Below are 61,217 nucleotides of genomic sequence, written 5' to 3'. Positions count from 1 at the left end.
CCGTCGGCGGGAGGCGGGAAAAGGGTGAGCGGCGGCCGGGGCTGGGGGGGGGGCCCGGATTGGGGTACGGGGGGGTCAGGAGCGGAGGTGGGGGCTGCGGTGGGTGTGCGAGGGGCTGGGGGGGCATCGGGGGGGCGGAGACCGGGACCGGGAGCGACACACCTCGGGGGGCTGTGGGGAGGGGGGGAGCCGGGGGGAGACACGTCTCGGGGGGGGGGGACACACGACACCTTGGGGGGTGGGGAGGTGTCTGTGGGGACAGAGGGGGGACGGGCCGTAGGGACACGTGGGGGACCTCGGGAGAGGGGGGTCGTGGGGGCGGCAGGGGGGGGGGGACACCTTGGCGGGGGGGGGGGGGGCTGCGGGGACGGGGCGGGGGAGGTGGGGGGGGAGTGTGGGGACACCTTGCGGGGGGGGGAAGATCTGGCTGTGGGGCCGGGGGGGGGGCTGTGGGGACAGAGGAAGGGACCTCGGGGAGGTGGGGGTTGCGGGGGCACCTTCGGGGGGGAGCCCTGAGGACAGAGAGGGGGAGCTCGGGGGACGGGGGGGGGGACCTCGGGGGATGGGGGGGGCTGTGGGGACAGCTTGGACGGGGGGTGGGGAGCTGTGGGGACGGGGGGGACCTCGGTGCATGGGGGGGGGCTGTGGGGACGGGGGCGTACTTCAGGGGACAGGGGGGGCTGTGGGGACACCTTGGCATGGGGGGGGGAGCTGTGGGGACAGAGAGGGGGAGCTCGGGGGGGGGGGAGGCTGTGGGGACGGGGGGGGACCTCGGGGGGGGGGTTGTGGGGACACCTTGGCGTGGGGGGGAGCTGTAGGAAGGGGGGGGGGAGGGACCTCGGTGGATGGGGGGGGGCTGTGGGGATGGAGGGAGACTTCGGGGGGGGGGGGGTTGTGGGGACACCTTGGTGGGGGGGGAACTGGGGGGGGGGGGGGGGAGGCTGTTTCTCAGGCTGGAAACAACACACCTGGGGGGCAGAGGATGGGGGACACCCCCCCATCCCAGCGTCACCCCCTCGCTCCTCCCAGGGCAGGGCTGTACCCGGGGTGGGGGGGGGTGTGTGTGTGTCCATCTCTCAGCTCGTCTGTCCTACCCCTTTAGGCGCCCCCCCCCCCCCCCCCCCCAGCACCATGTGCTCCTTGGGGCGCTTCCCCCCCCCGCCGCCCCCCGGGGACATCACCCTCTGCGAGTTCAACAACGCTCTGGTCTGCGGCCGCCTCCTCGAGCAGCTCCCGCTCCCCCTCCAGAGCCAGGTGACCCCCGTACCCCAACCCCTGTGTGTGTCCCCCCCACCCCCCCCGGGGCAGCGACCAGTCCTCCAGCCCCTTCTGCTGGGGGGGGGGGGTTGGGGGGTGGTGTGTTGTGTTCCCCCCCCCATCTTTCTGCTCCTTCTTTTCTCCCATCACTCTTTGATTTCGGTGATGGGGGGGGGGGGGGGGCTCATCCCTGGAGCCCCCCATCCCGGGCTCACCCTGTCCCTCTCCCCCACCTCTTCCCCCCCCCCCCCCAAGTTGGCCGACCTGCCCCTCCTCAACCTCTCCAAGGAGACCCTCAAGGCCCACAGCCGCCTGGAGCACAGCACCCAGCCCCCCTTCATCCACCACCGCGAGTCCCTCTGGAGGAGCTGCCTCGGAGCCTGGTGAGTGTGTGTGTGTGTGTGTGTGTGTGTGTGTCCCGAACCACAGAATGGTGGAAAAACCCACAGGAGGGACCCCAAAGCCACCCCCCAGTCCCCCCGTCCCCCCCCTGCCCTGGGCAGGGACACCTCCCACCAGAGCAGGTTGCTCCAAGCCCCCTCCAACCTGGCCTTGAACCCCTCCAGGGATGGGGCAGCCACAGCTTCTCTGGGCAACCTGGGCCAGGCTCTCACCACCCTCACAGCAAAGAAGTTCTCCCTCAGATCTCAGCTCAATCTCCTGATTTTTGGTTTAAAACTGTTCGTTCTCATCCTATGGCTCCACTCTCCAAACACCATCCCTGGAGGGATCTAAAAGCCGGTGCTGAGGGACATGGGTCAGTGGTGGGTTGATGGTTGGTCTTGATGAACTTCAAGGTCCCCTCCAACCCAGGGAAGTGGTGGAATCACCATAGAATCCCAGAACGTTTTGGGTTGGAAGGGACCTGCAAGCTCACCCAGTTCCATCCCTTCTAGTGGCTGGGACATCTTCAATGAGACCAGGTTGCCCAAAGCCCCCTCCAACCTGGCCTTGAACCCCTCCAGGGATGGGGCAGCCACAGCTTCTCTGGGCAACCTGGGCCAGGCTCTCACCACCCTCACAGCAAAGAACTTCCCAATATCTAACCTAAATCTCTCCTTTTTCAGCTTAAAACCCTTCCCCCTCGTCCCATCGCTCCCCTCCCTCATCCAGAGTCCCCCCCAGCTTTCCTGGAGCCCCTTTAGGGACTGGAAGGGGCTCCAAGGTCTCCCCGGAGCCTTCTCTTCTCCAGGCTGAACCCCCCCAACTCTCTCAGCCTGTCCTCCCAGCAGAGGGGCTCCAGCCCTCCCAGCATCTCCGGGGCCTCCTCTGGCCCCGCTCCAACAGCTCCGTGTCCTTGGGATGTTGGTGGCCCCAGAGCTGGAGGCAGCACTGGGGGGGGGGTCTCCCCAGAGCGGAGCAGAGGGGCAGAATCCCCCCCCGGCCGTGCTGGGGATGCAGCCCAGGGGCCAGGGAGCTTTCTGGGCTTCTGTGGAGCTTCTCACCCCCCAACACCCCCAGGTTGCCCAGAGAAGCTGTGGCTGCCCCATCCCTGGAGGGGTTCAAGGTCAGGTTGGAGGGGGCTTTGGGCAACCTGGTCTCATTGAAGATGTCCCAGCCACTAGAAGGGATGGAACTGGATGAGCTTGAAGGTCCCTTCCAACCCAAAACGTTCTGGGATTCTCTGGCGATTCCACCACCTCCCTGGGTTGGAGGGGACCTTGAAGTTCATCAAGACCAACCATCAACCCACCACTGACCCATGTCCCTCAGCACCGTCTTTTAGATCCCACCAGGGATGGTGTTTGGGGAGTGGAGCCACAGGAGGAGGGGGAAGGGTTTTCAACCAAAAAATGGGAGATTGAGATGAGATCTGGGGAAGAACTTCTTTGCTGTGAGGGTGGTGAGAGCCTGGCCCAGGTTGCCCCGAGAAGCTGTGGCTGCCCCATCCCTGGAGGGGTTCAAGGCCAGGTTGGAGGGGGCTTGGAGCAACCTGTTCTGGTGGGAGGTGTCCCTGCCCAGGGCAGGGGGTGGCACTTGGGGGGGGCTTTTGGGTCCCTTCCCACCCAAACCATTCCATGATTTGGAGGGGATGGGGACAGTTGGCCCTGGCTTGGTGTGGCCGACGTGGGGGGCGAGGCAGGGGGTCTGACCCCGCTTTCCGTTGCAGGCGGGACGTGGGGCTGCGGGGGGTGCTGAAGGAACTCGCCGACGCCGAGGAGGAGGAGGGTGAGTCGGGGAGGACCCGGAGATCTCCCTGGGGTCTCGCTTGGGTCCCTTTTCCATCGTCCCCATCCTGAGGTCCTTCTCCCTCCCCAGGGCTGCGGTGGCTGAAGACGGGGGCGAGCTCGGCGCTGGCCGTGTGCCACGGACTCTCCTCCCTCCACGGCTCCCTCTTCCCACACCTCTCCGTGAGTCTTTATTTTTGGGGGGCTGGGGGGGGCTGTTTGGGTGTTTCCCAGCTGAAACCACCACAAAATGTTCCTCCTGGTGGTGCCCAGTTAAAAAACACAGGGCGGGGGGGGGGGCAAAGGGCACCCAAAAAGGGGTTTGGGGGCTCCAGAGGGACTGAAATTGGGGTGGGGGGGAAGGAAAAAGGGGGGGGGGGCGTTTGGATACTTGGGGGGGGGGGTTACACGTGTCTCAGCGTTGGCTTTTCTCCCCCAAAGCTGACCAGTGAGGACATGATCGCGGCGTTCTCCCAGGCCGTGGACTGGTGAGTCCGTCCTGGGTGACTGGGAAGACTGGGAAAGGGGGTTTCCGGGCGAAGGGGTGGGGGCGCAAAGACAGAATCCCCCCCCCCTCCCTTTTTTATGTGCTCAGCTTCCGCCTTGGATGGATTTTTGGGGGGCAAATATTTCCCCGTTGCCTCCAGTCGTGTCCGTCCGTGTCCCCCCCCCCAGTTTGGTAGGACAGCGAGAGGCAAAGCGTGCCCCGATGCAGCGATTCGGGGGGAAAAAAGCATGAAACGGGATCAGGGCTTGGAAAATTCCTTCAAATCCCAATCCCAGGATTTTATTATCCGTTCCCTTGGAAAAGGCCCGGGAATAATTGCCGGGATCAGGGAATTTATCAGAGAAAAGGTCCCGCTCAGCAGCGAAAATGAAGTTTTATTTCACTGGCGACTCTGGGAACTCCCTTTGGGGGGCTGGGGGGGGGGGGGGTCGTGGCGGTGCCCAGGAGCCCGTCACCGCTGCCTCCAGCCCGGAATGCCGTCGGGGGTGCCGGTGTCCCTCACCCCACCCTGGATGTCCCCCCCGCCTCCTTGTTCAGGGCCGGCTGCACCGTCCGGGCCTTCTCCTGGCACCCCCACACCAGCAAATTTGCCGTGGCTCTTCTGGATGACTCCGTTCGAGTCTACAACTCCAAAAGGTGAGGACTTTTTTGGGGTGGGGGGGTGGTTCCTTGGGTGATGCTGCTCCTTAGGCCCCCCCCGGCTCCCCATTTCACACCCCCAACCTGTACCGAGGGTCCCCCCGGGGTCTGTGCCTCGGTGTTGGCTCAGACTTTGCTCCAACCAGCCCCATCTGTCCCCAAAACCTCTTGTTCCGTAGCAGGAGCCCCCCCCCCACCAGGGACATCCCCAAAAATCCCTGGCCTTATAAACTTAGGGTTTCCCCCCCCCCCCCCCCCTGCTTCTGGGGACAGCCGGGGTGACACGTGGCTGCTGTCACCGGCAAAGCAACCTCCTGGGGGTCTCCGAGAGTCTCCTTCCTCCTCCTCCTGCTCCCCCAGGACACGCAGAGCCCTCCCCGGGAGAAGACTCTGCCGCCAGGTCCTTGTCCCCCAGATGGGATTTGAAGCCACCCGAGTGCCACCTCCCACCCCGGGGCCGGTCCCTGGGGAACTGTGGCTCGGTGTCACCCAGCTGGGATCTTCTCTGTGCCCCCCTCCCCCCACCACCACCACCAAAGGGAAGGGGGTCCCAGTGGGGCACATCCCCGCCCCCCCACCCCCCTCTTCCTACTCTGCTTTTAGAGTCACTGGGGTCCCAGCTGGAGATCGGAGACTGGGGGACATCCCTCGGGCTGCCTGAGGACTCTTGAGCCCCCGTTTTGACTCTTGTCACCCCCCCCCGGCCCCCGGCAGTGCCACCATCCCCTCGCTGAAGCATCGCCTGCAGAGGAACGTGGCCACCATGGCCTGGAAGCCGCTCTGCGCCTCCATCCTGGCCGTCGCCTGCCAGAGCTGCGTCCTGGTGTGGCACCTGGATCCCACCTCCCTCTCCACCAGGTGGCTTCTTGTGACCTCATTTGGGTGGGCTTCGGGTTGGCCCCTCCGCGTCCTGCCAGGGGACACGGCGCTGGCTTTGGGTGGCACCTGGGACAACCCTTTCTGAGATCCACCAGGGTGGTTTCTGGCTCCTTCCCTGCAGACCCTCGTCCGGCTGCGCTCAGGTCCTGTCCTACCCCGGTCACAGCCCCGTCACCAGCCTGGCCTGGGCTCCCAGCGGGGACCTCCTGCTCTCGGCATCGCCGGCTGACACGGCCATGCTGGTAAGAGACCTCCCGGCAGGGATGCCTTCGGGATTACCGGGCCACCAACGGGGCCACCAAGGGCTGCAGGGACAGACGGGATTTCCTTGGCAGCTCCTGAGCTGGAACTAGACCTAAAATCATCAGTCTGTCTTCCCCAATCCGTGCAAAAATTGTGCCCCTGAATTGTAGGGGTTGAAGGAACCTCTGGAGATCATCTCCCCTCAACCCCCGGCCAGAGCAGGGTCACCCAGAGCAGGTTGGATTCATCCAGGGGGGGTTTGGAATCTCTCCGGAGCAGGAGACCCCACACCCTCTCTGGGCAGCCTCTTCCAGGGCTCTGCCACCCTCACGGGAGAGAAGTTCCTCCTCGTGTTCAGATGGAACTTCCCGTCTCCCAGTTTGTGCTCGTCGCCCCTTGTCCTGTCACTGGGCACCACTGGGAAGAGTCTGGCCCCATCCTCTTGCCCCCCCCCACCCTTTAGCTATTGCTCAGCATCGATGAGACCCCCCCTCAGCCTTCTCTTCTCCAGCTGAACAGCCCCAGGTCCCTCAGCCTTTCCCCAGCAGAGAGATGCTCCAGCCCCTCATCATCCTCGCAGCCTCCACTGGACACTCTCTACCGGTTCCCAGTCCTTCTTGAACTGGGGAGCCCAGAACTGGTCCCAGTCTCCATCTGGGGCCTCCCCAGGGCAGAGCAGAGGTGGGGGGTGACCTCCCTCCACGCCAGGAGACTGTTGGCCTTCTTGGGCACACATTGCTGGCCCGTGGGCAACCTATTGTCCCACCAGGATTCCCAGTTCCCTCTCACAGAGTTGGTTTCCAGCAGGTCACCCCCAACCTGTACTGGTTTGGGGGGTGATTCCTCCCCAAGGGCAGGACCTGGTTGAACTCCATGAGGTTCGTTGGGCTCGTGAGGCTCGTTGGATGGTGGCCCAACCTCCTGCTGGCCCCAGAAGTGGCGCTAACAACCCGGTCGGGGTCCCGGTGACCTTTACCCTCCTCTTCCTTGTCCCTTTTCTCCAGGCGTGGGACGTATCCACCGAGAACTGTGTCCCCCTGCAGCGGTTTGGGGGTGGCGGTGTCACCTATCTGGCGTGGTCACCTGATGGCAGCAAGGTCCTGGCGGCCACTCCGTCGGCGGTGTTCCGGTGAGACAGCGCGTTCCAGCCTTTATTAATTATTATTAGTATTTTGCTCTAAAACCGAACAATCCGGATGGTTTTCTACCCAAACTGTTCCTGTTCCTGCTGTGGTGGGGAGAAAAACTCGGGGTGGGGGGGAGGGGGGTGTCTCAAGGAGAGGGAGGGGTTCCCCATCGGAGCAGCAGAATTGGGGGCACATCCCGGGAATTTCTCTCTTCCAGGGTGTGGGAGGCTCAGATGTGGATGTGCGAGCGGTGGCCCACCATCAAAGGACGCTGCCAGGTAGGACGAGGGGGACATTTTTCCACCCAGACGTTGCCCCTCTGGGGGTTTTTACTAACCCCCCCCCCCCAGTTTCTAGCTGGCTCCAGCCTTCTCCCCCCCCCCCCCCCCAAAAGGCCAGCATTAAGGGGGGGGGGGGGTTCCCCAGGGGTCAGTACTGGGTCCAGTCCTCTTCAATATATTCCTCAATGGCCTGGGTGAAGGAAGGGATGGAATGTCCCCTCAGCAGATTCGGGAGGGGTGGCTGACACGGCAGAGGGCTGGGCCACCATCCAGCGAGACCTGGCCAGGCTGGAGAGTTGGGCAGAGAGGAACCTGATGGACTTCAACCAGGGCAAGTTGTAGGGTCCTGCACCTGGGGAGGAATAACCCCCCCCCCCCCAAACCAGGACAGGTTGGGGGTGACCTGCTGGAAACCAGCTTTGAGGAACAAGACCTGGGAGTCCTGGTGGACACCAGGAGGCCCATGAGCCAGCAACGTGGTGGCCAAGAAGGCCAATGGCATCCTGGGGGGCATCAGGAAGAGTGTGACCAGCAGGTGGAGGGAGGTCATCCTCCCCCTCTGCTCTGCCCTGGGGAGGCCCCAGCTGGAGCACTGGGACCAGTTCTGGGCTCCCCAGTTCCAGAAGGACAGGGAACTGCTGGAGAGGGCACAGCAAAGGGCTACAAAGATGCTGAGGGGCCTGGAGCATCTCTCTTAGGAGGAAAGGCCAAGGAACTTGGGGCTTTATAGTCTGGAGAAGAGAAGACTGAGGGGGGATCTGATCAACGCCTAGAAATACTTAAAGGGGGGGGGTCAGGAGGATGGGGCCAGTCTTTTTCCAGTGGTGCCCAGTGACAGGACAAGAGGAAACGGGCACAAACTGGGACATAAGAAGTTCCATCTAAACACGAGGAGGAACTTCTTCACTTTGAGGGTGGCAGAGCCCTGGGAGAGGCTGCCCAGAAAGGTGGTGGGGTCTCCTTCTCTGGAGAAATTCCAAACCCCCCCTTGATGAATCCAACCTGCTCTGGGTGGGACCTGCTCTGGCCGGGGGGGGGTTGGACTGGATGATCTCCAGAAGGTCCCTTCCAACCCCGTATCGTTCTGGGATTCTGTTTTGTCCCCGCAGACGGGGTGCTGGAGCCCGGACGGCAGCCGATTGCTCTTCACGGTGCTGGGGGAGTCTCTCATCTACTCCTTGTCCTTCTCGGAGTATCGGGGTGAGTCTCCTCGAGCCGTCCCAAAACCTCCCCTCTCCTCTCGGGGGGGGGGTCTCTCGACGCACAGGGTTGAGTTTTTCCTCTTGGGGGGTCTCTCGATGCACAGGGTTGAGTTTTCCTCTTGGGGGGGGTCTCTCGATGCACAGGGTTGAGTTTTTCCTCTTGGGGGGGGGGTCTCTTGACACACAGGGTTGAGTTTTTCCCCCGGGGGGGGGGTCTCTCGACGCACAGGGTTGAGTTTTTCCTCTTGGGGGGGGGGGGTCTCTCGATGCACAGGATTGAGTTTTTCCCCTGGGGGGGGAGTCTCTCGACGCACAGGGTTGAGTTTTCCTCTTGGGGGGGGGTCTTTCAAAGCACAGTGTTGAGTTTTTCCCCCGGGGGGGGGTCTCTTGATGCACAGGGTTGAGTTTTTCCCCTGGGGGGGGGGTCTCTCGACGCACAGGGTTGAGTTTTTCCCCCGGGGGGGGGGTCTCTCGACACACAGGGCTGTTTTTCCCTGCCTCACGTTGCTTCTCGCTCAAAGTTATGATTTTTACAGTCCCATTTTGGGGAGAAAAAAACCCTCCTGGTGGGTTTTTTTTCTCCAGAGGCCTCGCGTTTGTCGAGGGGAAACCTCCCTCGTCCCCCAGCCCGGATTCGGGGGGGTGGGGTGGGGTGGAAGAAACAAGAGCTTAATTCCTTATTTAGAATGAAAAGTGGGATTTAGGGTGGCGATGTGACCCCCCCCCACCCCAGGCAGGGGGTCTGAGGAGAGCAGAAGCCACCGAGCTCTGGGGACTCTGTTTCAGGGGAGATGGAAGGGCAAGTGGGAGGCTCCAAAACGGCTTCCATCGTGGCCGACGTGGCCGAGACCACCTTCGAGACCCTCTTCGGGGAGGAGAGGTGGGTCCGACAGCGCCTCTTGTCCCAATGGGAGGTGTGTGTGGGGGGGGGTCCTTGTCCCCCTCGGCAGCAGCACACCCCCCCCACCCCCCCAGTGCCCCCGGGCTGCATCGGGGGGGGGGATTCACTGGTGTTGGTTTCAGGATCGGGGGTGAAGTCCATTCCATGGCGTGGGACCCCACCGGGGAGAGACTCGCCGTGATCCTCAGAGGTGGGTGCTTTGCCCGAACCCCCCCCCCCATTTCCAGCCTCGTGGAAACCCCCACCAGCGTGAGGAATGGGGTCGGGAAATCACGGAATGAATTATGGAATGGTGGAATCCCAGGTGGGAAGGGACCTGGAGGATGAGCTGGTCCAACCTCTCTTGGCAAAAGCCACGCTCCGGAGGAGCCGCCCCAGCTCAACCTTAAAAATGCCCAATATTGGGGAGTTTCCCATTTTCCTGGGGAGATTATTCCAGGGGCCTATTGTTCTCGGCGTTAAAACCTTTCCTTTTGTGTCCAGGAGTGACTCCTACCCATCACCCCTCGTCTTTGCCCTGGGACCTCTTGGAAAAAGGTGGCGGGGGGGGGCTGTCTCCGTTCATCTTTGTGGCCACCCTTTAGAGACGGGAACGTGGAGAAAAGGTCTCCCCAAAAGTTGTATTTTCTCCAGGTGGAACAAACCCAGTTCCTACGGGCTTCCCAGTCCTGGGATCATCCTGGTGGCCCTTCCCTGGCCCCGTTTTTTTTTTTTTTATACAGTGGGGACCAAAATGGAACACGTTATTCCAGGTGGGACCTGACCAGGACCACGTAGGTTCTTTTTCTCCTCGGTGATGCCCTCAGTGATACAGCCCAGTGTCCTACTGGGTTTCTTCACCACAGGGCTCAGCCACATCGAGTTCGTTGTAACTGGGGACCCCCAGGTCCCTTCCCACGGAGCTGTTCCCAGCCTCTGCTGAGCTCCGGGATTTGCTTTTCCAAGGTGCGAGACCTCGCTCTTGTCCTTGTTGAACCTCACAAGGTTCTCGTTACCCAACTCTTCCAGTCCCATCCAGGGCTTCCTGCAGGGTGGTCTCCCTCCTCCAAGGGTCCACTCCCCCAGTAAGGTTTGGTGCCACCAGCAAACGTCACCGAGGCAAACTGGATCCCACCACCCGGATCGTTTATAAGGATATTAAACATAAATTCGATCCCTGGGGGACCCCACTTGGGATGGGGAAGGCGGCACCCACCCTCCGTCCTTCCTCACTGGGACTCCACTCCCCTGTACTGGGATGTGTCCCAGTTCCCTCCCCATTCCCAGTGGGATGAATCACCTTTCCCACCCCACATTGTGCCTGGAACCCAACTGGGCCTCTTGGCTCCGTGTTTTTTAGGAGCAGCCCCCGGGATAATGGAGCCATTCAGGCTCTCCCGGACAAAGCAGACCTTTGAGGGAGCAGCAAAACACAGTGCTGGGGGTGCTGCTGCCTTGCCCCCCCCCACCCCCCCATCACCAGTGGGGAAAGAGCTGAAGCCACTGGGCCAAAACTCGGTTTTTTTTTTTTGCTGTGCTTAAAGCTGGGTGGGGAAGAAACTGGGGGGGAGGGGGGGCAGGGAAAGGCTGGGGGGGGGGCAGGGGAAGCCTGGGGGTACCAGGACTCCCATAGCTGCCCCCCCACCCCATCCTCTGTGCCTCCAGGTAGGTCCTGCGAGGATTTTGGTGCAAAAATTGGGATAGGATGGAAAAAAAAAAACCCACACCCTTCACTTTGGAGTTTGGGACCCCCCCCACATCACGCCTTACAGGCTGGGGGGGGGGTTCCAAAGGGCCCCCACGTCACGCGGGGGGGGGGGTTTCCAAAGGAGTTGCCTCATCTCTTGTCCAAACCCTTCTCAGCCAAGAGAGAAGCTCTTCCCCCCAAGAGCTTGGAGCTGGCTTTAAAATCACCGAAGGGTCTTTGAAAGCCCCATCCCGGGGGGGGGGGGAGGAAAACACCGTCCGCAATCAACTTTGCCCCCCCTCCACCCCCCCGTCCGGCCTCGAGGGACCCGTCTGTGTCCCCCGTGCCGTCCCTCGGACCAGGGGAATCCTCACTGCTCCTTCCCTCTCCCTCCTCTAGGGCATCCCGACGTTCCCGGGAGCCAGGCCGTCATCGCCGTCTTCCGCACCCGCAACAGCCCCGTCTTTGAGCTCCTGCCCTGGTGCGTAACCGGGGTTTTGGGTCAGTTTTTGGGTCGGTTTGGGGTTGGTTGAACACCAGGATTCCCTCCCCCGGCCCCCGGGGAGGGGTGGGGAAGAGCAGACCCACCTTGGAGCGAAGAGACGCTGCCACCCCCTGCTCCTGTCACCGTTTTCCCCCAGAATCCGTTGAGTTTTGGCCGTATTATCCATTATCCACCTCAAAAACGCTTTGTTTTGGGTTCTTCTTACCCGGTACCTCCCAGCCAGGGTCAAAATATCACCATTTAACCGCAGCCTACGCCGAAAGCGCCGCGTTTTGTCGGTCGGGTGGGTTTTAACTGTGGTTTTTTTCCTTTTTTCCTCGCAGCGGTTTCCTGCGGGGAGAGGGGGGGGCGCAGCCCCAGCTCATCGCCTTCCACCCCTGCTTCAAGAAGGGCGCCCTCCTGACCGTGGTGAGTGCGGGCCCCGCTTTCGGCAGGTTTGGGGGCTCCCCGTCGTTGTCCCCTGATGGAGATCCCTCCAGTGGCTGAGCAGGGAGGGGTGGCAAAATGTCCCCAGGGTGTCACGGTTGTTGGGGGTCTCCATCGCTGTCCCTGAGGGAGATCAGTCGGGAGGGTGGGAAAATGTCCTCAGGGTGTCGCAGTTCTTGGGGGTCCCCATCGCTGTCTCCGAGGGACATCAATCCAGTGGCTGAGCAGGGAGGGGTGGAAAAATGTCCCCAGGGTGTCACGGTTCTTGGGGGTCCCCACAGGACATCAATCCAGTGGCTGAGCAGGGAGGGGTGGAAAAATGTCCCCAGGGTGTCACGGTTCTTGGGGGTCCCCACAGGACATCAATCCGGTGGCTGAGCAGGGAGGGCTGAAAAACATCCCCAGGGTGTCACGGTTCTCGGGGGTCCCCATCGCTGTCCCCAAGGGATATTAATCCGGTGGCTGAGCCAGGAGGGTAGAAGAAAGTCCCCAGGGTGTCACAGCTCCCCATCGTTGTCCCCAAGGGACATCAATCCGGTGGCTGAGCAGGGAGGGGTGGAAGAACGTTCCCCAGGATGTCACAGCTCCCAATAGCTGTCCCCGAGGGAGATCCATTGGGAGGGTGGAAAAACGTCCCCAGGGTGTCCCTGCGGAGGGGAGAGGGTGGGGAAGGACCCGGGAGGACAGGTTGACAGTTGGATTGTCACCTCCTCTGCCATCTCCTGTACTCATCTGCCTCCTCTTCCTCCTCCAGTGCTGGTCCACGGGGAAGATCAGCCACGTCCCCTTCTTCTTCGTCAGCGCCCACGTCCCCTGCGCCAGCCCCGGCCCCGTCACGGCCGGCGCTGGGGGGTGGGAGCAGCCCCTCTTCTCCGAGCGGTGACAACACCCATGTGGCCTCGGTGGCCCTGTCCCCCAGAGCCAGCGCCGGGACGATCCCTCCATCCTCATCCTCCTGGGACACACGGCGGGGCCGCAGGTGCCTTCGGTCCCTCCCCAGGGTCTCGTGGGGCCATAGGGATTAAATCTGGCTTTTTCCGCCCCCCCCCCGTCAGTGCTGCCCTTCTCCCTGCCTCACCTTGACCTGGGGGGGGGCTGCAAATTTCGGGGGGGGGACGGACTTCTCAAAGCCCCGCGGGTCATGGGTGCGATTCTGGGGGGGGGCCGGTGCGGCTTTTTGATGTCAAAATAATCTCTCGGGGTGAACCTGGAGGAGAAAAATCCATCCCCTGTGCCTTAATTAAAGCAGATTTAAGGGACCTACTGCCATGATGTGACCCCCCCTCTGTGCCCCCCCCCACCCCCGGGGCTTTGTTATGGGGGTGAAGAGCTGCTGCCCCACAGGAAGGGGAGGGCGGGGGGGGGGGCAAGGGGTCCCCAGCTGTGAGTGCAGCCTTAATGTGTGTGGGGGGAAACCTCCCCCCCCCCCGCAAAGTGAAGCAAAAGCTCTATGGGTCCATAAAACCTCAAATCTCGGCCCGTGTGGGGCTGCAGTGGGGCAGGAAAGGGGGCTGGAGCCCCAGCTCGTGCCACCCCACGTGAGCCTGAGAAGCTGGGGGGAGCAGATGGGCCACCCCCCCCGCCCAGAGCAGGGATTAATGGTGAGAGTTGGGGGGGGGGGGGGGTGGTGCAGGGTTAAACCCTGGGATTACACGTGGTTAATCCCTGGGATTACGCTGTCATCGCTCTGCGGAGACAAGGGGGAGAATGTGGGGTCCCCCCTCACTCCCCCCCCCGCACCCTGGGGTCTGCAAAGAGCCCCCAGGACCCCCCCCCCAAAATCCCCCCCCCCAAAGCCAAGGGGCAGGAACATGGGGCAGGGTCAAGGATAAAGGGGAGCCCCCGAGGGGGTCGGCACGAGGATGGGGGGGGTAAAAAGGATGGGGGTACGAACCCTCTCCAGCTGCTGGGGCAGGTCTGGGGGTGCTTCGGCCCCTCTGGGGCTCCCCAGTTTGGTGCCAGTTTGTGCCCACGGCGGCTCAGAGGATGGTGGTGAGTGTTTCTTCCTCTTCCTCCTCTTCCTCGGCGCTGGTTGCTTCGCAGGGCAGCGCCCGCAGGTACTCGAGGTGCAGCCGGGTCTCGGCTCGGCTCCTCCGGACGTAGCGGGCCACGTAGACCAGGAGGGCACCGAGCCACCCGCCCACGGCCACCAACACGGCCACGTCCGGTGCCCGTACCCGCCCGCCCCCCACCAGCGTCTCGTTACGGCTGCTGGTGGGGGGCAGCACGCGGGGAGTCCCCCCCGGGCACCGGTAGCCCCGGGGGGAGCCGGGTAGCCCCAGGGCCAGCAGGAGCAGCCAGGCTGCCGGCATCGCCCTGTGACAGGAGGCTGGAAGCGAGGGGGGGGCTCTGTGTCCCCCCCCCCGTTTCGTACTACTGGATGCATGATGGGGGGGGCAGCAGAACGCCTGGGTTCCCCTCCCAGCACAGGGAGGGGGGGCACAAGGGGGATGCCTGCACCCCAATTCACAGCCCCTTGTAACCCCATATTGCTACGCAGAGACCTGTGTGTCCCCCCCCTCCCTGCACTCCACAGACCCCCCACCATCACCCCCCCACAATTGCCTGAGGAGGGAATACAGTGGGAATACACTGGTTTTTACTGGTGTTGGGAACCCGTCAGCAGCCGATACATAACAGAAACGGGGACAATCTTCAGAGAAACGGATCCAAAAAGTCTCTTGATTTGGGGTGTTATTTTGCTCACACCAGTCCAACACCGGGACTGGGACCAGTGATGCTCCTGGGGGGAGCCTGGACCCCCCCCCCCAGCTGGACAGACAGCTCCACGATAGTGTCCCGTTACGTGAGCTGAGTGGGGACGGTCTCAGCCACCCCCAGCAGCTGTCTCTGGAACCCCCCACACTGGGGCAAGGGCTCCCTTTTGGGGTGACCACGGTACAGGGGGAGGGTGGGGGCTCACCCGCTCTGCGCTCCCCCTGCTTGCCGCTGGGCCAGCGTCCTGCGGGCCATCTCCAAGGCCCCCTCCCGCGTACGGTTGCCCCCGATGAAGCCGCTGGCGTGTACGAAGACGCAGCCGGGGATTCCGGTGAGCTCCGAGAGCGCCTCGTCCCGCAGCCCACGCCACGGCTCGGGGAGAGGGAGCCTGGGGGGGGGATGAAAAGGGGGGGGGGCGTGAAAAAACTGTCCCCTGTCGGGGCGGGGGGACACAAGGTGAGGAGACGGGTCTCACCGGCTCTGGAAGGTGTGTGGCCCCGTGGGGACGCTCTGCACCCGCCACTGCCCACCACGGTCGGGGAAAATCACCATCTGGAGGGGTTGGGGCAGCTCCAGCTCCTGCTCCAGGTGGAAAAGGTGCTCCTTCCAGGGACAGCCGCCCTGCGGCAGCTCCAGCACCGCCCCGCTCCCCTCCACCTGGGGGGGGGGACACACGCTAGGCACTGGGGGGGGCCAGCCCGCACAGCCCCCCAAGCCCCCCCACACCCCCTCCGCCGCCTGCCTCGGTTTCCCTCTCTTCATCCCTAGGGATCTGCTGCTGGGAAGCTCTGGGGGTGCATGGTGATGGGGGGATATTGGGGTGCATGGCTGTATGTAAGGATATAGGGGTACAGGAGGGGGGGCACAGCCGTGCATAAGGATATAGGGGTACAGGAGGGAGTGCACAGCCCTATATAAAGATATAGGGGTACTGGAGGGGGTGCAGGGCAATATGTAAGGATATAGGGGTACAGGAGGGGGTGCACGGCCCTATGTAAAGATATAGGGATACAGGAGGGGGTGCACGGCCATATGTAAGGATATAGGGGTACAGGAGGGGGTGCATGGCCCTATATAAAGATATAGGGATACAGGAGGGGGTGCACGGCCATATGTAAGGATATAGGGGCACAGGAGGGGGTGTACAGCCATATGTAAGGATATAGGGGTACAGGAGGGGGTGCACGGCCCTATATAAAGATATAGGGGTACTGGAGGGGGTGCACGGCCATATGTAAGGATATAGGGGCACAGGAGGGGGTGCACGGCCGTGCGTAGGGCTGTGGGGTGCAAGGAGTGCCCTGGGCCACACGGGGGGGGGGAGTGTCTATACCAAGGGGACCTGCCCTCCCCAAACCCCCAGCCCCCCCCAGAACCGACGGGGGGGGGGTTACCTCAAAGCGTCGCTGGATGGCCTCCTCCACCAGCGCCCGTGCGGGCAACCAGGCACGGTGGTAGTAGTCCAGCCGGTCCATGAACTCGCCCCCAACCAGCTCCATTGCCCGCTTGAACCCCGCCTGGAGGCACAAGGAGGGTTCCAGCGGTGGCCCAAAAGGTGTGGGGGGGAAGGGGGATGTGTGTCCCAAAACTGGGAGGGGGGGCCCACATTCCCTGTCCCCACCTCGGTGTCCTGGTCGGGGTCATTCCAGCGGGGGTTGAGGTGGCCCACGCGGGCGCTGAGGGTGGTGGTGAGGGCGTAGCGGGGCTCCCCCTCCGCCTGCGCGATGCCGTTGTCGATGGCATCGATCTCCTCCACGAAGTTCTCGTACAGCTGGTGACAGAATTGGGGGGGGGGAGGGGACGGGGACACAACGGGGGTCAGCCCAACCTGGAGCCCAACTGCGCTCCCGTAACTGGTACAAACTGGTCTCCTCCTTTATGGGGTTCCCCTCACCAGATGGATCTTTTATGGGGTGACCCCCAGCAAGGAGAAGCCCTGGGGAAACGGCTGAGCAACCTGGTGGCCTTCTATGATGGGGTGACATCAGAGGACATGGAAAGAGCTATGGGTGTCATCTGCCTGAATCTCTTTAAAGCCCCCAGCATGGTCCCCCCCAACATCCTGCTCTCCCAGTTGGAGAGGGATGGATTTGATGGGTGGACTGGATGAGGAACTGGTTGGGTGGTCACATCCAGAGGGTGGTGGCCAATGGCTCCATGTCCGGATGGAGACCGGTGACAAGTGGCGTCCCTCAGGGAGGGGTCCGTACTGGGACCAGAACTGTTCAATGTCTTCATCAATGACATGGACAGTGGGACCGAGGGCACCCTCAGCAAGTTTGGGGATGACATCAAGCTGTGTGGAGCAGTGACACCCCCGAGGGACAGGATGGCATCCAAGAGGGACCAGGACAGGCTGGAGAAGCGGGTCTGTGTGAACCCCATGGGGTTCAACAAGGGCAAGTGCAGGGTCCTGCACCCGCGTCGAGGCAATCCTTGGTTTCAGCCCAGGCTGGGGATGGAGGGATGGAGAGCAGCCCTGAGGAGAAGGACTTGAGGGTGTTGGTGGGTGAGAAGGAACCCAGAAAGCCCCCCACATCCTCGGCCGCACCCCCAGCCCCGTGGCCAGCAGGGTGAGGGGGTGGAATCTGCCCCTCTGCTCCACTCTGGGAAGACCCCCCCAGTGCTGCCTCCAGCTCTGGGGCCACCAACATCCCAAGGACACGGAGCTGTTGGAGCGGGGCCAGAGGAGGCCCTGGAGATGCTGGGAGGGCTGGAGCCCCTCTGCTGGGAGGACAGCCTGAGAGAGTTGGGGGGGTTCAGCCTGGAGAAGAGAAGGCTCCGGGGAGACCTTGGAGCCCCTTCCAGTCCCTCAAGGGGCTCCAGGAAAGCTGGGGGGGGACTCTGGATCAGGGAGGGGAGCGATGGGACGAGGGGGAAGGGTTTGAGACTGAAAGAGGGGAGATTGAGCTGAGATCTGGGGAAGAGATTCTTTGGTGTGAGGGTGGTGAGAGCCTGGCCCAGGTTGCCCAGAGAAGCTGTGGCTGCCCCATCCCTGGAGGGGTTCAAGGCCAGGCTGGATGGGGCTTGGAGCAACCTGTTCTGGTGGGAGGTGTCCCTGCCCAGGGAAGGGGGTTGGAACTCAATGATCTTTAAGGTCCCTTCCCACCCAAACCAGTCTGCGATTCTATGAAATCTGGGTGGCACTGGCAGGGTCAGAGGGTCAGATCTCCCCGCAAGCCCTCCCGGTTCCCCCGATACCTTATCGTAGAGTGCTGTCACGACGGGACTGTCCTCCGGCTGCCCCAGGAGCCCCGCGAGGATCTGGGAGCTGAAGTGGCAGTAGACCAACCCGGCACTGCTCAGCTTTGTGGTCCAGGGCTTGTCGGGCCGGAGGCTCCGCATGGACTGTGTGAAGGACCTGTGGAGCCACGGGGTCAGCCCCAAGGGAGCCCCAGCACCCAGGGAGGGGATCCAGTGTCCAGTGTGGGGGGGCCTCACCTCTGGTGATGGTCATAGCGGTGTCGCTCGGGGTCGTACTCGCCCCCAACGTCCACCACCACGTCGCACTGGGCCAGGCGTTGGGGGTCCCGGGTGCGTACCACCTCTGCGTCCTGCCAGGGGGGCAGAGTGAGGCTGGGGAGCCCAGGGGAGTCTCCAGGAGTGACAGAGAACCCCCAAGAACTGCCCCTGGTGAGACCAGGGACCTCGAGGAGGGATGGAGAACTTCGGGCTGTGACCCCCAGATGGGACCAGGGAGCAAAAGGGTGGCCCCCAGGTGAGACTAGGGACCTCGAGGTACGACTAGGGACCTCCAGGTGGGCCCTGGGTGGGATCAGGATCCCCCAGGTGGGACTGAGGATCCAAAGGATGGCCCCCAGGAGCAACTAAGGACCCCGAAGAGGGACTGGGGACCTACAGGTGACCCCTGGGTGGGACCAGGAAGCCCCAAGTGGGACCAGAGAGCCGAAAGATGGCCCCTAGGTGCGATTAGGGATCCCAAGGAGGGGCTGAGGACCAAAGGGTGGCCCCTGGGTGAGACCAGAGACTCCCAAGAGGGACTGGGGACCTAAAGGTGGCCCCTGGGTGAGACCAGGGACCCCCAAGTGGGACTGGGGACCTAAGGGTGGCCCCTGGGTGAGACTAGGGACCCCCAAGTGGGACTACGGACCTAGAGGTGGTCCCCGGGTGCGACCGGGCACCCCGAGAGATGCTCCCGGGTAACAGGGCACCCCGAAGCGTGACTGGGCATCTAAGGGTGGCCCCGAGAAAGGACTCAGGACTGGAGGGCGGGCAGGGCTCGGGGCCACGCGCAGTGTCCCCGTCCCGTTGCAGGGAGTGCCGGGAGGGAGCCGGCCCGGCTGCAAGGAGGCCTGAGGAGGCCTCAAGTCCTCGGTCCCGCCGCAGGCTGCCCCGGGGCCGTACCCGGTAGCGGGGCAGGAGGCGCAGCAGGTAGCACGCCAGCACCTCGTCGCAGTGGAAGGTGCCGTCGTGGGTGCCGATACGAAGGGCGGGCTCGGGCCGCGGCCGCTTGGGGCCGGGCCCGGCGCCGCTCCCAGTGCCCACGGCGGCGGCGGCGGCCATGAGGCGAGCGGCACGCGCGGCGCCTCGCATGGCACTGCGCATGCGCGGACCCGCCCACCACGCAACCGCGCATGCGCGGTCCCGCCCACCACGCAACCGCGCATGCGCAGCCCCGCCCCGCCGCGCCTACACACGCCGCGCCTCCAGCGCGCCCGCCCGCCTTCCCTCTGCGCATGCGCCAGCCCCGCCCGGCCCCCGCCCCGCCGCTCTGCGCATGCGTGGGCACCGCCTAGCCACCGCCTAGCCGCTCTGCGCATGCGCCAGCCCCGCCCGGCCTCCGCCCATCCGCCCTGCGCATGCGCCAGCCGCGCCCTGCTGCACTCACCCCGCCCCTCACCAGCCCCGCCCACTCCTCGTCCATCTGCTCTGCGCATGCGCCAGTTCGCCCCGGTCCCCGCCCGCCCGCTGCGCGCATGCGCCTGCTCGCCCCGCCCGGGATACACCTCGGCGCCATTGCGCATGCGCCGGCTCGGCCTGCCAGAGACCCCGCCCGGCCGCGAGTGTGCATGCGCTGTGGGGGCGTGGCCAAGGCGGGGCCAGCTGCGGGGAGCGCCCCCTGGCGGGAGGGGCGGGGAACGGCCGGGGCGGAGGTGTGGGGGGGGGACGGACACACGGACACTCGTGGACACGCAGACACATACGAGCGCACAGGGACTGCCTGGTCTCCCCACGGACAGAGGGACACGGCCCCCGCAGGGATGGACGGAGGGACACAGACTCCGCAGGGACGGACAGACGGACACAACTCCTGCAGGGATGGACAGACGGACACGGCTCCCGCAGGGATGGACAGAGGGACACAGACCCTGCAGGGACGGACAGACGGACATGGACCCCGCAGGGATGGACAGACGGACACAGCTCCCGCAGGGATGGACGGAGGGACACAGACCCTGCAGGGACGGACAGACAGACACAGCTCCTGCAGGGATGGACAGATGGACACAGCTCCCGCAGGGATGGACAGACGGACACGGCTCCCGCAGGGATGGACGGAGGGACACAGACCCTGCAGGGACGGACAGACGGACATGGCTCCCGCAGGGACAGACGGAGGGACACAGACCCCGCAGGGACAGACAGACGGACACACACCCCCAAAGAGCAGCCCAGGCGCCGTTCACAAGCCAGAGCTTTATTCGGATGAGCCGGGCCCCCTCCCTGACACCCCAGGGCCTGGGGGGGGTTGAGGGGGGGGGCGAGCCTCCCCCTGCTCCCCGTGTCCCCCTCGATATCCCCCCGGGGGGGACGGGGACACGCTGCAGCCTCCGGCACCCCGGGGACACGGGACACGGCAAAGTGACAATGCCACACCGGGTCACCGCGACGCCGTCAGGGGCTGTGGGGGCCGTGGGGGTCCTGCTCGGGAGCCCCCCGCTCCCCAGAAGGCGGGCAGGAGCGTGGGGAAGGCAAATCCCCCCCCTCTCCGGCCCGAAATTCCCCCCCTCGGGGAGGGGGGGGACAGACGGACACGGCCCCATCCCAGTCCCACGGGACTGGTTTGAGCTGGGGACACGTCCTGCGGGTTCGATCCAACCGGTGTCTCCCGTTTTAAAACTGGGGGGGGGGAGGGGGTAAAAGACCCATTTTTGGAGATTTTCGGCAGGGAGCAGAAAAGCAAGGGCTCAGGAACGCCCCGAGTCCATCCGTGTCCCCCCCTCCCCAAAACACCTTCTCTTTCCAAGCAGCCCCGGTTTTTTTGGGTGAAGAAAGTCGGGATTCGAGGCAGCCAGGCCCCAAAAAACCATCCAGAAAAAAAGGGCTAAATCAGCTCTCGTGGCGGTGCGGGGATTTTGGGGGGGAAACCGCAGGGATTTGGGTCTGTCCGACCTCAGCCGCTGGGGCTGAGGAGCCCAAAGTAGTGTGAAACCCGAGGGTTTAGGTCCAAAACTCCTGCTGCGGGGGGGGATATTTCTCCCTCGAAGCTGGGGAGGAAAAACCTGGCTGGGTTTATCCCTTTACTGGTGGTACTGGTGGGGTGATGGGAGGGCGCCGGCGGGAGTCAGGAGATCTCGTTGCCGAAAACCTCGAGGACCAGGGGGGTGAGCTGCATGCTGTGCTCGGGCTGGAAGGAGAGGCAGCGGTACTGCTTGGAGTGCTCCTCGTTGAGGCTTCGCAGGTCGGCCAACTTCTGGATCATCTTGGCGTAGAGGAGGCGGCTGCCGGGAGGAGGGTGCCGGCAACGGATGTAGGTCTGGAGGATCTCCGAGAGGTGATCCTGGAGAGATTCCACCAGCGAGGTGTCCTGCACGCCGGGGCGATCTGGGGGATAGCAGGGAGATAGGGTGATTCATAGAATCATGGAATGGTTTGGGTGGGAAGGGACCTTAAAGCTCACCCAGTGCCACCCCCTGCCCTGGGCAGGGACACCTCCCACCAGAACAGGTTGCTCCAAGCCCCCTCCAACCTGGCCTTGAACCCCTCCAGGGATGGGGCAGCCACAGCTTCTCTGGGCAACCTGGGCCAGGCTCTCACCACCCTCACACCAAAGAAGTTCCTCCTGAGATCTCACCTCAATCTCCCCTCTTTCAGGTTAAAACCCTTCCCCCTCATCCTGTGGCTCCACTCCCCAAACACCATCCCTGGAGGGATCTAAAAGCCGGTGCTGAGGGACATGGGGCAGTGGTGGGTTGATGGTTGGTCTTGATGACCTTAAAGGTCCCCTCCAACCCAGGGAGGTGGTGGAATCGCCATAGAATCCCAGAACGTTTTGGGTTGGAAGGGACCTTCAAGCTCACCCAGTTCCATCCCTTCTAGTGGCTGGGACATCTTCAATGAGACCAGGTTGCCCCAAGCCCCCTCCAACCTGGCCTTGAACCCCTCCAGGGATGGGGCAGCCACAGCTTCTCTGGGCAACCTGGGCCAGGCTCTCACCACCCTCACACCAAAGAAGTTCTTCCCCAGATCTCAGCTCAATCTCCCCTCTTTCAGGGTCAAACCCTTCCCCCTCGTCCCATCGCTCCCCTCCCTGATCCAGAGTCCCTCCCCAGCTTTCCTGGAGCCCCTTTAGGGACTGGAAGGGGCTCCAAGGTCTCCCCGGAGCCTTCTCTTCTCCAGGCTGAACCCCCCCCAACTCTCTCAGCCCCCCCTCCCAGCAGAGGGGCTCCAGCCCTCCCAGCATCTCCGGGGCCTCCTCTGGCCCCGCTCCAACAGCTCCGTGTCCTTGGGATGTTGGTGGCCCCAGAGCTGGAGGCATCACTGGGGGGGGGTGTCTCCCCAGAGCGGAGCAGAGGGGCAGAATCCCCCCCCTCGCCCTGCTGGCCATGGGGGCTGGGGGTGCAGCCCAGGGGCTGGGGGGCTTTCTGGGCTGCCAGGGCACATCGCCGGCACATTGGAATCGGGATCAATACTGCTTCTTTAGTGTTATAAATGTTAATTATTTAGTCTTATCCTATTAAATCTATTTATATTTCAGCCCTCTTTGTTTTCCCTGATTCCCCTTCCTGGGTGGGGAGGGGTCGGGTGATGGAATTCCGGGTGATGGTATAATTATCTAAACAGCAATAAATCGTTATGGCTTGTTCCGACCGTAAGACCTTCATCTCCTTCACCCCTGCCCAAGCGAGAGCCACCCGTGGTGGTCCCCAGGGGTGCATCGGGTCGTGGTGGCTGCCCCGGGCTCGGTGGGGTTTTGGGGGAGACAGAAAACACCGCAGTAGCCAAGGGCTAACGTGGGCGTTTGGCAGCCCAAACCCAGCAGGTTTTGACGCCGGGGGACGAGTGTCCTCCTACCTGGGGACAGGATGCAGATGGCCATGAGGAGCACGTGCTCTTCTTCGTGAAGGTTCAGCTTCTTCAAGCCAACCTGGAATTTAACGAGCGGCTCGAGCAGGTCCATGCTGTGGCCAGCTGGGAAGAGAAGGGGACATTTAGCACAGGCTGCTCTGGAACAAGGTGTTCCAGGTCCCACGGCCAACGGACACACGTGGAGCTCGGGGTTTGAACATCTCCGGAGCAGAAGACCCCACCACCTCTCTGGGCAGCCTCTTCCAGGGCTCTGCCACCCTCATGGGAGAGAAGTTCCTCCTCGTGTTCAGATGGAACTTCCCGTGTCCCAGTTTGTGCCTGTTGCCCCATCACTGGGCACCACTGGGAAGAGTCTGGCCCCATCCTCTTGCCCCCCCGCCCTTTACCTATTGCTCAGCATCGATGAGACCCCCCCTCAGCCTTCTCTTCTCCAGCTGAACAGCCCCAGGTCCCTCAGCCTTTCCCCAGCAGAGAGATGCTCCAGCCCCTCATCATCCTCGCAGCCTCCGCTGGACTCTTGAGCAGTTTCCAGTCCTTCTTGAACTGGGGGGGCCCAGAACTGGTCCCAGTCTCCAGCTGGGGCCTCCCCAGGGCAGAGCAGAGGTGGGGGGTGACCTCCCTCCACGCCAGGAGACCATTGGCCTTCTTGGGCACATATTGCTGGCCCGTGGGCAACCTGTTGTCCCACCAGGGCTCCCAGGTCGCTCTCTCAGAGCTGGTTTCCAGTAGGTCACCCCCAACCTGTACTGGTTTGGGGGGTGATTCCTCCCCAAGGGGCAGGACCCTGCACTTGCCCTGGTCGAGCTACATTTTTGCCTCTGAGTTTCGGGCGGGGGTGACATTCCGTAGCCCGCGGGAAGGAAGAGGTTGCCCTTTACCTTGGGTGACGTCGCTGACCCTGTACTTGAAGTCGTTGCTGCCGCAGGTCCAGGTCATGTCCTCCAGCGTGAAGGACTGGTTGGAGCGCAGCATGATCACCTCGATGGCGCTGGATTTCAGCAGGGCAATCTGGTCCTCCGCTGTCAGGTCCCTGGCCAAGGAGGGGGGAAAAGGGGTGAAGGTGAGACCCCTCCGGGGAGTAAAAGGGACAGAAACCGGCCACCCAGGTGCCCGGTTCTCCGCCAGTAACCCCATCCCTTCACTGGGGGAACCCCAGCTTCTCCTGCACCCCGGGTTTCTACGTGATTAAGCAGCGGGTATTTATGTTCATCAGAGGAATTAACTCCAGGGATTAACCCTGGAGGTCCCTTCACAAACCAGGATGGGGACCACTCTCACGGCCTCCAGCATCTCAGGAGCTCAAGCGTTTGGCTGACAAGAGTCTGGGTGAAACGGGGTAGGGACAGGAGAGGAGGAAGCCCAGGAAGGAAAGGAGACAGGGAAGTTAGGAACAGACCTGGGAAGGGAAGAAAGCCCCGGGGAGAGCTGTGAAGATGAAAGAGAGAAAAAAAAACGACCTGGCTGTGAAGGGGAAGAGGGGATTCCCGAGGGTCGGAAACACGCCGCGGCCGTGGGATCTGGGAGCAAACGGTCTCACCTGAACCCCGGGATCATTTTGGCAAAGCCGATCACCTTCTGGATGCTGTAGCTGACCAGGTCGGCCAAGTGCGGGAGCATGGAGAGGTGGGAGAAGTCGATGTTCATGGAGGAGCTCTCCTCGTTCTCCTCGGAGAGGACCAGGTTCGAAAACATCTGGGGCTCCACGGACTCTGGGGAGAGGGGAGACGGTCAGAGGGTACCTCGACATAGGCAAGACGTCGCGGGTGAAAGGGGGGGGGGGGGCGCGATGCCAGAGCAGCGATGACACAGCCCAGTGTCACCTTCACATTCCTCTTGGCCACCCCGGAGGGCTCAGACACACAGGGCTCTGCGGGGACCACCCTCCAGCCAAGAACTTCCTGCTTTTTGCTGGCAAAAAGCCCCCCCGGGAGGGTCTTACGCTTCGATAAGTTTCCCCAGAAGAGGTCAAAAAAAAAAAAGAAAAAAAAAAAAGAGCTGAACGGCCAGATTTAGGTAATTTAGGCATTTTCTAGGGGCGGGGGTGGTACCTGGAAACGTGCTGAAGGCGTCGGAGCCGAAGAGGTCGCTGGAGTCCTCTGAAGACAGGTCCTGGGTGAGGATGGAGGAGGACCTTGCTGCCTCCCTGCTGCCGGCGCTGCTCCTCACGGGGGGCTGGAGGAGAGAGCAGGAGGTGAGGACAGCCATTTGGTGGCAGCCCTTTGCCTCCTGCCAACAGCCTCGACAGGGTTTTTCATAGAATCGTAGAATGGTTAGAGTTGGAAGGGACCTTAAAGATCATCGAGTTCCAACCCCCCTGCCCTGGGCAGGGACACCTCCACTAGAGCAGGTTGCTCCAAGCCCCATCCAGCCTGGCCTTGAACACTTCCAGGGATGGGGCATCCACAACTTCCCTGGGCAACCTGTTCCAGTGCCTCACCACCCTCACAGGAAAGAATTTCCTCCTAATATCTAATCTCCATCTCCCCTCTTCCAATTTAAAACCGTTACCCCTCGTCCTGTCACTACATCTCCCGACAGAGAGTCCCTCTCCAGCTCTCCTGGAGGCTCCCTTCAGATATTGGAAGGCTGCTCTGAGGTCTCCCCGGAGCCTTCTCTTCTCCAGGCTGAACAACCCCAGCTCTCTCAGCCTGTCTTCATAAGGGAGGTGCTCCATCCCTCCGATCATCTTCGTGGCCCTCCGCTGGACCCGTTCCAACAGGTCCACGTCCTTCCCGCACTGAGGACTCCAAAGCTGGACACGGTATTCCAGGTGGGGTCTCATGAGCGCAGAGCAGAGGGGTAGAATCACCTCCCGTGACCTGCTGGCCACGCTTCTCTTGATGCGGCCCAGGATGGGGTTGGCTTTCTGGGCTACCAGCGCACGTTGCATTTTGCACTGGGATAATTAGCTCCTCCCTAACGAGAAGCGGTGAGGTGAGACGGGTTTGGCGCATGCGGGCAGGAACCGCTGGGTCCCACCTGGACCTACCCGAAATTTGGTGAAATCGGCGTAGGTGGGGTCGTAGGTTTTGTGATGAGCCTCCAGGAGGACGTCGATGACTTTCTGCTGCTCCTCCGAGAGTTTGGGCTTCAGGCTCTCCTTGAGGGCTTCCTCCTCCTTGCGCTTCAGGATCATCTCCCGCTTCCTCTGGACCTCCTCGTCCGTCAGGATGACTGCGGGGACGGGGAAAGCCTCAGAAATGGGAATCCCCAGCACCTCGTTAACTAATTATTAAACCTGCCTCAACCCACATCCCTCTCCTGTCCTCAACTGCCGGGTCACGGCTTCCCACGGCAAAACCAGGACAATTTATAGCCCGTTTGGGTGCGTTTAGGCAAGGATTGGGTGCGATAAGGACACGTCGGTGCTGACACACGTCTGCTCCCTGCTTCGGGGTGAAAGAAAATCCTCATCCCACCAGAGGCAGCGGGTTCATCCGGCCCCGGTGTCGCTCTCGGCTCCTGACAACAGAGGGAGCCCGATGGTGGCACCGCTCAACCCCCGTGGCCGGCTACCAGGCTGCAGCGGCCAGTGGCCAGCAGGGCTTCTGCGGCATCGCAGGGATTTTTAAGCTCAAGGGACATATAGACATAGCATCAATCACAGAATTGTGGAATTGCCCAGGTTGGAAGGGACCTTTGGGATCATGGAGTCCAACCATCAACCCAATGCTGACCAAAACCATCACTGACCCGTATCCCCAAGCCCGGCTTTTAGATCCCTCCGGGGATGGTGACTCCACCCCTGCCCTGGGCAGCCTCTTCCAATGGGGGACAACCCTTTTAGTGACAAAATTGTTCCCAATACCCATCCAAACCCCCCCCCCGGAGCAACTTGAGGCCGTTTCCTCTCATTCTTTGGGAGAAGAGACCGACCCCCCCTGGCTCCATCCTCCTTTCAGGGAGTTGCAGAGAGCGAGAAGGTCTCCCCTCAGCCCCTTTTTCTCCAGGCTGAACACCCCCAGCTCCCTCAGCTGCTCCTCACAAGTTCTCCAGCCCCTTCTCGTTAGTTCTCCAGCCCCTTCTCCTTCTTCTCCAGGCCCCTCACCAGCTCTGTTGCCCTTCTCTGGACTCGCTCCAGCCCCCTCAATGTCCTTTTTTTGTCATAAGGAGCCCAAAACTGGACCCAGCCCTCGAGGTGGGACCTCCCCAGTGCCCAGTCCAGGGGGACCATCACTGCCCCCATGCTGCTGGCCACACTCTTCCTGATACAGGCCAGGGTGCTGGTGGCCTTCTTGGCCACCTGGGCATGCTGTTGTCTCATCTTCAGCCGGGTGGTGACCAACACACCCAGGTCCTTTTCCAGCTGCTCTTCCCCCAGTCTGGAGCATCCATGGGGTTGGTGGGACACTTGGCCTGGTTGAACCTCACACCCTTGGCCTCATCCCATCACTCCAGCCTGTCCAGACCCCTCTGTAGAGCCTTCTCACCCTCCAGCAGATCAACATCCTACCCAAACCACTGTCCTCTGCCAACTGAGGGTGCAACTCCATCCCCTTGTCCAGACCCCAAGCTCTGGGGAGCAGCCCACACCCATCCTCCAAGGGTTGGGTGTTTATGGCTTGTGTTTTGGGTGACCAAGGTGGCCAAAGGTTGGACTCCAAGGTGATACGCACGGCTTCTCCCATTTATTTAGGGAAGGGGACCATCCGCAGGCAATTTGGGCTCAAATCTTACCTTTATAAAAAGAGCTTAAAGACCCGAGGGGCCTCAGAGGGTTGAAAGAGAGAAGAAAAGCACCAAGGAGCTGCGCGGATCTCCCGGGGCAGCTTCGTAACAGAGTCACGCGTTCCCCAAAGCTCGTTAATACGCACCGACCGCAGCAAAAAAAAATAGCAGAGCCCATTCCTCAAGACGTTCTTAGCCCTTCAACCGGTCATTTAAAGCACGTTATCTGATGAGAAGGCAGCTTTCTGCTGGCCTCGGGTCCCAGAAAGGCTCGAGCCAAGGTGGAATTTGGGCCAAGAGGTTGGCGAAGGGCGGTGGGAGCCACCGGTGACGGTGCCGGAGGCAAGGAACCGTCTGCAGTCCCCGCTCCCGGCTGCCACCTTTAGCCCAGGGTGTTTTTCCAATACATTTTCGAACTTGCACAACCTCGGCGGGGACTTGAAGATCTCGGAGGCACAGGGGAACGACCGGCCAAAAGGTCGCTCCCACCAGCAGCAGGTTACGGCCAGCTCAGCGCCGCTGCTCGGGGAGAAAAATGAGGATTTTGACATCTCCTGTACCCAATTCTTATCAAAAAAAGCATCAGTTCCACCCGGGCGCTGCGTGGGAGAGGAGAAACTGTTCATAGATGAAGCGGAATCCATGGGGAAAGAGCCCTGTGGGGCTGGAGATGAGGATGGGGCGAAGAGCTGAGGGCTTGGCCACGGTCAAAGGCTTTGGTCCCAAGTGTCGGGGCTTCGGAAGGGATTATTGCAGGTGCCTGCACCCAGCAAAGCTCAGACCCTGCGAGTGAATCGAATCCGTTGCCAAACTGCCAGCGATGGGGACACAAACCGGTGGTGGCTCTGGCCACCAGGTCCTGGGTTTGGTGTTTAATGCTCTGATAAGACTTGCTGGAGCTCACAGGAGATTAAAACCCAAAGGAAGCTCCAAAAGTGTTCAAACAATCAGATAAATCATAGAATCATAGACTGGTTTGGGTGGGAAGGGACCCCAAAGCCCCCCCCAGTGCCACCCCCTGCCCTGGGCAGGGACACCTCCCACCAGACCAGGTTGCTCCAAGCCCCCTCCAACCTGGCCTTGAACCCCTCCAGGGATGGGGCAGCCACAGCTTCTCTGGGCAACCTGGGCCAGGCTCTCACCACCCTCACAGCAAAGAAGTTCTTCCCCACATCTCAGCTCAATCTCCCCTCTTTCAGTCTCAAACCCTTCCCCCTTGTCCCATCGCTCCCCTCCCTCATCCAGAGTCCCTCCCCAGCTTTCCTGGAGCCCCTTTAGGGACTGGAAGGGGCTCCAAGGTCTCCCCGGAGCCTTCTCTTCTCCAGGCTGAACCCCCCCAACTCTCTCAGCCTGTCCTCCCAGCAGAGGGGCTCCAGCCCTCCCAGCATCTCCGGGGCCTCCTCTGGCCCCGCTCCGACGGGTCCATGTCCTTGGGATGTTGGTGGCCCCAGAGCTGGAGGCAGCACTGGGGGGGGTGTCTCCCCAGAGCGGAGCAGAGGGGCAGAATCCCCCCCCTCGCCCTGCTGGGGATGCAGCCCAGGGTGTGGGGGGGGCTTTCTGGGCTCCTGTGGAGGTTCTCACCTCCAACACCCCCGAGCCCTTCTCCTCAGGGCTCCTCTCCATCCATTCCCTGCCCAACCTCAAAGTCCTGGGGGAAAGGATTCGGCAAATTGCGCTCAGGGAAGGAGAGATGCTGCCCACCACCTCCCCGCCTGCCTGGAGGGGGATATCCTGCTTTGAGGGGGAATAGGGAGCCGTGGAATTCCGCACCAGAGGGGGATACGGGATGGGGAAGCAGCTCCACACCTTCACCTTCTGCTCAAGATCCCCTCTCACGCCCTAGACCCGATCTCCTCCCTATGGCTGAGCCGGAGATGTCCCACCACGGGCTCCTGGCACCACCAGCACCGTGGCCGAGCCTTTGTGGGCTGCCCTGACCCCAAATCTGTGCGGAGGCCGAGAGAAGGTCGGCCCAGGGCTCCCAGACAGACGCTGGCCCTCTGTGCGAGACACCACAAGGGAAAGCCACAGCCCAGGGCAGCGGCCGAGGAGACAACCCTGACCCCGGCCAAAAACCAGGGGCTGGGAAGAGGATGGTGTGGGGCAGGGAAAAGGCAGATCCGCTCCCTCTGCCCGGGAAAGTGCAGCCAAACGGAAAGGAAAAATGGGAGTTTGGGGAATAAGAGGCTTGAAACGTGCGTTGAGAGTTTGGAGCCACCCTCCAGGGGTGCAAAAAGCCCCGTGGTTGTTCCCCCCAACCCCGGGACAGAAGGCGAGGGTTGGAGAAACAGGAGCCGCTTTGGGGCCATTCACGGCCGGAGAAGGACCAAGATAAAAAAAAAATATAAAATAAAAAATAAAGAAGCAGCTTAATAAGCTTCAGGGAAGAGGCACAAACGTGGAGGCTGGGAATCAGCCCCCGAGCAGGGCGTTGCGACCCCGCTCCGCTGCCAGGGATGGCCGGGATCGCCCCGCGCCGGTGCCCACAGTAAATAGAATCATCGAATCGTCTAGGTTGGAAGGGAGCTTCAAGATCATCTAGTCCAACCATCAACCGAACTCTGACAAAAAAAAAACCAAACAAACCAAAACGTCACTAAACCGTGTCCCCCAGCACCGTGTCAACCCATCTTTTGAACACCTCCAGGGATGGTGCCTCAACCACTTCCCTGGGCAGCCCATTCCAAGGCTTCACAACCCCTTCCGTGTAAAAATTCTTTCCAATATCCAACCTGAACCTCCCCTGGAGCAACTCGAGGCTGTTTCCTCTTGTCCCATCGCCTGTTCCTTGGGAGAAGAGACCGACCCCCCGTGGCTACACCCTCCTTTCAGGGAGCTGTAGAGAGAGAGAAGGTCTCCCCTCAGTCCCCTTTTCTCCAGGCTGAACACCCCCAGCTCCCTCAGCTGCTCCTCACAAGTTCTCCAGGCCCTTCTTCTTCTCCAGCCCCTTCTCCTTCTTCTCCAGCCCCTTCTCCTTCTTCTCCAGACCCTTCTCCTTGGGCTTCATCCCCTTCTCCTTGATTCTCCAGCCCCTTCTCCTTCTTCTCCAAACTCTTCTCCTTATTCTCCAGCCCCTTCTCCTTCTTCTCCAGACCCTTCTCCTTGGGCTTCATCCCCTTCTCCTTGATTCTCCAGCCCCTTCTCCTTCTTCTCCAGACCCTTCTCCTTGGGCTTCATCCCCTTCTCCTTGATTCTCCAGCCCCTTCTCCTTCTTCTCCAAACTCTTCTCCTTATTCTCCAGCCCCTTCTCCTTCTTCTCCAAACTCTTCTCCTTATTCTCCAGCCCCTTCTCCTTGGGCTCCAGACCCTCCTCCTTGGGCTTCATCCCCTTCTCCTTGATTCTCCAGACCCTTCTCCTTTTCCAGACCCCTCACCAGCTCCATTGCCCTTCTCTGGACCCGCTCCAGCCCCTCAATGTCTTTTTTGTGGGAAGGGGCCCAAAACTGGCCACAGCCCTCAAGGTCGGGCCTCCCCAGTGCCCAGTCCAGGGAGACCATCACCTCCCGAGTCCCGCTCACCACGTTGTTCCTGATACAGGCCAGGATGCTGGTGGCCTTCTTGGCCACCTGGGCACACTGCTGGCTCGTGTTCAGCCCACAGTCGACCAACACCCCCAGGTCCTTCTCTGCCAGGCAGCTCCAGCCACTCTGCCCCAAGCAATACCCGGGATGCTCCCTTTAAAGCCTTTTTTCATTATTCCCAGCAGCCTAATTCACCCCAAAACTGCACCTTTCTTCCCCGCTGACCTGCCCCAAACCCCACCTGCGACCTTCATCTGGCCCCAGGGACCCAGCCACAGCCAGGACTGGGGTTTGCCTAAATCCAGCCCCGCAAACCCTGGGAGTCCTGGGGGACAACAGGTTGGTTGCCCACGGGCCAGCAACGTGCCCTTGTGGCCAAGGTGTGCTAAGGACCTGCTGGAAACCAGCTCTGAGAGAGGGAACTGGGAGCCCTGGGGGACAACAGGTTGCCCACGGACCAGCAATGTGCCCCTGTGGCCAAGAAGGTCTCCTGGGGTGGCCAACGTATGGAGGGAGGTCACCCCCACACACACTCCGCTCTGCCCTGGGGAGGCCCCAGATGGAGACTGGGACCAGTTCTGGGCTCCCCAGTTCAAGAAGGACTGGGAACTGCTGGGGAGAGTCCAGCGGGGGCTGCGAGGATGATGAGGGGCTGGAGCATCTCTCTGCTGGGGAAAGGCTGAGGGACCTGGGGCTGTTCAGCTGCAGAAGAGAAGGCTGAGGGGGGGTCTCATCGATGCTGAGCAATAGCTAAAGGGTGGGGGGGGGCAAGAGGATGGGGCCAGACTCTTCCCAGTGGTGCCCAGTGACAGGACAAGGGGCAACGGGCACAAACTGGGAGACAGTTCCATCTGGACACGAGGAGGAACTTCTCTCCCGTGAGGGTGGCAGAGCCCTGGAAGAGGCTGCCCAGAGAGGGTGTGGGGTCTCCTGCTCCGGAGAGATTCCAAACCCCCCCTGGATGAATCCAACCTGCTCTGGGTGACCCTGCTGTGGCCGGGGGTTGGGGGCAGATGACTCCAGAGGTCCCTTCCCACCCCATATCCTTCTGTGATGCTGTGAGGGTTTTCCAGCTGCTCAGCCTTTGCCGGCTTTCAAGCCTGAGCTAATTACAGAGGCTAATTACGTTTATAGCGTGTGCTTCGAGCCCGTGGGGAGCGGAGATGCTTCCTGGCCACCCTGTCAACGCTGGTGGCCACCAAGTGACATTTTCCTGGATGGCCACAGCTCTTCCCTCCCTCTCGGCCGGTCTCCGGTGTCGGCGTCGCACAACGACACCGAGCGGTGGCTCCCGGGGCCGGGGAATAAGACGTTTGGGGCAGCGGGGAATTCTTTTTGCTTCGAGTCTCACCGCCTGTTCGGGGAAGCGGGGGAGAGCCGGAAAGAGCCACCTCCCTCCTCATCCTCCTCCCACCGTCCCACCCCGCCAGCTCCCCCCGAGCATCTCTGCTCCTCTCCTGACCCCTTTGGGAAATTCCCTTCTCTCCGGGCCATCTCCTTCCAGTTTCTGCTCAAAAGTGATGGTTTGGTGTGGGTTGTTGTTTTGGTTTTTTTTTTTTCACTCCTCCCCTTTGGGGATTTTCAGCGCTGAGATCATAAAATGGAGCCTCGTGGGGAGGATGCTGAGCATCACCGGCTTGTGACAACGACCAGATCCTTTTCCTTGGAAAAGGGGAGAGAAAATCCATGGGGCGCTGACCCCAGGGAAGCCCTAAACCTTGCTGTGGCTCCGGGGAGGGAGTTGGGCTCCAACCACCTCCATCGATGGCCGAGGACCTGGCCACAGAGGGACATCCCGCCCTGGGGCACATCTGGGGACCCTCCCAAGGGGAGTCACTGATTCCCGGCCACCTGGCACCGCGACAAGCACCAAAAGAAATCCCCCAGCAGCAAATAAGGAGATGGGGAAGGAATAAATTCAGTGTCGTGAGAGCCTTGCGGCCCCGGGGAGCCCGTGGGTCCCTCCGGCCGCTCGATTTGGGGGTGCCTGATTTATCTCCCTGCTTTGCAGCAACATCTTTGGACCCTGCGGGACAGATGACCTGTCCCCTGTCCCCGCGTGAACATGCTGGAGACCCCTTAAATGTTGGGGGAGAAGGGGCAGAGACGCTGAGAGGGGAATCCCCCAAAGGTTACGGGCGGCTGCGGAGCCCGGGTCCATCTAAAGGCTGGTCCATCCCGGCCCCAAGGGATGGACATCCCTTCCTGAGCTCCAGGCAGTTGGCAAAAGGCAATTTTGCAGGGCAGAAGGGCTCGCTTCAGCATTTTGCCACCCAAAACAGCGCCAGAGCAGGCAGGACAGTCCAGCAACCAACCCTTTTCCCTGTTTTAAAGCACATTCATGCTAAGAAACCACCCTAGGAAAAAACAGCGGCAAGTGGAAAGGGCACCCAGAGCATCCCTGGGCTGGAGATTTGCCCTCCTTGGAGCCATCCGAAGGGAAACCGCTCCGGAAAGGGGCAAAAAGGAGCAGTCCCGAATTCCGGTGCCGGGGCTGGGAGGTGGATTTCTGTCCCGCCGATGGCCAGCCCCGCACGCTTGCCCTGCGCTTTACCCCGCGCAGATAAAGGCAGGCGCAGGAAAACCACAACTATTTGCTAACGTTGGCTGCGGACGGCGTGGGGGGAACCCAGGCGCTGCCGGCGGGGGCTGTAAATCCTGCCCCACGGCCGTAACCTCGGCTTCCCTCCAGCCTCTACCTCCTCCTGTCCCACCTCCTACGGGACAGTGGCCGTCCCACGGCTGTCCCAAGCTCCCCGGGGAGCGCCGGTGGCTCAGGGATTTTGCTCTCCGTGAGTTTTCAATACATGCCGTCCCTTCCTTGTTTGTGCCTCCAGCCCGTCACCGCGGCGTCTGGTCCGCGGGAGAGCCCCCGTGGTGGGGAAGGGACCCTCAGCACGGCCGCAGGTCTCAGCCTTGTGTGGTTTGGGGCTGGAGATGACGTCTAAAATCATCCAGGCCACCCAACCACCCCACGCTCCGGGGATGGAGAAGGGTCTGCCTGCACCAGACCCCCAGTTAACGCAGGTAGGAGGCCCTGCCCCCTTCCTCCTCCTCCTCCTCTTCCTCCTCCTCCTCTCTATCCCCATCCCACTCCCTCATTTCTGCTTCCGACTCAGACCCCACCGGCCGCGGGGCCAAACTGGCCGAGCCTTGCCCATGGGGCTCCTCCTCACCCTTCAACGACAGCCTGGGGAAGACACAAACCCCCCTCGAGAGCTTCAAGATCCCTGATCCGACCTAAAAATAACAGCAGCACACCTCGTTCCCCTTCATTTAACCAGCAGCAAAGTCCGTGGGGTGGCTATTTTTAGTCTCCTTAGGTTAAGTTTTGTTAATGCAGTAACAGTTTGCTAACGAGGTGGTTTACAACTTAACTCCTGCGGAGAGGGTGGACATCCCTGGGATCTGGAACATCCCTGGGACCCAGAACATCCCTGGGACCTGCCACATCCCATCCCTGGAACCCTGACACATCCCTGGGACCCGGAACATCCCTGGGACCCAGAACATCCCTGGGACCTGCCACATCCCATCCCTGGAACCCTGACACATCCCTGGGACCCAGAACATCCCTGGGACCCAGAACATCCCTGGGACCTGCCACATCCCATCCCTGGAACCCTGACACATCCCTGGGATCTGGAACATCCCTGGGACCCAGAACATCCCTGGGACCTGCCACATCCCATCCCTGGAACCCTGACACATCCCTGGGATCTGGAACATCCCTGGGACCCAGAACATCCCTGGGACCTGCCACATCCCATCCCTGGAACCCTGACACATCCCTGGGATCTGGAACATCCCTGGGACCCAACACATCCCTGGGACCTGCCACATCCCATCCCTGGAACCCTGACACATCCCTGGGACCCGGAACATCCCTGGGACCCAGAACATCCCTGGGACCTGCCACATCCCATCCCTGGAACCCTGACACATCCCTGGGATCTGGAACATCCCTGGGACCCAGAACATCCCTGGGACCTGCCACATCCCATCCCTGGAACCCTGACACATCCCTGGGATCTGGAACATCCCTGGGACCCAGAACATCCCTGGGACCTGCCACATCCCATCCCTGGAACCCTGACACATCTCTGGGATCTGGAACATCCCTGGGACCTACCACATCCCATCCCTGGAACCCTGACACATCCCTGGGATCTGGAACATCCCTGGGACCCAACACATCCCTGGGACTCAGCACAACCCTTGGACCCAGCTCATCCCGGGTACCCAGCTCATCCCTGGGACCTAGAATATCCCTGAGACCTGGAACAGCCCTGGGACCCAGCACAGCCCTGGGACCCAGCGCATCCCAGGACCTCGGCACATCCCTGGGACCTGGAACATCCCCGGGACCTGGAACATCCCCTGAACCCAGCACATCCCTGGGACCCGGAACATTCCTTGAACCCAACACATCCCTGGGACTTGACCCCGCCTGGGGTGCAAACGCCCCATTCATCGCTGCCGCTGAATTTTCCGGCCCTTCCCGGGTAATTAACCGGTGCAAGTCAACACATTTCCCTCGTTAGCAACGGCTACGTTAAATGGACCGCGCTGACTGGCTGCCGTGGGCTCACACATGCTCGTCCTCACCCAAAACATGGGTACACAGGGTGGATTTCTCCCTTTTCACGGGAGACGGACGCTGGTTTAAAAGAATAAGATCCGAGGATCTTTTCTTCATTAGGGATCTGCTCCATCTTGGGGACAACTGGAAAATTAGGCTTTTTTTTCTTTTTTTTTTTTTTTTTTTCCCTGCAAACGAACACCTGCAGGTTCTGCTTTTTCCGGTGGCTTTCGGTGGTACCCTGTGACACGGGAGGCTGTTTGCTCTCCGCTCGCCACGTCTGCCAAATTTTTCAGGTCCATCAATCACGACGTCCTTGTCTGCAGCGTCTCCCCCCCCGCCCCCCCCAGCAGAAGGCTGTTATTTTGGTTTGAACGCTCCGCAGGCACCAGCCTTCCTCTTGAAAACTTGGGACGTGGAAAGCGTGGGGACGTAGGAAGAAGCCTGCCAACCAGATTTTTTATTTTTAAAAGCTGCTTATCTATAAATATAGGCGAAGGAAAATAAATATTTGGACGGCATCGGGGTGTTTGGATTGGGTTAAAAACGGCTTTGCCTCCCTCTGCTATTTACTCAAGTCTCGGCTGCGCACGTGGCCGGCTGGATGGACCCCGGGGTATGGGGTGGGCGAGAACTAGGGCCCCCCCAAAAAAAATACGTGGCAGAGAGAAATGACAGCTTTTTAGGGAATTTAGGGAATTATTTATTCCCTATAGGGAATTAGGGAATTGTCATTTAGGGAATGACTGACCCTGCGGGGAAGCTCCTTCCACTCTCCCTGCTTGGGTACAGGGAGGACGGTGGCTTTGCCGGGGCAGGACGGGAGTAAATTCATTCAATGCCCCCCCCCCCCCAGCCCAGGAGTTAATGAGAAACAGCCCCGGATGCTCTCCCGAAGCTGGTGCCCCACCACCACCACCACCACCACCACCAAAAGCCAGTAAAACCACTCGATTCTGGTAAAACCAACTCCCCGCATCGTCAACCGCCGCGGGAACAATCATTAAACGAGCTCCTCGCAATCATTACCCACCCCGTCCCCCTGCCCTTCGGGTCCCCTTCCGTTCCTCGGGGCGGTGAGGGCTCCACGGGGGTTTGAGGCTCATTGAGAAGGACAAAGGGACATCCCACCCACCACCACCACCACCACCACCACCCCGGCGGTACTCACACTCCTTCATCATGCCGATGTCCACGCAGCGCTTCAGCCGACAGGCCTGGCAGTGCCGCCGGTTGTCCTTGGTGATCTTGCAGTCACCGTTGAAAGGGCACGTGAACATGGCTTTCCTCTTCATGCTTCTCCTGGGGAGAGGAAAAAAAAAAACGTTTTGGGGGGTCAAATCAACACCGTTTTGGCCGTGCAAGAAGGTTCTCCAAGCACGGGGAGGGGATGGAAGCACAAATCCAGGTCTCCAGAGGGCAAACTGGTGGAGAGAGATCCCTAAGAGGGTGCTGGAAACATTTCAGATGGTTGCTCGAGGAGAGCATGTTGGAGAGGCTGCACATGGTTGGGTGAACCAACATCTTCCAGGTTTGGGTGTTGTTGGACGGCACGGAAAAGCAGAACTTCTGACAAGGAGACTGCCCAGGGGTTCAACCACAGGTTAACCCCCTTTCTGGCTTTCAAAGGGGTGTTTTGAACCACAGAATCACAGAATGCTATGGGGTGGGAAGGGACCTCTGGAGATCATCCAGTCCAACCCCCCCCGGCCAGAGCAGGTCCCACCCAGAGCAGGTTGGATTCATCCAGGGGGGGTTTGGAATGTCTCCAGAGAAGGAGACCCCACCACCTCTCTGGGCAGCCTCTCCCAGGGCTCTGCCACCCTCAAAGTGAAGAAGTTCCTCCTCATGTTTAGGTGGAACTTCTTATGTCCCAACTTCTTATGTCCCAGTTTGTGCCCGTTTCCTCTTGTCCTGTCACTGGGCACCACTGGAAAAAGCCTGGCCCCATCCTCCTGACCCCCCCCCTTTAAGTATTTCTAGGCGTTGATCAGATCCCCCCCCTCAGTCTTCTCTTCTCCAGACTCAAAAGCCCCAAGTCCCTCAGCCTTTCCTCGTAAGTCTTGTGAGGAGCGGCTGAGGGAGCTGGGGGGGTTCAACCTGGAGAAAAGGGGGCTGAGGGGAGACCTTCTCGCTCTCTACAACTCCCTGAAAGGAGGGTGTAGCAGAGGGGGGGTCGGTCTCTTCTCCCAAAGAACGAGAGGAAACGGCCTCAAGTTGCTCCGGGGGAGGTTCAGATTGGATATTAGGGAAATTTTTTACCCGGAAAGGGTTATTATAAGCCTTGGAAGGGGCTGCCCAGAGAAGTGGTGGAGTCACCATCCCTGGAGGTGTTGAACAGATGGGTGGACGTGGTGCTTAGAAACACGACGTGATGGTTTTTATCAGAGTTAGGTTGATGGTTGGACTCCATGATCTTAAAGGTCCCTTCCAACCCAGACAATTCGACGATTCGACGATCATCCTGCACGAACTCAGGGCTGAGATGCTCCATCAAGGGCCGTTTCTCCTCTACTTTTGGGAAATACCATGGTTTTTCCTTTTGGGAAAAAAAAAGTTACCGGCGGCTCCGCCATCAGCGAGCGAAGCTTCTCACCGGATTTACAACGATTTCTGAAGGCGCCGCTCACTTCAAACGAAGAGGAAAAACCAAACCCTGGGGAGTTTCCGGGCTGGAAAATCCAAATGAAGGTGTTCGGAGGGAAAAGCAGCGGAGGAAAGAGGGAATTGGGGTATCACAGCGAGAAATCGGCCGCCAAGTTAATGCTGTTTTTGAGAAAAAGTCTCCTGCTAGGAAAAAAAAAATAATAAAAATTGCTTTTCTAGGAATAAAATGAACCGAGCCGGGGGTGCTCCAAATGATGTGGCCCCCCCCCCTGCTCCTCCCCAGCCCAGGACCGGCCCCGAGCCTGTGCTTTTAGGATATAAATATAAAATCTGTTCCCGGGCTGCGGAGCCGAGCGGCACGTAGCCTGCAATTAGAGGCTATTTTAGAAAGGGAGATGTAAACACAGAGGCTTTACTCTCCCTTCACCTCCCCGATGAATAAATGCATTTAGGAAAATTAATAAGGGGGGGGGAGGAAGAGCCCTCCGTAACCTGCCTTACCGGGAGAAATTCCTGTTTCCCCCAGCAACTGGGGTTTCCCCCTTCCAGCAGGACCTCGATGCTCCCAGGAACGGGGATAAATGTTGCTCAGCTCCGGGGGAAATCAGGATTTGCAACCAAATGCCCCCAAATCTCCCAGTTTTAGTGATGGACTCTGTTTTTGAGGATGGGACACACACACACACAAGGCAGACGGCTCATCCTTTCCCCCCCCCCTGTCCCTCCCCAAGCCCGGGGAATGCAAAAACAAAGCCAGAGGGAGAGATTCGAGGCCCTGGGGCAGGGAAAAGATGTCCCTGGCAAGCCAACATTACGGGTTTGGTATGAAAATTGCAGTTTATTCCAACAACAGGGCACAATAGAGGGTTTTTCTAAGAAGCCGCTTCTCTGCCCAAAGGGCCAGCGGCCCCCGGGCTACGAGGAACTCCCCCCCCCCCCACCCCTCCCCAGCGGGAGCTCACGCCGTCTGGCTCCGGTGTATTTTTATAAAGCTCCTGAACCGGCCATTTCAAGGCTCATTTAAGTGGCCCAGGCCGGCTGCCGAAGGTTAAAAATAACGAGATCCCTCCCCGCGTCGGGAACAAACAGGGGCAGGGACACCGGGGGTGGACGGGCTCCGGGGACAGGGTGGCTTTACCTGGTGGCGGTGGGGGGAAATAGGGTCAGGGTCCCCATGGCAGGGGGGGGTCCCCAACGTAAGCCCCGGCCACGTGCAAATCGAGTATGGCCAAGCACGGAGGGGCCACGTCCATCACTCACGGGGGCACAAAAAGCCCCTCTGGATTTACCTGGCCCCAGGGACCCAGCCACAGCCAGGACTGGGGTTTGCCTAAATCCAGCCCCGCAAACCCTGGGAGTCCTGGGGGACAACAGGTTGGTTGCCCACGGGCCAGCAACGTGCCCTTGTGGCCAAGGTGTGCTAAGGACCTGCTGGAAACCAGCTCTGAGAGAGGGAACTGGGAGCCCTGGGGGACAACAGGTTGCCCACGGGCCAACTATGTGCCCCTGTGGCCAAGAAGGTCTCCTGGGGTGGCCAACGTATGGAGGGAGGTCACCCACACACACACTCTGCTCTGCCCTGGGGAGGCCCCAGATGGAGACTGGGACCAGTTCTGGGCTCCCCCAGTTCAAGAAGGACTGGGAACTGCTGGGGAGAGTCCAGCGGGGGCTGCGAGGATGATGAGGGGCTGGAGCATCTCTCTGCTGGCGAAAGGCTGAGGGACCTGGGGCTGTTCAGCTGGAGAAGAGAAGGCTGAGGGGGGGTCTCATCAATGCTGAGCAATAGCTAAAGGGTGGGGGGGGCCAGAGAATGGGGCCAGACTCTTCCCAGTGGTGCCCAGTGACGGGGCAACAGGCACAAACTGGGAGACGGGAAGTTCCATCTGAACACGAGGAGGAACTTCTCTCCCGTGAGGGTGGCAGAGCCCTGGAAGAGGCTGCCCAGAGAGGGTGTGGGGTCTCCTGCTCCGGAGAGATTCCAAACCCCCCCTGGATGAATCCAACCTGCTCCGGGTGGGACCTGCTCTGGCCGGGGGTTGGGGGGAGATGATCTCCAGAGGTCCCTTCCCACTCCAACCACTCCATGAAGCCAGAAACCCTGATTCATTAACCACCCCCTGACAGCAAAGAGCTCCATCCTCGGCAGACACGTGCCCGATGGCCCCCCCTCACCCCCCCACGAGCACCCCCGGGGAACCAGCGAAGCCCAGCGCCTCCGTGACACGGCTTTTAAAGTCATCAGAAACGTGAAGTTACACAAAAGCCAGATGGTGGATTGCAGCCCCAGGGCCCAGACCTGCACCACGTGGCGGGTGTTAGTGCCGGGCTCCGTCCTTCCCCTTCCCCGATCTCCAGAGTTGACCCCTTCTGAGGTTTTTTAGTAGCAAAATGGGACTCTCCGTACCCACGACTTTCCCATTCGCAGCCCCCGGGAAATGCTGCTCCCTGGAAACTGCCCCGCTCATAACCAGACCCCGTGGTGACCTTCCTGGCACGGCCCCTCCATTGCCCACCACGTGGAGAAGACACAAGGAGGGCTTTTGTCACCAAAGGCTGCAGAAGAACCACCTGGAAGAGCCATCCCAAACCCTCCGGAGGAGAATAATCCCATTTCTCCCCCGTTACACCCCCACAGCCGCCCAGGGAAGCCCCTCGGTACAATGACAGCCAAGGCAAGGCCAGGAGCAGAGCTGAGACACGTTTTGGATCTTCTCCCCCAAATCCTACCAGCTCCAACCCCTAGTTTGACCCCAGGAACCCTCCAGACAACCACACCTTGCCCCAAAATAGCTTTAGAGACCCCTAGGATGGATCTGTTTTAAAATTCTCACATAGAAGATGGTGAAGAACGGGGGGAGGATGGCAGGAGAGGGAGATGCAGGGATGCAGACAAGATGGATGGATCTTCTCCCCCAAATCCTACCAGCTCCATCCCCCAGTTTGACCCCAGGAATCCTCCAGACAACCACACCTTGCCCCAAAATAGCTTTAGAGACACCTAGGATGGATTTATTTTAAAAGTTCCACATAGAAGAGGGCAAAGAACAAGGGGAGGATGGCAGGAGAGGGAGATGCAGGGATGCAGACAGGATGGATGGATCTTCTCCCCCAAATCCTACCAACTCCATCCCCCAGAAACCCTCCAGACAACCACACCTTGCCCCGAAATAGCTTTAGAGACCCCTTAGGATGGATTTATTTTAAAAGTTTCATATAGAAGAGGGTGAAGAACGGGGGAGGATGGCAGGAGTGGGAGATGCAGACAGGATGGGTGGGGACTTGAGAGGTTTTGAAACACCCGGCGCTCTTCCAAGCGATTAACGCCCCGTGTCATCACACCGAGGGGAAAACCGGGACCGTAGAAGGGACCAGAGAAACCCTGGAGGCTTTGGCCGAGACAGAGTGGGATAAATTATGCTGGCTTAGCTGCTTTTTAAGAGCTCCTGAGCAAACAGCAGAGCTCGGTAAAAGGCTCCTGTTGCCCTTGGCATCATTAGTAAACACTGGGCTTGGAAGCCAGCGGCCAAAGGTTGCCCCACGCCTGTTTGTACTGCGGGTTACGTGCCCGTCTGAGCACCCAGAGGTGCCAATAAATTCCTAATGCCCTTTATGGGGTCATTAAACCCAGAACCTCCCGGGGGTGATGAGCGCAGGGGAATCTTGTCACGCCGATACGTCCCCAAGGCAGGTGAGACCCACCAGGAGGTCCTCCAGATCCCCCAGCAAAGCTCAGGCTGCATTTTGCTGCATCCCTCTGCTACAGGGCCCTGGGAACACGGGGATCAGTCTCAGCCCAGCCCATGGAGGAGACCAAGGGATGTCTCTGCCCCTCGAGGGAGACACCCCCGCAGTGCTGCCTCCAGCTCCAGGGACATCAGAAGGACACGGAGGTGTTGGAGCGGGGCCAGAGGAGGCCCCGGAGATGCTGGGAGGGCTGGAGCCCCTCTGCTGGGAGGGGGGGCTGAGAGAGTTGGGGGGGTTCAGCCTGGAGAAGAGATGGCTCCGGGGAGACCTTGGAGCCCCTTCCAGTCCCTAAAGGGGCTCCAGGAAAGCTGGGGGGGGACTCTGGATCAGGGAGGGGAGCGATGGGACGAGGGGGAAGGGTTTGAGACTGAAAGAGGGGAGATGGAGCTGAGATGTGGGGAAGAACTTCTTTGGTGTGAGGGTGGTGAGAGCCTGGCCCAGGTTGCCCAGAGAAGCTGTGGCTGCCCCATCCCTGGAGGGGTTCAAGGCCAGGCTGGAGGGGGCTTGGAGCAACCTGGTCTGGTGGGAGGTGTCCCTGGAAGCTGAAAACCAACGTTCACACACAAGCACAGCCCGTTCTCAAAGCCACAGCGCTGGCAAAGGGGTGCAGAGATGTTCTGGGAGAGTTTTGGGGGTCCAGGCTCTCCCGGGGCAGCGCTGCTCTGCCTTAACGCAGAAAGGTTACGATACCCTGCCAGCAGCAAGCATTAATTAATCCAGCGACTGAAAACGGCACGTAAACAAGCCCGTGTAAGCAAGAGGGAACGCACCAAGACCTGGCTTGGGGAGAACGTGCCCGGAAAAGAAGATTTAAAAAGAAAAGCAGTAAAAGCCTGAAATTGAAATAAAGGCTTTATATGGGGCATGAAGGGCTAGCTGAGGATGAGGGCTTTTCACATCGTTAAGACGTCTGCTCAGAAATACTGCCGCAGTTTGTACGTCTCGCACAACCCCAGCGGTGTGACGAGAGGGACGGGGAAACGCAAGCAGCAAGAAGAGCCACATGGCGCCCAAGAACGGTTCTTCAACCAGCGCCGGCCGTTTCGGAGGTCAAAAGCCAGACTGTTGCCTCTGCGGCCACACCGGGAATGGGGAAGGGTCAGGGATACCAGACCTGAGAGCACCTGGACGAGGAGTTACTCATTTAGCGGCGGTTAATTGAGGAAAATGTTGTCCCTCAGGTTGGCCGGGCTTCCAAAGCCGCCCCCTTCGAAACCAGCCTGCGGTATGTGAAAACCCCCGTTTGGCCCCGAAATTCCTGCGAGAGGAGGAGCGCTGACTCCGCTGCCAAAGTTCACGCTCTGCTTGTTGTAAGAGCCCGGCTCGAGGTTTAAAGCCGTGGGCTTCGGGGCTCGCAATCCCGCAGCCACCTGGGCCACCGGCGGCTCATTACGGGGTGAAATAGTTGAGCAAGGCTTTTCCCCCGCCAGTCCCACGCCGGTCCCTCGTTATCTCCCTTCGTTTCACCAGCAATTAGTCATTCTCTCACCGGGGCGCAAGCCACGGGGAACTCCCACGGGGATGGCTCAGCGGCGCCTCGACAGGCGCAGGGGTGGAAAAAAATCACTAATAAATATCCACAACCCCCCCAAACCCCAGACTCGGGGACCCCGGGAGCTTTCAGGGATGTTTCTGCCTCGCTGAGACCACTCGAGACCCCCATCCGACCCGGGGGAAAAAGCCTCAAGCGAGCTGGATATACAGCCTACAAGTACTTTAACCGCCCCCCCCCACTACACACAAGCCAGAGTTGTGAGTCAAAGTGGCTGATTTTGGAAAAATCTTGGTGCCCGCCCCTGCAGATGGGCAGAGGACCCCACGCATCCCCACGGACAAGCGTTCAGAGCGTCAGGGGCAGCTTGCCTTAAAAATAAAGAGGTTTGTGGCCATCGTTATCAGTTTAGTTTTCCAAGGCTGCTGTTTTCAGGTGTATTTTTCCCACCCGTAGCGTGCCAGAGGCTCCAACGCTCCTGCCCATACAGCAGGTGAAGGTCTGCGAGGCTCCCAGACAGATGGAAATCTCCGGCTACGGGGAAAAACAACCTATTTCCCAGTAGCCGGGTGCCACAAGAAGGGAAATAGTTTGCCGTCTGGCCATTATCAAGATCTGCAGGCACGTCGGGTGTCTGCAAGGCGGGCACAGCCCCGGCAAAGCCACAGCCCAGCTCCGAGGGATGCAGGGAACTGGGACGGCAGCCAGACACCACCCCGAGGATCCCGTCGCCGCTCCTCAGGATCCTTGGTTAGGGAATAAGATTCCAATACGCAAGCACAAATCCAGGTTGGGCAGAGAACGGCCTGGGAGCAGCCCTGAGGAGAAGGACTTGGGGGTGTTGGGGGGGTAAGAAGCTCCACAGAAGCCCAGAAAGACCCCCCCACATCCTGGGCTGCATCCCCAGCCCCGTGGCCAGCAGGGTGAGGGGGGGGGATTCTGCCCCTCTGCTCCGCTCTGGGGAGACCCCCCCCCCAGTGCTGCCTCCAGCTCTGGGGCCACCAACATCCCAAGGACATGGAGTTGTTGGAGCGGGGCCAGAGGAGGCCCCGGAGATGCTGGGAGGGCTGGAGCCCCTCTGCTGGGAGGACAGGCTGAGAGAGTTGGGGGGGTTCAGCCTGGAGAAGAGAAGGCTCCGGGGAGACCTTGGAGCCCCTTCCAGTACCTAAAGGGGCTCCAGGAAAGCTGGGGAGGGACTCTGGATCAGGCAGGGGAGCGATGGGACGAGGGGGAAGGGTTTGACCCTGAAAGAGGGGAGATGGAGCTGAGATGTGGGGAAGAACTTCTTTGGTGTGAGGGTGGTGAGAGTCTGGCCCAGGTTGCCCAGAGAAGCTGTGGCTGCCCCATCCCTGGAGGGGTTCAAGGCCAGGTTGGAGGGGGCTTGGAGCAACCTGGTCTCATTGAAGATGTCCCAGCCACTAGAAGGGATGGAACTGGGTGAGCTTTAAGGTCCCTTCCAACCCAAAACGTTCTGGGATTCTATGGCGATTCCACCACTTCCCTGGGTTGGAGGGGACCTTGAAGTTCATCAAGACCAACCATCAACCCACCACTGCCCCATGTCCCTCAGCACCGGCTTTTAGATCCCTCCAGGGATGGTGTTTGGGGATTGTGGCTATAGGAGGAGGGGGAAGGGTTTTAACCTGAAAGAGGGGAGATTGAGCTGAGATCTCAGGAGGAACTTCTTTGCTGTGAGGGTGGTGAGAGCCTGGCCCAGGTTGCCCAGAGAAGCTGTGGCTGCCCCATCCCTGGAGGGGTTCAAGGCCAGGTTGGATGGGGCTTGGAGCAACCTGGGCTGGTGGGAGGTGTCCCTGCCCAGGGCAGGGGGTTGGAACTCAATGATCTTTAAGATCCCTTCCAACCCAAACCAGTCTGTGATTCTGTGATTCCTCCTCCCCAGAGCCCCTCGCTCACCTGAAGAAGCCCTTGCAGCCCTCGCAGGTCATGGCGTTGAAGTGGAAGCCGGTGGCTCGGTCCCCACAGACGCCACAGATGCGGGGCACGTTCCTGTCGAAGTCGGCGGCCGGGTCGGGCAGCGATGTGCTGGCGGCCACGGTCTCCATGTCTGGGAGGGCAGAGAGAGCCAGGTGTTTATCGTGTAAAGCTGTTACGGGTTTTTTTTTTTTTTTTTTTTTTAAAAAAAAAAGCAAATCAGATGCAAATAAAGCCTTTCTCCTTGGCTTCCACGCGGTTTGGCAAGAGAAACTTCTGCGTGCCCTTGGGCTCTGGGCACCAACAGCACCAAAAAGCAGGTTGTAGCTTGTTTTTAGTACCCGGACACGTTGGCACCCAGGAAAACCAGGACTGGTCCCCCCCCGCTTCTGGTCCCCCCCCTTCTTTTCCCGTCCCCCCCCCCCCCCCCCCGACCCCAGCCTTAAACCCACCCCAGAACACCCTGTGCGTCGACGAGAGGATTCCCCATCACCCATCCCAAACCTGGAGGTGGTGTGGGGGGGCGGCAGCAGTGGTGGTGGTGTTCCCCCCCCGCCGTCCCCTCCTCCCCCGCCCCCGACTCCTTCATGTTTGTTTGCAGAAAGCCTCGAAAGGACCAGAATTGCTGGTAAAACCGCAGGGAAGGAGGTCACTCCACCCGGCCGCAGAATTTCCAACCCCCCCTCCACCACCACGCACGGGGAGGAAGCGGCACCGGCACGTTCCCGCCAGCGAGAAAAATCCCGAACGCCGTTTAAAACCAAAATAATAACCCTCGGCGGGGACGTAAACAAGGGAGGGAGGAAATAGCGCTCCTAAGGCAGAAATGAATATTAAAACCGAGCTTTTAATTAGACTTTTCCCCGGTTTACCGTCGCCGCTGGGAGAAATCTAGCTGCCCGAGTAGCTAAAAGCGCCGGGAAAATAAAGGAAATAAGGAAAAGAAGGTTTTCCCGGTGGCAAATCACACACCGAGGTGCGGTTTTCCTCGGGCAGGACGGGCTGTGCTCATCCCTCCCCTCACCCTGTGAGTTCCCGGCACTTCCCGTGCCTCAGTTTCCCTCCCCCCCCACGCAGGACAGAGTTACCCCTTCTCTCAGGGTGAGAAATTTTAAGCTGATTTGAGAGCTTTTTATTGTTTTAGGTAGGGCTAAATGTTTCCTCAAGAGGCAACTGCAGAAGCTGCCGCCCAGCTGGGTCTGGGCTGCTTTTGGAAGGCTTTTGGCTGATGCTGGGATGGTCCCCTGTAAAATACTCTTTATCGGTCACTCGGTAGCTCCGGAGGGAGAGATTGGAGCAAAAAAGAGTTCAGAAAAGAAAAAAAAAAAAAAAAAAGCAAGAGGACAACCCTACCATTTAAAATGCTCTGACATGCTCTGGGCAATCCTGCTTCGGCAGGGGAGTTGGACTAGATGATCTTTAGGGTCCCTTCCAACTCTAAAAAATTCAGTGAAATTCAGTGAAAATCTCCCTGTAGCTCTACCCGACGGCGACGGCTCGATCCCAATCAAGCCTGGACCCCCCCTTGACCCCCGGCCAGGGAAAAGCGGCTCTGCCACGGCCGGCAAGCGATGCCCCCGGGATGCAGAGCTCCCAGAGCGACGCCGGGAGCTTGGAGTTCTCCCCCATCTTGGTTTCACCCAAAACTGAGCACAGCCAAGGCTTCCAGCTCCTTTAGAGGGGAGTCAAGTCGGTTCCCAGGAAAAGACAGACCCCCAGGAGAAGGTTTTCTGCCCGGGAGGGTTATCCTTTACCTGGATCCGGAAGATACGCCACGCTCTGCTGGTGCATTTCCCAGGAACTCTGGAGCTGGGACATGGAGCCACCTGCAACCAAAGGGGGACAGAGAGGACACGGTCGGAGACAGTTCCAAAACTTACGGAGGGCGATGAGGCAAAAGGGGGGAGCGTCCGACTGCTCCCTCCAAGCCCCACGGGGAGCGTCGTTTCCCGGGGTGGGGTGACCCCGAAACAGCTTTCGTCGGCTCGGGTACCACTTGTCTGGTTCCCACACCACCTCCCGAGCCGGGGAGGAGATATCGCACCGCCCCGGCCACCTCCGGCTCGCCGGCAGGTTGCCAAGGGAGCCGGGGGAACGCGGAGGCAGCGGCGGCGAGAGCAAGGGCAGGGGACGGAAAGGGGGACGGCGAGAGGCGCTCGGCTCGATCCCTTCAACCCCCGTGATATTTATTTTTTTTTTTTCCCCCCCTATAAATTTAAATTTCACAATTCAGCCCGTCGGGCGCGCGGCAGCAGGAAAGAGAGGGGTGGCACGAAGCGGAGCCCTTCAGGGCTACCGTTAAGGCGGGTCCCCGAGCCACAGAGCAAACGTGCTCGACGTCGATGGGATCACGGCAGCGCCGGGGACGGGGGGTGTTTTCCTCCCTCCTCGGGTCACTTTGTCCTTCAGCAGCTCTGCTCGTGGATCATAGACTGGTTTGGGTGGGAAGGGACCCCAAAGCCCCCCCCAGTGCCACCCCCTGCCCTGGGCACGGACACCTCCCACCAGCCCAGGTTGCTCCAAGCCCCCTCCAACCTGGCCTTGAACCCCTCCAGGGATGGGGCAGCCACAGCTTCTCTGGGCAACCTGGGCCAGGCTCTCACCACCCTCACACCAAAGAACTTCTTCCCCACATCTCAGCTCAATCTCCCCTCTTTAAGGTTAAAACCTTTCCCCCTCGTCCCATCGCTCCAATCCCTTAATACTATCCCTGGAGGTATTTCAAAGCCGGGCAGACGTGGTGCTGAGGGACATGGTTCAATGATGGGTTGGTCAATGCTGGGTTGATGGTTGGACTCAATGTTCTTCAAGGTTTCTTCCAGCCTCAAGGATTCTATTATTCCCTGGAGAGAGACAGGGGCCAAGTCACCAGCCATGAGCTGGTTTATTTGTTCTGGTTTTCCACCCGCAGTGTCTCCTCCAGGTGAGCTTTTCCCAGACCTTTCAGCCTTGACCGTGATGGTTCCTCTGCTGCTTCATCACCCACAGCATCGCAGCCGAGGCCTCCAGTTGCTAATTACCATCCCACCAGCAGCTTGGGACCCTTTGAGCTTTGCTGCTGTGACAGCTCCGTACGACCCTCCAAAAAAGATCATCTGCAAGTTGAGATTTCCTGCCCCATACGAGGATTTGGTGCCTTGGGAAGGAGATGATGGGAAAACCTTAGGATTTATCCTGCAACTTTGCTACAACTGGCCTCAAAACCGGTGTCTGCTCGCAAGAGGTCAGCGCTTTTAATGCAAATTATTATTTTGCTTCTTCCCAGAGGTGAAGGCTGAAATGTCAGGTCTGACGAGGCAGCGACCTTCCCCGGGGGCGGAGGGAAACTCCTGAGCTCACCCCTCCCCGCGCACCCACGTCACTTCCATGAAGGGGCTGAGTAACCTTTTCCAAGAAGCCGGAGAGATGGTGGGGTTGAAGCGGTGCCGTCATCCGCGTGGGAATCGCATCTGGAACGGCCTTTGCATCAAGGTGCCCCGTGTGGCAGGGAGAAGGTTCGCTGAGGTCTCCACAAGGGTCTTCTTCACCCAAAAGGGTCTTCTTCACCTACAAGCAGCCCTGCTGCTCACTGGAGAGAGATGTCCTGGGTGACCAGCACAGCGGCTTCCAGTTTGGATGCTCGGCAACCAAGTCATCCCTTGTTTTTTTTTAATTGAGAGCTGGAGAAAGTGAGAGGGTGGTGGGGAGAGACCCTTCCAAGGTTGACTAGTGGCCACCAGCGCCCGCTTTCCCCGTCCTGCTCCGTGATGCTGGAGGTGGCAGCATCCCCAAGTGCGGTCCTGGGAAGCTGTGGTGGAGCCAGAAGCACCACGAAGCCCTGGAGAAGTATTAAACGGTGCATCAGGGTGCCCTGTGTGGCAGGGAGAAGGTTCGCTGAGGTCTCCGCAAGGGTCTTCTTCACCCAAAAGGGTCTTCTTCACCTACAAGCAGCCCTGCTGCTCACTGGAGAGAGATGTCCTGGGTGACCAGCACAGCGGCTTCCAGTTTGGATGCTCGGTGGCTGTTTTGCCACGGCCTGGAACGTGGTGGCTGTCAGTGCTCCTGGAATCCATCCCCTCTGGAAGGGAAACCTTCTTGGGGCTACTCCTGGAATCCATCCCCTTGGGAAGGGAAACCTTCTTGGGGCTACTCCTGGAATCCATCCCCTCTGGAAGGGAAACCTTCTTGGGGCTACTCCTGGAATCCATCCCCTTGGGAAGGGAAACCTTCTTGGGGCTACTCCTCAAATCCATCCCCTTGGGAAGGGAAACCTTCTTGGGGTGGCTCCTGGAATCCATCCCTTTGGAAAAGGAAACCTGCTGGGGGGCTGTCTGTGCCCTACATCCCCCAAAACCTGGTGGGACGGAGGTGGGTGCTCGGGAGGGTGCTCAGGAGCAGGTTTCTGCCAAGCAGGGGTGAATCCCAGCCTCATCCCACATCCAGGAGCCCCACCGTGCGCTGCTTTCCCAGGGGGATGTCCCCAAGGGCCACTCTGGGCCCATTGCCTCTGCCAGGACCCTCGGTGGTGGCTGCAGCTACTCGCCTTCGGTGGCCACACGGGCGGCTGGTTCTCCCTCCCAGCAGCACCAAAACGCCTCCTTCCTTCCACTGGCCACACCAGTAGCCAGAGCTGGGAACGGCACACCAGCCAAGGCAAAACCAGAGCCAGAAACCAGCGCCGTGGGCTAAAATCAATGCCAAAAAATCACATTTTACATTTACTTTCCCCGACGTGCAAAGCCAGAAAAACACATTTTAACCCCAATTCCCAGCGAAAGAACCACCCAGAAGAAAGCCCAGGGCTTTTGTCCGGCCAAGGGGGCGAGGGTACGGGTTTGTGTTGGGCCAACGGCTCCCCGGGAGGTTCAGGCTCCGCTGAAATTCAGGGAAGGGGAGCCGGGGAGGGGTGGGGGGTGGGAGAAAAGCCAAACCAGCGCGGGAGCAGCCGAGCATTCCCAGAAAAACAAGAGCGGCGTTTCCTTCGAGGGGCTTTGAAGCCCGTGGTGTTCGCAGACGAACGTCGTCAACCGTTTCCAGGACGCAGAAAATCAGCTGTTACAATACCCTGAAAGTATTTGTCACCTTCTCAGTATCCTCCTTGCTCCATCAAAATGCAATTTTGGGGGGGGTTTCATTTCTTTTCCAAGCGAAACAAAACAATAAAAAGAAAACAAACAACAAAAAAACCCCAACAAACCAACCCAATCTTTACCCGAGAGGAACAGGCTGGTTTCTGAACTCTGGGTGAAACCTCAGCCCTGGCACGGCTCTGACTTTGCTACCGAGGGCTCTGCCGGGGTTTGGAGGGACCCATTCATTTCCAGGGAGGAGGTTTTACTATTTTCCTGGCTCGCCCTCAATTAACACCCCTCTCGGCGTGTCAAAACAAAGCGATGCTTCGGCGGAGCCTCTGGCACGGCGCGCGGCTCTCTTTTCCCCCCCCCCCCCCGGCCCCAACTCCCCCGGGTACAAATCAGCCTATTCATAAACGCCTCGCTGCGGCATGCGACCAACCCCTTTCCCTGTTAGAAAAGACAATTAAATAATTTGCCTCTCTTAGCTCCGGGGAGCCCTGTTAATGTGGTTGTTTTAAATGAGATTTATGAGCCGGCGGATTGACAGCCTCCCCGGGGAGGACGGATGAAGCTCCCTGTGCCGCCAAGATCCCTCTCGCCACCTCGGATCTCCGTTTTTTTTTTTTTTTAGGCTGGAAAAAACGTTTAGAATGTATTTCTTTTTGCGAGATCCGGGGTGGTTGCCACCTCTTGGAGCTGGGAAAGGAGACCTGGCAATCCCGGCGGCTCTTCATGACCTGATGCAAGTCAGCTCATGCCATCCCCTTCCTCCCATCGATTTGATTAGACGTAAAAACCCTCCCGGAGCCTCCGTAACAACCCCCAGACCAAGGCAGGAGGTTTCTCCGTGCCAGGCGACAAGGAAAAAGTGATAATTCCCACCCAGCAGAGCCCAGTCGGCAAAGAAACGGATCCCTGCCATGGGGGACGGGAGGGTCCGGCTGCACCACAAGCAGCAGAAGGAGCTGCAGATACCAGTTTTGAGAAGGTCAGAGAGACTTTAAAAATAAAAAAAAATTAGAAATAAAAAAAAATAAAATAAAATTAAATCCTCTTTCTAAGGAACAGGACGTTAATCTCATTCCTGGGGAGGGATCAGGCACTTAGGGGCTCCCTGAAGGCTTTGTGGTGTGGGAGAGAACGAGCCCGGGGACACGCTGAACTCGATTGCGGCCACCAACATTCCCCAGCAAGGCGGTTGGGAGCAGGCATCCCAGCAGCCACGTCCCTGGAAACAAAACTAAATAGAAAATAAGCATCGACAGAGCAAGACCGGGTCCGTTCTCAGCCCAGCGGGGCTCTCACTAGCCCCCCGGGGCCACGTTGTGACCCCACACCTCCAGCACCGCTGGGCATCTTCACCATCCAGACAATGGGAAAGCGGGAGGGAGAAGAAGGGATGCCCAAACCAGCCCCCAAACACCTGGGTTTGGGGTTCCAGGGTCACCAACGCAGCAAAACTGCCCTTCCCCACTCTTTTTGGGAAGGGGAATCGCTCCCCCCAAGGTGTCGGAGGGGCACAGGGGAGCTGGAAAATGCATCCAGCGTCCCCCATCCAAAGGTGCAACGAGGCGTCCTCAAGAAAACAGGGTGCAAGGAAGGTCTAAGGAAGCCAGATGTGCTTCAGAGAATCATCTGGGCTGGAAGGAACCTTTTAAGATCATCTAGTCCAACCATCAACCCAACTCTGCCAAGTCCACCACTGACCCATGTCCCTCAGCTCCACCTCTGCCCAGCTTTTAGATCCCTCCAGGGATGGTATTTAGGGGTCGGAGCCATAGGAGGAGGGGGAAGGGTTTGACACTGAAAGAGGGGAGATTGAGCTGAGATGTGGGGGAGAACTTCTTTGCTGTGAGGGTGGTGAGAGCCTGGCCCAGGTTGCCCAGAGAAGCTGTGGCTGCCCCATCCCTGGAGGGGTTCAAGGCCAGGTTGGATGGGGCTTTGGGCAACCTGGTCTCATTGAAGATGTCCCAGCCACTAGAAAGGGATGGAACTGGGTGAGCTTTAAGGTCCCTTCCAACCCAAAACATTCTGGGATTCTATGGCGATTCCACCACTTCCCTGGGTTGGAGGGGACCTTGAAGTTCATCAAGACCAACCATCAACCCATCACTGACCCATGTCCCTCAGCACCGGCTTTTAGATCCCTCCAGGGATGGTGTTTGGGGAGTGGAGCCACAGGAGGAGGGGGAAGGGTTTTCAACCAAAAAATGGGAGATTGAGCTGAGATCTGGGGAAGAAGTTCTTTGGTGTGAGGGTGGTGAGAGCCTGGCCCAGGTTGCCCAGAGAAGCTGTGGCTGCCCCATCCCTGGAGGGGTTCAAGGCCAGGTTGGAGGGGGCTTGGAGCAACCTGGTCTGGTGGGAGGTGTCCCTGCCCAGGGCAGGGGGGTGCCACTGGGGGGGGCTTTGGGGTCCCTTCCAAACCGAACCATTCTATGGTGACTCCACCCCTTCCCTGGGCAGCCTCTTCCAATGGTTGATGAACATTGGTCACCAACGGTGAAGGAATTTTTCCTAAAATCCATCCTAAACCTCCCCTGGAGCAACTTGAGGCCGTTTCCTCTCATTCCTTGGGAGAAGAGACCAACCCCCGCGGCTACACCCTCCTTTCAGGGAGTTGTAGAGAGCGAGAAGGTCTCCCCTCAGTCCCCTTTTCTCCAGGCTGAACACCCCCAGCTCCTTCAGATGCTCTTCAGATGCTCCTCGGGGACTCGTTCTCTCCCCTGATGTGAGACAGGAGCCGGGGGCTGGGAATTGCATCAATTCCCCAGGGTGGGAAGCGCCGGAGAAGCCTGTTTTCCCCTGGGAAAGGGGCCAAGGGAGGCAGGACCAAGGGCTGGGAGACGAGCATCGCCCTCACGCAAACCCTCAGCAGCTTCACCGGCGCGGAAAGGCAGGAATAAAAACATCTGGCCCTTTCCAGGCTCCACCACCGCATCCGCCGAGGATCTTTACAGGATCTCACATTGCAAGTTAGGCAACGAATCTTTACGTGTGCAGGTAAAAAGCAGCAAATATTCCCAAGTGCCGTTCCCCTGAGTGGAAGGAATGAAGTAAACAAGATTTCCAGATTAGGGCTCGGGGCAGCGCATCAAAAAATACCTCCAGCCTGACTCCTCGCTGGCACGACGCTTTGTCATTTAAACCACGAAGGAAATAAATCAGAGAGAGCGAGCAGTCCCTGCAGCATCCCATCCTGATCCACGAGCCAAGGGAGATCCCACCGGCACCTGGATGGCTTTAATACGGGGATTTTTATGTGAGCGGCGCGTCCTGTCTCAAACCCTCCTTCAAGAAATAAATTAAAGCAACTTTTCACACGGCAGAGGGCTATAAAGATGCTGAGGGGCCTGGAGCATCTCTCTTAGGAGGAAAGGCTGAGGGACTTGGGGCTTTTGAGTCTGGAGAAGAGAAGACTGAGGGGGGATCTGATCAACGGTGGGGATCAGGAGGATGGGGCCAGTCTTTTTCCAGTGGTGCCCAGTGACAGGACAAGAGGAAACGGGCACAAACTGGGACATAAGAAGTTCCATCTAAACACGAGGAGGAACTTCTTCACTTTGAGGGTGGCAGAGCCCTGGAAGACGTTGCCCAGAGAGGTGGTGGGGTCTCCTTCTCTGGAGACATTCCAAACCCACCTGGACACGTTCCTGTGGGACCTGCTCTGGCCGGGGGGGTTGGACTGGATGATCTCCAGAGGTCCCTTCCAACCCCATGCGATTCTGTGACTTTGGCACGGGCTGGCAGAGCTTCCCTTTTCTCTTCTTCCCTCTGTCGTGGCTTTTCAGAGGATGGAAAAGGACCATTTGGCTCAGGCTTGGATTGTTCCCAGCCCACGAGCCTCATCCGAACCAGGTGTCCTCCTCCGGCCCAACTTGACGCAAGGGTTTGCAGACAAGGAGCCAGGTCGTGGGATGAGCCAAGCGGGATGAGCCAACCCGGCACACCCCCGCGCCCGAGCAGAGGCCACCGATAAGGCTCATAACAGAGAGGAGCGCTCCAGGAACACCCACAGACACCCCCCCCCCCCCCAAAAAAAAAAAACGCAGGAGCTGACCCAAAACACCCCCAGTTTCAATGGTGAAGGACCCGTTCAATGGGAACGGGAAAGGAGCACGAACTGGGAAGGGTGGAGCATCCTCCGGTGTTGAGTCACGGGCTCCCTCTGACTTCGGGGTTTCCTGAGCAGGTTTTTCAGTAGATACCCCCCCCCCCCCCGGATTTGGGGCTCTTCCTCCTCGTTTCAAACCACCCACCCACCCCCCCTCGTTAAATTAAACCAGTTCCAGGTCGTTAACCGTGTACGAGCGAAGCCCTAAATAGGCTGCCCAGGGAGGTGGTCGAGTCACCATCCCTGAAGGTGGTCAAGAGTCCTTTAGAGGTGGTGTTGGGGGATACGGTGGAGGGGAGAACTTTGTAACGTAGGGTTGATGGTTGGACTCGATGAGCCCAAGGGTCTTTTCCAACCCGAATGACGATTCTATGATTTTAGTGTTTTTCGCATCTGGGCACTGGGTTCATTTAGAGATTCAGAGCCCAGAAACGTTTCTAGGAGAAAACTAATCAAAACAGGCTTTTAGGCAGGAGAAAGGTTTCAGCAGAGCGTTGCTCTCCTGGACTTGGATTCCAGAGAAAGCATCGGGCACCGATTGACGACCCGACGTTGCGCGGAGCAGCCCTGGAAGCGTCACCTCCTTATTTAAGGGTACATTTCTATCAGCTAGATGGGTAGGAATTTAAGGTTTTTTGGGGCAAAGAGTCATAACTACCCCACCAGACCAAAAACTGTTCCTACAGATGGGCCGTTCCCAACCCCACCGCCTCCAGTTTGAGCTGGTGTAGGAGCAGTAATGGCTCTTTTTCCTTGGCAGCTCCAAACTGGGGAGCACTGGTGTCCCCAGCATCAGGGTCCAGCAGCGCTAGGGTCCCCAAAGGGGGTCTTGGGGTGCCAGCACCCCCTCCCCTGAACCCGTGGGAGAGCTCTTCCCAGCCAGAGCAGGGCTGGTTTCCAGGAAGGGGCTAAAACGACTCTATTTCCCCTATTTTGGGAAATCACGGCCGCTTTCGGGCGGAACAGGAAAGCGGCAGACGCCTCTCCCAGCCCAGTTTGAACCCTCCTCTTCCCCATTCAGCCCCCGAACCGCGGGGCTGCCCACTCCATCCCCAGGAAGACGCTTCTTAAATAGATGATTCCCCATCCTTGATGCGAGGGAGAGGAGGTTCGCAGCAGCTCAGGTTGCTCCGGAGGTAAAAAAAAAAGCCAGGAAAATAAGGAGAGGGAAGGGGGAAAGTTTGCTGAGCGCTGGAGTGAGGAGGAGGAGGGCCGATCAAATGCACCCGAGCCAGGGCAGCTCACCCCAGGATGGGGAAAAAAACCTCAAACCCGGTGACTTCTGAGCTCCCAAATCCAAAAAAAAAAAAAACCAGAGATGATCCCACGTCTTGGATGAGTCTACCACAGTGTTTGGGCTCCCTGGGTCCCATTATCCTCTGTATCACAGCGACACAGCGATATTCCCCCTTCTCTCCATCCCCCCGGGAGCTGGCCCTTCAAACAAGCCGGACTGAATCATTTCATGTTTTGGGGTGCATTAAAAAGAGCACGGCCAGTGGGTGGAGGGAGGTCACTCCCCACCTCTGCTCTGCCCTGGGGAGGACCCAGATGGAGACTGGGACCAGTTCTGGGCTCCCCCAGTCCAAGAAGGACTGGGAACTGCTGGGGAGAGTCCAGCGGGGGCTGCGAGGATGATGAGGGGCTGGAGCATCTCTCTGCTGGGGAAAGGCTGAGGGACCTGGGGCTGTTCAGCTGGAGAAGAGAAGGCTGAGGGGGGTCTCATCGATGCTGAGCAATAGCTAAAGGGCGGGGGGGCAAGAGGATGGGGCCAGACTCTTCCCAGTGGTGCCCAGTGACGGGACAAGGGGCAACGGGCACAAACTGGGACACGGGAAGTTCCATCTGAACACGAGGAGGAACTTCTCTCCCGTGAGGGTGGCAGAGCCCTGGGAGAGGCTGCCCAGAGAGGGTGTGGGGTCTTCTGCTCCGGAGAGATTCCAAACCCCCCCTGGATGAATCCAACCTGCTCTGGGTGACCCTGCTCTGGCCGGGGGTTGGGGGGAGATGATCTCCAGAGGTCCCTTCCCACCCCCCCCCAGTCTGTGATCCTGTGAGATTCACTCCTATCTCTATCATTCACGTTCCTTTGACACCCCCTGCGCCGCCGCCACAGCCCCCCGCCTCCCTGCCCGATTGGCACATTTGGCGAGGAAAAAAAAAAAAAACATCTAATCCACCCCCAAAAACGTGCTTTGCAAGTGATGCCTCTCCCTCCTCCCGGCGAGGATTCCCCCCCCCCGCCCCCAGCAGACGCAGACCCTTTCCTCACGGCGAGGGCCACCGCTCCTCCGAGCCCACGAGCCACGTAGAACCAAAAAACCCCACCTTTTTCCCCAATGCGTTAAGGCTTGAAAAGCCTAAAAATAAATAAATAGGGAGGCATCTCCTGGAGCCGGTGGGGGGGACACGGACCACCGTGCCTCATTTCCTGAGCAGTTGCCACCGGAGGATGTTAGTCACCGGGCGAGAAGCGGTGGCCACCGAGCCCACGCCTGGCCGGCCAGCGAGCCCAGGGAGGGGGACGGATGGAGGATGACAAAGCCCCCGGCGCCTCGGGTTTGCTTTCACTCGGAAGCGGCCGCCCCGTGTTTGTGATTTCAGGGAAAAGAGGCAGCTGTGAGGCATTAAGGCGGATTAGCTCCAAAATAGCTTTTTGGCCACTCGACTGCTGCGTTCACAGCCAGAATTTAAAGTTCTGGTAAAAGCGCCTGCCTGCGCCACCAAAAACCTTGATCTGGCTGTCATCAAATCCCTCGACTACAGCCAAACCCGGTTTGGACTGCACTAGACCCTTTTTCCTCCGATTCTCTGGGAAAACCTGGAAGACGCCGAGTTTTCCCAACTTATCCCTTCACCACGTGCTCTGAAAGGGCTCGTGGACCTTCTCCCGGCCCAGCCCGGCCGCTGGAGACATGATGCCTCATGGGCTTGGCCGATGCGAGGTTTGACACGAGCCCCTTCCCAGCTCTCCAGCACAGCTGGGTCACCCCAAAACCTCCCCAGTAGCACCCCATGCTGGGCTGCCATCCCCCAGTAGCAGCTCTGCCAGGATGGAGAGCCAAGGAAGGACACAGCCTGGGTGACAGACCTTCTTCTGACAAGTTTTGGTCACAGACTGGTGGGGGGTGGGAAGGAACCTCTGGAGATCATCTCCCCTCAACCCCCGGCCACAGCAGGGTCACCCAGAGCAGGTTGGATTCATCCAGGGGGGGTTTGGAATCTCTCCGGAGCAGGAGACCCCACACCCTCTCTGGGCAGCCTCTTCCAGGGCTCTGCCACCCTCACGGGAGAGAAGTTCCTCCTCGTGTTCAGATGGAACTTCCCGTGTCCCAGTTTGTGCCTGTTGCCCCGTCACTGGGCACCACTGGGAAGAATCTGGCCCCATCCTCTTGCCCCCCCGCCCTTTAGCTATTGCTCAGCATCGATGAGACCCCCCCTCAGCCTTCTCTTCTCCAGCTGAACAGCCCCAGGTCCCTCAGCCTTTCCCCAGCAGAGAGATGCTCCAGCCCCTCATCATCCTCGCAGCCTCCGCTGGACTCTCCCCAGCAGTTCCCAGTCCTTCTTGAACTGGGGGGGCCCAGAACTGGTCCCAGTCTCCATCTGGGGCCTCCCCAGGGCAGAGCAGAGGTGGGGAGTGACCTCCCTCCACCCACTGGCCACCCGAGGAGACCATTGGCCTTTTCGGGCACACATTGCTGGCCCATGGGCAACCTGTTGTCCACCAGGGCTCCCAGGTCTTTTTCTACAGAACTGGTTTCCAGCAGGTCACCCCCAACCTGTCCTGGTTTGGGGGGGTGATTCCTCCCCAGGGGCAGGACCCTGCAACTTGCCGTGGTTGAACTTCATCAGGTTTTTCTCCACCCAACTCTCCAGCCTGGCCAGGTCATCACAGCTTTTTCCAGATCACCTGCATCTCAAGGGCACCGATGGCCACCACTGCTGGAGCCGGGGGGTTTGGGTTGTGGGCGTTTGTCCCTAAATGTCCCCTTGTTTGTCAAAACTGGTCTCCAGACACAGCCAACGTGTGGGCACGGTCACACTCATGTTCACGCATCAGCCAAGTGGTCACCACAGACTCCTTCCCACCGCGGACCGGAGCCTGCCACCGGTGCGGAGACCCAGTTTCATCCCACCCCTGGGACCGAGAGGTCAAAGCCGCTGCTGGAGGAGGATCGTTCAGCTCCGAAGTTCCCGGGAAAGCGGGTGAAGAAGTGCCAGTTCACGGGAAGGATTCAGCCTCATCCAACTTCCCCCTCTGTCTCACCCGAGCAGCCCCCGACTACGTCCTGCCCGGGGTTTGGGGGAAAAGCCTGGTCCTGGTTGCACCTCGGGCACGTCCAGAGGGTCCCCCTGAGATACCCTGAGCCCTCAGCCCCCTCGGAGACACCCCAAGAACCCCTCGGAGACACCCCGAGACCCACAAAGCTAGGTCAGGTCAGGCTTAACGGAGCTCCCTGCTCATTTCTCCAGGAGACTTGGGGCAGGCCGGCTACCGGCCAGCATCCTCCCTGCCCTAAGTATTCATTAGCTCAGGGGAAGGGAGGAAAAAAAAAAAAAGAGGGACAAAGTACAGAAAAGAGTCAATCCCACTAATTTTTTTATGTATTTTATGGTTTACGGCAAGCTGGGGAAGGGGAGAAGAAAGGAGTCGTGGCTCAGCCTGATGCTGGGCTGCGGGGCAGCCTGCTCAAAGGCTACAGAAAAGAGCTAGTTATGGGAAGTTATCAATGAAAATCGAAGGGAGAAGAACAACAACAACAAAAAAAATCAAGTCTGGGGCTACCAAAAGCACCTCTCAAGAAGCCCAGGCTGCTGCAGGGCGGTAGCCGCCGAGCCGGGAGCAGCAGAGTTTTGTTTGCTCTTCAAACGGATGAACAAACACGGATTTACCGGCTCGGCCCCTCTCCCCACAGCCCGTCCAGCCGGCACTTATTGCACCCACTGAGATTTTATTGAAATTTAAAGATAACGAGCTCCACGGATGGGGTCTGCGTCCTCAGCAAGAGGAGGCAGAAGCAGCAGCATCGCCCCACCAGGCTCTTGCTCACCCTGGGATGGGAATCATAGACTGGTTTGGGTGGGAAGGGACCCCAAAGCCCCCCCCAGTGCCACCCCCTGCCCTGGGCACGGACACCTCCCACCAGCCCAGGTTGCTCCAAGCCCCCTCCAACCTGGCCTTGAACCCCTCCAGGGATGGGGCAGCCACAGCTTCTCTGGGCAACCTGGGCCAGGCTCTCACCACCCTCACAGCAAAGAAGTTCTCCCTCAGATGTCAGCTCAATCTCCCATTTTTTGGTTGAAAACCCTTCCCCCTCCTCCTATGGCTCCACTCCCCAAACACCATCCCTGGAGGGATCTAAAAGCCGGTGCTGAGGGACATGGGTCAGTGGTGGGTTGATGGTTGGTCTTGATGAACTTCAAGTTCCCCTCCAACCCAGGGAAGTGGTGGAATCGCCAGAGAATCCCAGAACATTTTGGGTTGGAAGGGACCTTCAAGCTCACCCAGTTCCATCCCTTCTAGTGGCTGGGACATCTTCAATGAGACCAGGTTGCCCAAAGCCCCCTCCAACCTGGCCTTGAACCCCTCCAGGGATGGGGCAGCCACAGCTTCTCTGGGCAACCTGGGCCAGGCTCTCACCACCCTCACACCAAAGAAGTTCTTCCCCACATCTCAGCTCAATCTCCCCTCTTTCAGTGTCAAACCCTTCCCCCTCGTCCCATCGCTCCCCTCCCTGATCCAGAGTCCCCCCCCAGCTTTCCTGGAGCCCCTTTAGGGACTGGAAGGGGCTCCAAGGTCTCCCCGGAGCCTTCTCTTCTCCAGGCTGAACCCCCCCAACTCTCTCAGCCCCCCCTCACAGCAGAGGGGCTCCGGCCCTGTAGGAGGATCCATCAGGATCCAAGCATGGAGCACTTCCAAGGGCAGAAGCGGCTCCGAAATGAAATCTAGCCCAGCTGCGCCGGTGCGTTAATGTGCTGTAACCCAAACCCAGCCCCAAATTACCATCAGCAGATGTCTCTCCGCCTTCCCTACCCCTCCGGCTCGGCGTTTTAACCGCAGACAGGAGCAGCACCTGACGGCCCTTTCCTCCTTTCACGTTTCTCACTTCTTATCTCCAAGGGTTATTTCTCCGAGCAAGTGTTTCCAACGGAAACTCTGCCTCAGGCTTTAGTCACGGCAATTTCCACCCCGATATCACCGCCCCTGCGCCCCGCTAATTGCGGGGCACGGCGAGGACGGGTCAAAGGGAATATTCTGTCCCAACGCACCCAGAAAAGCCATTATTCCCACCGATGCTCTCCTTGAGTGACACTCAACGCCACCGGGACCCCGCTGAGATTCCAAGCATCCCCCTCTCCTCTCGTTCCAAACGGCTCGTGCCTTTGTTTCCCTCCTGGTGCTAATCAAAGAACCCCAAAGAACCCCAAAGAACCCCAAAGAACCCCAAAGAACCCATCATCTAGGTGGGAAGGGACCTTCAAGATCATCTAGTCCAACCACCAACCTAACTCTGATAAAAAAAAAAAAAACACAAAAAACCCATCGCTAAACCATGTTTCCCCCAGGGAGAAGAGCAGCCAAGGAATCCTTTCCTCTCCTAATTCCAAGAAATAAATGAATATTGAGGAAAAAAAAAAAAAAAAGGCCAAGGGAGAGGAGCCATCCCCACACGCGGCTCCTTCCGAGCTTCTCCCTTATTTCGAAATACAGACA

The 61,217-nt window shown here is 59.6% G+C and overlaps 3 protein-coding genes across 3 annotated transcripts; 1 reads left to right on the top strand and 2 right to left on the bottom strand.

The window, feature by feature from the left end:
* Positions 1-1,131: 1,131 nt before the first annotated feature.
* AAAS (aladin WD repeat nucleoporin) lies at positions 1,132-13,066 on the top strand. The gene is made up of 16 exons (XM_074164927.1): positions 1,132-1,254; positions 1,513-1,640; positions 3,368-3,426; positions 3,517-3,608; positions 3,867-3,913; positions 4,471-4,569; positions 5,287-5,430; positions 5,573-5,693; positions 6,699-6,823; positions 7,039-7,099; positions 8,212-8,302; positions 9,091-9,184; positions 9,328-9,395; positions 11,271-11,352; positions 11,700-11,784; positions 12,557-13,066. The coding sequence occupies exons 1-16, from the start codon at positions 1,132-1,134 to the stop codon at positions 12,683-12,685; spliced, it is 1,548 nt and encodes a 515-aa protein (XP_074021028.1). The 3' UTR covers positions 12,686-13,066.
* A 1,314-nt stretch (positions 13,067-14,380) lies between these two features.
* On the bottom strand, positions 14,381-19,086 carry MYG1 (MYG1 exonuclease). Its single transcript, XM_074164988.1, has 7 exons — positions 18,886-19,086; positions 17,962-18,074; positions 17,722-17,881; positions 16,142-16,291; positions 15,915-16,037; positions 14,996-15,177; positions 14,381-14,908 (listed from the first exon to the last, which is right to left on the bottom strand). Exons 1-7 carry the CDS (start codon positions 19,084-19,086, stop codon positions 14,722-14,724), a joined length of 1,116 nt encoding a protein of 371 aa, XP_074021089.1. The 3' UTR covers positions 14,381-14,721.
* Positions 19,087-21,046: 1,960 nt separating this feature from the next.
* VDR (vitamin D receptor) lies at positions 21,047-47,155 on the bottom strand. Its single transcript, XM_074164902.1, has 9 exons — positions 47,092-47,155; positions 45,320-45,470; positions 36,734-36,864; positions 25,781-25,965; positions 24,840-24,963; positions 24,329-24,500; positions 23,670-23,821; positions 22,777-22,893; positions 21,047-21,306 (listed from the first exon to the last, which is right to left on the bottom strand). Exons 1-9 carry the CDS (start codon positions 47,153-47,155, stop codon positions 21,047-21,049), a joined length of 1,356 nt encoding a protein of 451 aa, XP_074021003.1.
* Positions 47,156-61,217: the final 14,062 nt, after the last annotated feature.

The sequence above is a fragment of the Numenius arquata genome, chromosome 29 (genome assembly GCF_964106895.1).
Source record: "Numenius arquata chromosome 29, bNumArq3.hap1.1, whole genome shotgun sequence".
Lineage (NCBI taxonomy): Eukaryota > Metazoa > Chordata > Aves > Charadriiformes > Scolopacidae > Numenius > Numenius arquata.
This window is presented reverse-complemented; position numbering and strand designations above follow the sequence as displayed.

Excerpts from the sequence above, each read along its gene's own strand:
- VDR (XM_074164902.1), bottom strand. The coding sequence starts at position 47,155 with ATGTCCCAGCTCCAGAGTTCCTGGGAAATGCACCAGCAGAGCGTGGCG. Across the intron at positions 36,865-45,319 it reads GGCTGCAAGGGCTTCTTCAG|GAGAAGCATGAAGAGGAAAG; the intron begins GTGAGCGAGGGG and ends TCCTCTCCCCAG. Across the intron at positions 21,307-22,776 it reads CATCTGCATCCTGTCCCCAG|ATCGCCCCGGCGTGCAGGAC; the intron begins GTAGGAGGACAC and ends GCTATCCCCCAG.
- AAAS (XM_074164927.1), top strand. The coding sequence starts at position 1,132 with ATGTGCTCCTTGGGGCGCTTCCCCCCCCCGCCGCCCCCCGGGGACATC. Across the intron at positions 3,609-3,866 it reads CCCTCTTCCCACACCTCTCC|CTGACCAGTGAGGACATGAT; the intron begins GTGAGTCTTTAT and ends TCTCCCCCAAAG. Across the intron at positions 6,824-7,038 it reads ACTCCGTCGGCGGTGTTCCG|GGTGTGGGAGGCTCAGATGT; the intron begins GTGAGACAGCGC and ends TCTCTCTTCCAG.
- MYG1 (XM_074164988.1), bottom strand. The coding sequence starts at position 19,086 with ATGCGCAGTGCCATGCGAGGCGCCGCGCGTGCCGCTCGCCTCATGGCC. Across the intron at positions 17,882-17,961 it reads CGCTATGACCATCACCAGAG|GTCCTTCACACAGTCCATGC; the intron begins GTGAGGCCCCCC and ends GTGGCTCCACAG. Across the intron at positions 16,292-17,721 it reads TGACAGCACTCTACGATAAG|CTGTACGAGAACTTCGTGGA; the intron begins GTATCGGGGGAA and ends TTCTGTCACCAG.